We start from the raw sequence: 72,089 nt of genomic DNA on the forward strand, positions 1-72,089 counted from the left end.
CGAAACCCTGGGCTGCCAAAGTGGAGCGTGCGAACTTAACCACTCGGCTACGGTGCCGGCACTTGGACATAACTTTAAAGTTTATGTGTGTTCAAAATTGTTCCCGAATATTTGAAAAATAGTGGTCACCTCATCTTACCAGATAAACTTAACATAAACTATTATCTCAGGAAAAAACAAGCAGATCAGGAAGCAATAGATGGGTATTACTGTTTCAATGCAATTGGACAAGAATGATATCTGGCACAAATGAGCATCCATCTGGAAATAAGAATCCTACCCTCACACCACATAGAAAAAGTTTACTAAAGGATTATAGCACTAAATGGGAAAAATTTCAAAATTTAGCAGATGTTTATGGCTTGGGGATGGAGTTATCCTTAAGACTGAAAATACAAAAGCCAAATACAGAAAAAAATAGGTTTGACAATATAAAAACTTAAAATGTCTGCATGGCAAAAAACACCATAGTCTAAGGGCAAATGACAAACTGGGAAAGCCTTACCTATTGATAAGTAGACAAAAATTTATTCCACTAGCCATCAGAAGCATAGATTAAGACAGCAAACAAGGTAGGATGCCTTTTGCCAAATTTACAAAAATTGAAGCCAATGATTCCCTTGACTTCTGGCAAGGATACAGAGAAAACCAGCACTTTTGTACACTGCTGACATTGAGTCATCCGGCAGTACGCACCAGAACTTAAAACATACATACTCTTCGGAGAACCCAGTGTACCTAAAGAAAAGCATGGTATTTAATGATATTTAAATGGCATTGTCTGAAGGGGAAAAGAGAAAAAGCAATCTGAATATCAACAGGTGAATGGTTGAATATATTTTAGTATATCCATACTATGGAACGTAATGCTTAAATACAGGTAAGGCCTATACATTTTAAAAGGAATTGTACTGTACAGAATGATCCCATTTTTTAAAATCCCCATAACAATTTATATGCATGTCTGTTTATAGATGGCATGGATGGATACATCCCAAACTGCTGATATCCTTCCATAGGCGGGTTTGAGACAGCAGGAGAGTAAGGGGGAGGGGACTAATCTTTTCTAGATACTTTTGTGTTTGAGGATCCTGTTTTATGTTCTTAACCAATAAACAAAAAGAAAAACTAAACTAGGTTTAGAATATACATTAAAGTTCTTATTTTTTCAAGTGAAAAAGTTGATACTAGCTAAAGTTGATAATTAAGAAAGTGGTAAAATTAGCTTGCTTAGAATTATGGAAATAGGGCTGGCCTGGTGGCGCAGCAGTTACGTTCACGTGCTCCACTTTGGCGGCCTGGGGTTTGCCGGTGCGGATCCCAGGGGTGGGCCTATGCACTGCTTGGCAAGCCATGCTGTGGTAGCCGTCGCACATATAAAGTAGAGGAAGATGGGCACGCATATTAGCTCAGGACTAATCTTCCTCAAAAAAAAAAAAAAAAAAAAATTATGGAAGCAACCACCAGAAGAAACAGAAAACAGGGACTAGGGATGAGGTGGTAGACTTTTACTCCACTAGAATGAGGCAGCAGATTCTAAGACGTCTGGGCTTAAATGCGGTAAGGAAAGGTTTTAAATGCCTTCACAACTTCAGTAATTCGTATTAATAAGGTAAAAGCCAGGTACATACAATAATAACTAAGAACCATATAAGCAACAATTATAGATATTAGTTAGGTCCCAGGTAAACAAAGGTTTTTTTGTATTCCCCACTATACCTTTAAGACAACTTTTAAGTTACCCTAAAGTGCGAAGGAGCCACATTCAAATGAGTTAAGGTATAACAAGTAAAAAGGACCACAAACTTTATTAAAATAAGTACATGTGACATAGAATATGTACAGATGGCACATGGTGCCAATTTTATTTGCAGATACTATAGTACTCCAACTCAGCTCCCACGTTACACCTTCGCCACAGCCTTGGCTAACTCTTGAACCAGCGCAGAATTCAGCTGTGCTAGAGTGCTGATCTTAGCATGCTTAGAGGCGGCATACTTGTTCTTAATAGTCTGGAAGGGAAAAGCATAGTAATTAATGAAGAAAAACATCCTAAGATCCAATGGTACAGATATTAACTTAAAACATCAACTCCTTAAAAATAAGCTATGCATTTGTGGGCATGAAGTCTTAATTACTTTCACTTTTTTCCCAACACTCTACCGGGCTGCTGATTGACTTACCATGTGCTTTGTTAGCCCACGATTCACCATGACTATATTCTTAGCCAGGTGTTGCATAACAACAAGAAGAGACTCTTCAGTGTACGACAGGTAATGCTGGAGAGTTGGTGTCTATGACAGCAAAGGTTAATGTTAAAAAATGCTCATCAACAATGGTTTTCATAAAATTTCCAGATGTTATTCAAGTGTAAAGTAGGGAGATAGATACTGTTTGACTGATTATAATTAAATTTAAGATAAGCTTAAGACTCCTTTTTCCCCCGAGGTATTATTTCATGTTTCTCTAGAATCCTGTGCTTAAAGCTATTATACATTAACATGCTCAAACCTAATTACACTTTTGTAATTGCTACTTGTCCACCCCAAAGCTAGACTCCAAGTTCCTTGAGGCTGACTTTCTAATTCATAGTTCTATTTCTAGGGTAGCCCATGGCACAGAGAAGAAATATTTGTTGAAATCAATGAATATAAATGAACTTCCAGTACATCATTTGACCTATTTGAGCCTCTCCATCTGTAAGGAGTAGCAGCTGCTCCGCCTTTGAGTCTCAAAGGGATGAAGAAAGATGAAATTAGGTAATGAAATGGAAGCATTCTATGAAGACATTGCAAACGGGATATCATTTTTAATCATTCCCTCAACAGATTCCATATTTACGAATCATCTGAATTGCCCTTAATGAAAACAGTTCTGTCTTCAGGCAAATACTATTTACAATTTAAAAGCTTAGGGTAACCCAGGTCTGTGGGACAGAGCTTACCCATTCACCATTATCGAGAATTTTTAGTGCTAAGCAAAAAGCTCCTGCTGCAATCTGAGAAGGAGGAAAGTGCACCATATCGTAGTCCAACATAGTTAGTTCCATCAGGTATTTGGCCAAAGTATGTTGCTCAACATCAACCTGGAACAAAACCCACGGGTCACTGAGCTTCTGTCAGAGAATTCCACCTTGACAATAACCAGTATGCTCATAACCATAGTTACAAATGTTTGTCTATAAACTCTCAAATGCAATTGCTCATGGAAGGCCTCAATAATAATATACAGCCTGATTGGAAACAAAGAACATCTAACCACTTCCTTATGTACTTAAAGGTATAAAATATGTCAATTGAATTAGATCTGCTTGGTTAGCAGTATTCCCTAATGTACCACCATTATCAAAAGTTTCTCAAGAAATCTGTACCTCTCCAATCTTAGATGCTCTCCGAAGGAAATGCAGGGGCAGAGGGCGACCCAGGCCAAAATTTAAAGCTCTTAGAATCTTCATTTCCATCTGTCTGATTTGGTGCTTAGTGTAAGTGTTGTCAGTGACAAAGGCGAAGTCACCAATTTCTGGAGGGTACATTTCTTCATATTTGCTTGCAATAAACATGGCCGTGACACCAACCAGCTGCAGCATCTTCTTAGGCACACAATTATTCTGCAATGGAAAATTGCAACTGGATGAATAAATAATATATAATTGAAAAAGAAGACAAAGAGCTATGAATGAGAGGTAGGAAAGACATACTTCCATAACAAAATCTCCATTAATGATACCCTCAAGATAGATTTTAGCTGAAAAGTCTGTTTCTTATGACTATGCTAGGACCCTGGAAGGGAGAACCCTCAATTACTGAATTACTCACCTGCATGAAGCGATCAATAATGGACACAGTCATGTACATGGTCTCCTGCAGTAACCTGAATTTCATTTGAACCTGCACTAGCCAGTCAATTAGGATGGCTCTCATGTTTCCAGTGACTTCCCGACCCAGTAGGTATTTTGGTCTGACTGATTGCTCTTCCTGCCACAAAAAAAAAAGAAAGAATGCTGATTATCCTTATAAAGAAGATTCCATGTGACATTTCTGACTAGAAATATCCGTCACTACAGAATAGCTCTGGAACATTTAGAATCTCTTATACTTCTAAACTTTATTCATATGGTCACTACAAACAGCTCTATCACTGAAGAAGAAAGCAAACATCACAATGTGACAGGTATTTCCCATTGGCAAATCTTATTATGTTCAATTCACCATCAGTGCTACTGGCCCATACCCTGTACCCACCTCTTTCCAAATAAAGATGTCATACTATCATCTCAGATCTTTTCACGTAAGGCTAAACCAGAACCTGAGCTTTATTAAGTAGAGAAAAAAGCAGCTCCCAGATCAGCTGGAAGATATGTGCCACCACTCTCCTGCTCCAGGGTTTAAACCCCCAAAACATCATATACAGAGAAGAAGGAACCATCAAGGACCAGCACATACATCTGTTAAACCCAATCCTCCAAAGTTAGAACGCAAACTTTAAAAAGAGAGAAGAAACGCAAAGCAGGTCCTGGCAAAGAAGTCTTCTTGCAGGACAATCCTATAGAAAATGGAGATGCCCAAAAGAACCAGGCAAGAAACTGATATGATGATGCCAAAAGAAGTGAATGCATTATAAAACAACTGGGTAAATTTGGTTAACTGTATAGCTCATGTTGTTGGCAAACAGAATGCTTCCTTGTTTTAGGGGGAAAAGGCAAATGCCACTAATAGAAAGTTTCAGAAGTGGGATGAAATGGAAGAAAATTCCTCTTGGACACAAAAAACAATTTCCCTGCTATCACATGCACATCAGCCACATTGGCCCAAAATGCCTTGTGTTGGGGGTGGCTGTAGTTTTTCAGCATTTTCTCCATTACCAACCACCTCCTGCCTGATAGCTTCCTTCAACAGAGGGTTTAGGACTTACCAGCTCCCAAATGTGAGGAATATAAATATATCATTCAATCTGTGGGCTTTCCATTAGAAAGACCATGGTAGTGTCCACTCTCACTTTGGAATCTCCCCGTTCAAAATAGAAAATAAAGACTTCACTTGTTTATTTAGCAACGTTTTATTTTTGGAATTCTATGAAGGAGATTTTGAAAGTGAAATCTACTATTAAGAAATGATGCTCATATATATGGATGGCCAATAGGCACATGAAAAGATGTTCATCATCACTGATCATCAGGGAAATGCAAATCAAAACTACACTAAGATATCACCTTACACCCATTAGAATGACAAAAATAACCAAAAAGTAACAAATGTCGGAAAGGTTGTGGAGAAAAAGGAACCCTCATACACTGCTGGTGAGAATGCAAACTGGTGCAGCCACTATGGAAAACAGTATGGAGATGTCTCAAAAAATTAAAAATAGAAATACCATATGACCCAACCATCCCACTACTGGGTATCTATCCAAAGAGCTTGAAGTCAACAATTCCAAAAGTCCCATGCACCCCTATGTTCATTGCAGCATTATTTACAATAGCCAAGATGTGGAAGCAACCTAAGTGCCCATCAACAGATGATTGGATAAAGAAGATATGAGATATATATTTTTTTTATATATATATATACACACACATACACACACACACACACACACACACACACACAATGGAATACTACTCAGCTGTAAAAAAGAACAAAATCGTCCTATTTGCAACAACATGGATGGACCTTGAGGGAATTATGTTAAGTGAAATAAGCCAGACAGAGAAGGACAATCTCTGTATGACTCCACTCATATGAGGAATTTAAACATGTAGACAAAGAAAACAGATTAGTGGCTACCAGGGAAAAGGGGGCGGGGGGGTGGGGGGTGGGCACAAAGGGTGAAGGGGTGCACCTACAACACGACTGACAAACAATAATGTACAACTGAAATTTCACAAGATTGTAACCTATCATTAACTCAATAAAAATTAACAAAAGAAATGCTGCTCATGTCCTGCTTGAACTATTATAAACTGTTAACTGAAATATCTTTAATAAAGCTAGATGCAGTTTAGAAAAAACAAAGACTCTAATAATACTGACCTCAAGTTGTCTCAGATAAGCATAGATGTCTTTCACATATTCACTACAAAGGTTTGGATCAGCTCCATCTTCTGCATCCACATCATTCACTGCAAGAATTACGTCAGAGAAGGCCTGACACAGATATTCTTCTGCAGGGGCACATCCAGATGTTTCCATTGGGCTTGGAGAGGGAGTATCAACCTTCAAACAGAGAGACCTTTTGAAATAATAGCAAAGAGGAGCATCCAATCTGGGCATGAAGGTCCGATTATTGGTACCGACTCAAGAGACCATCTGCCGAACAGACATACAATTCATTTCCTTAAAGGAAAAGGATCTTCTTTTCAAATTTATTCTATTTCTCTTTAGGAAGTGATTAATATGAAACATGCCAACTTAGACTAAGCCAATTTGAAGAGAGCAGAACCTAAACGCTAACAGATAAAACAGAGAAGCAAATTCATATCCTAGACTTTCTTTCAAAGGAAACTGATAAGCAATGAATCTGTTTATTAGCGCCATGGGAAGTTAACCCAAATAAATGACATCAGTCTTTTGTCTTTCTGTCAAAATATGGACTGCTTCTCACTGCTTAGGAGAACAGAAGTTCTGTCTTGACTACTAAGGATTAACTGACATCATTATCATTAACTATTTCAAGCATTTATTGAACACTTTCTTCAAGTCAAGCTCTGTGCTAGGCACTGGCTTTATGGTGTCCTCCAGTGGCTTTGAATTGGGAAGAGATGAGCAAATGTAGTAAGGAGATTGATTCTAAGAACAAGGGTGGGGTTGGGGGAAGTTAGGGAATGCTTTAGGAGTTGATGCTTGAGCTGTTTTGAAGGATGAAAATGTCATTAGCTAAAAGAAACAGAAGGTGGGAAAGCAAAGGCAAGAAGCAGCATGGGATTTTCTAGGAAACCTTAGTTGGTTTGGAATGGGAAATTAAAGACTGCGCATGCTACAGGTTTCCTGTGCTATGTCCCAAAAGTCAATACTAAAGCAATAGCCTCAAAAAGTTTTTTTAATGATTGGCACCTGAGCTAACAACTGTTGCCAATCTTCCTATTTTTTTTTTTCTTTCTTCTTCTTCCTAAAGCCACCCAGTACATAGTTGTATATTCTAGTTGTGAGTGCCTCTGGTTGTGCTGTGTGGGACACTGCCTCAGCATGGCCTGATGAGCGGTGCCATGTCTGCGCCCAGGATCCAAACCGGCGAAACCCTGGGCCGCCCAAGCGGAGCGCATAAACTTAACCACTCAACCACGGGGTCGGTCCCTAGACTCAAAAAGTTTTAACTAAGTTTTTAAAATTAGAGCTTCAGAATGTAGTTCATTGCAACTTCAGCAAAGTAGCCTCTTTTAGATGGTCTGCTTTTCCTTCACAGAAATAGATACATTTACACACCTGATAGTTAATAAAAAGTTCTTGGTTTTTGAGGCTACACATTAACTCATCTTCTTACCTCCTCTCTGAAGAGCTACACTTTCTTTCTGCTTTACACCTTTATATACTCCAATGTTACAGGCTTATTAATTATCCAGTGGCCATATTAGGGAGTTAAAAAGAAAAGATTCAAGAGAATAATTTGTGTTTCAGTTAACAAATTCTGGTCAGAGATGGCTTGTACCAAAGACAGCAAAATCTCTGGTCCAGGCAGCTGCTACTCAATACTGGTAACAAAAGAGGAGCAGTAGAATAAAACGATTAAAAGCACAAGTTCTGCCGTGAGACAGCCAGGTTTTGAATCCAATATGTGCCACTGATTAGATGTGTGACTCTAGAAAAGACACATACTTTTCTAAACCATTATCTATTATCTAAATAAGTAGAGGTAATAAGATTATGTTAATACATGTAAAGTGCTTAGCAGAAACTACCTCCTGCTAAGCCCTGGATAAATGTTACTATTATTACTATTTATCTAAATGATATCCCATTCATTAGTAAAACGAGGGGAAAGACACAATCAACAGATTCTAAAATAGCACAAGTTTACCAAAATAGGCTCAGGAGACAGTTTTTCTTCTTTAACAGGCTCAGGTTCTGGTTGTGGCTCTGGCTCCAGCACGGGCGCCTTTTCCAGAGGTTTTGGTAGTTTTTTAGCAATAACTTTTCCAGCAGTTAAAGTTTTTGCTTCCTGTGGATGAAAGGGAGAAAATGGAATGTTTCTCTAAGAGTCACAGAAGGTGGCCTCTTACAGGAAAGAAGCTGCATCGGGAAGATAGGTACCTTTTTCAGAGGCAGCTTGGCCTGTGGCTGTTCACTGACTTTGTTACCGATGTCTCCAAGAGCTGTTCTTGGCCTCAGCCCGGGCTTGGAGGCTGCAGCAGTGGCCACAGGCACGCGCTTGGCGCCTGTCATACTGACCTTTGCCTTATTTTCAGTATTAATTTTCGTGTTCTGAAAGGAGCAAGACCACTTTGAGAGCTGGCCCAGCCAGGTTAGAGTAAGTCAAGGGTTAATTAAGGGGGAACGAGGGAGAGGCTCTCAGGAGGAAAGGCGGCTGTAAATGGGTCCAAAGGAAACCCACTGGGTCTACGCCATGGCTGTGAAAGGCGGCTTCCTCCCAGAACCTCTTGCGCCCATCGAGGTTTAGTCCCCGCCCGCCCTAAAATACTACTAATTTACACTTGAAAGGAAACCGAAAAGCCTTCAATTGCAGGCAACTTCTCTGCGGAAAGAGGGTCACGCAGTCGGTGGGAGCCCCCGCAGGGACCCTGGCTCTCCATCAACCCTCCACTCGCCCCCTCAACGTGTATCCAAGCCCCGTCCAGTTCTCTTCCTCACCTTTCCCCGTCCGTCCGACCCCCAAACTCCCCCGACATGCCAGGGGCCCACCGACCCCCCCCCCCCGCCCACCTTCCCCCCCAAATCGCTGCTCGGGTCCGCTCCCGCCGAGGGTGGGGAGGGCCTCCGGAAGGCGAGAAGACACACAGCGGGCGAGTAAGGCCGCGTTTGTTCACCGTCCGCAGCAGCTCACCCTGGTGACCCGGAGCGCCATGGCCTCCTCTTCACCAGGCAGCAGCTCAGTGGGGAGAAGCAGAGCAAGGGAGCCCCCGACGAGCCCGGACCTGCACCCACCGCCGACCAACAGCCGTTCCTCCGCAACACGCCGGGAGGAGCCGGGCTGGCCCAGGTTTAAACCCCGCGCCGCTCCCTCCTTATTGGGCTGTTCGTGGCACTCGCTCCCTCCCCATTGGCGGCTGCGGGTTCCTGCGAGAATGCGTTTCCATGGAGATCCCGCGATGTTGTTCGAGGGGGGCGGAGCCAGAGCGAGGCTGTGGTCCCAGGGAGCCCGCCAGGCCCTCACGTGGTCTGGTTCCGCGCCTGCGCTTCTGGGCAGCTGCCGCTGCTGCCTGGAGAGGCTGTAGGTGTGTCGCCCACCTGGAGAGGCAAGTTTGTGTGCCCCGGAGGTAGCCAAGCGCACGGCCTTGTATCTCGGAAGAGTGACAGTGGAGCAGTGGCAGTTTGAGAAAATGAGAAGCTGTAGGGCTCTAGTCCTACGTATTGTTACACACTTTCCTTTTCTACAGAGGAGAGGCTTTTATATACTACCCTCTTTGGTTTGATCATTCCAGCACTCTAGGGTGGAGGAACTGAAGCTCAGAGAGGCTTTGGGTGGCTTTCCCCAAATCATAAATTAGTAACACAGGGACTGAACGTAGGGTTTTTTCTTCTTTTATTGGATCTGTGATGTTTCCACAACACTAATTGTCTCAAGAATATTGTCAGCTTCTTAACCTGCCAGATTACTTTCAAATTGTTTCCCAAAGCCAATCTTCTTGTTTGAAAATAATTTCGAACTTAGAAAAGGTGGAAACAAAAATATTGCAAGGAACACATGTATAACCTTTACCCAGATTCAGCTATTCCTACGCTTAGCTCATTTGCTTTGTTATTTACTTAATCTCTCTTTCTATATATAGATTTATGTATAACTATATAAAATTTTTTTCTGAAACTTGGAGGGTAAGTTATATATATCATGGCCCTTTATCCCTCACTTCTTCAGTATGTATTTCCTAAGCAAAAGGAATATTCTCTTACATAACCACAATAAAGTTATCAACTTCATAAATTTAGTTTATTACAGTATTTTATTCAACCTAGTTTATATTCCAGTTTTGTCAGTTGACATAATAATGTCCTTTATCACTTTTTCCCTCCTCCAGTACAGGATCTATTCTAGGATCAGGTATTGCATTTAGTTTCCTTTAATCTGAAACAGTTTCTACAGTTTTTCTTTGTCTTTTATAACACTGATTTTTTTTTTGAAAGATTTTATTTTTTTCCTTTTTCTCCCCAAAGCCCCCCGGTACATAGCTGTATATTCTTCGTTGTGGGTCCTTCTAGTTGTGGCATGCAGGATGCTGCCTCAGCGTGGCCTGATGAGCAGTGCCATGTCCGTGCCCAGGATTCAAACCAACGAAACACTGGGCCGCCTGCAGCGGAGCATGCGAACTTAACCACTCAGCCACAGGGCCAGCCCCTGTAACACTGATGTTTTTGAAGAATACAGTACTGCTTGCCACTTTTTGAAAAATAGAACTTTCTTATTTTTGTGTTTGTCTCGTGGTTCCTTTTGAGTTAAATCTAGGTTATGCATTCTTTTTTTTTTTTTTTTTTGGTGAGGAAGATGGTCCCTGAGCTAACATCTGTGCCAGTCTTCCTCTATTTTGTATGTGTGATGCCACCACAGCATGGCTTGATGAGCAGTGTGTAGGTCCGCACCTGAGATCTGAACCTGTGAACCCCGGGTCGCTGAAGCGGAGCACACAAACCTAACCACTGTGCCACCAGGCCAGCCCCAAATTAAGGTTATGCATTCTTGACCTCATAGGTGATGTCATGTTCTTTTCAGGGGATCACCCCTGCAGACACATGATGTTCATCTGTTTGCCATAAGTGACGTTAATTTTGATCACTTGGTTAGGGTGTTGCTTGGTTTCTCTACTGTACATTTACTGTTTGTTTGTTTTACCTTGTAACTAATAAAGTATCTGTGGGAAGAGCTTTAAAACCATGATCCTCATCAGTTTTCACCTTAGATTTCACATCCCCTCACAGCAGCACCTCCTTAGAAACTTGAAACTCTTGTTTCATTGCCATGGGCTCTATCTAGCTGAAGCTGGTTAAAAAAACCTAAATTTTGACTGACCCTAGGATACCAGGCCTTGACTAGACCTAAATGAAGACCCTCCCCGACCGTTGCACAGTGGAACTTCTTTTAACCCAGTAGTTCTCAACTGGGGAACATTTTATCCCACAAGGGACATTTGGCAACATCTGGAGACACTTGTGGTTGTCATAATTGGAAGAGTGCTACTGGCATCTAGGGGGTAGAGATCAGAGATGCTGCTAAACATCCTACAATGCACAAGATAACACCCACCCACCAAACACACACACAGTTATCCAGCCCAAAATGTCCATAGCCCAAGAGTGCTAAGCCTGAGAAATCTTGCCAACTATGTATATAGCGATGGACTCATTTCTGTTCAGAATGCTAGTTTTCAATGTTTAATTAGCGTAAGTACCATGGTTCACCTCCTTTATTTATAACACTTAAAAATTTCTGACTTTTGTGCTCAGTGAACTACTCCATGTTCTCTCCCCTGGCCAAGTTAACAGTACCAACAGCATACCAGGCACTGTTCCAGGTGCTAGGAATATACCTGTGAACAAAGCAGAGGAGATCCCTGCTCTCATAAAACTTAAATTCCAGTAGGAAAGACAGCGAGAGAGACACTAAACAAGTAAATATGTAAGTAAAGTGGAAAAATAATCCCATAGTAATAACTGCTAGGCAGAGAATGAAAAGAGAGTGATGAAAACAGAGTGACTTGGTAGCTATCTTGGACTTGGTGGTCAGGGATGGTCTGAGAAGGTGACATTTAAATTGAGGCTTAAATGACGAGAAGGAGACCATTTCAGGTAGAAGAACTAGCCTGTGAAAACCCAGTGATAGGAATGGGCTCGTCATGTTCAGAAGAGCTAGTGTGGCTAGAGTGTGGGGCTGAGGGGGTAGGGGGTGGGATGGGAGCCAAGCAGAGATGAGATTAAAGAGATTGGAAATGGTAAAATTATACAAGTCCTTGTAAACCAAGATAAGGAGTCTGGGGTATAATAAGTGCAGAGGAAGCCATGTTGGAGGGTTTTAAGCCAAGGTGTGGCATAATCTGTCTTTCAAAAAGATTACCTTAATCATTGTGGAGAGAATGTATTTAGGTGGGGAGGAGACAGGGGAAATAGGAGAAGAAGAGAAGCAAGGGGAGCCATTAACAGGCTATTCTAAGAGGCCAGGCAAAAGATGATGCCGTGGATGGTACTTGTAGTGCTAGACAGGAAAGGATGGGTTCTGGATATATGTTGGAGGTAGACTTGGTGGGTCTTGATGGCGTGCATGCTTGGAGTAAGAGAAAAAAGAATCAAGGATGACTCATAAGTTTTGGCTTGAGAAACTGAAGCAGAAGAGACTAAGAGATAAGCAGCTTTTAGAGGGTAGCAGGTTTTGGATAGGAGATCATGAATTCTGCTACATTTGGAATGCTTAAAGATACACAAGAGGAGAGGTCCACTAGGCAGAGGTCAGGTGAGAGGCAAAGCCTCCTTTGGTTATAGATAGTATTTAAACCCTCACACACATGAGGTCATCTAGAGAAGGAACTTAAAGAAGAGTAGATACCCAGGAGCAACCCCTGGGGCCCTTCATATTTAAATATTGTGCAGAGTGGGAGAAGCCAGTTAAGAAAATTGGGCAAGAACACCAGAGAGGTAGGAGGCCAAATAGTGGTATCTAGAAAAGAGAAGGCAGTGTTTCAGAGAGGGAATAATGGTTTAACATGGCTGATTGAATATACACATTTATCTCTCTGTTTTTTCCTGAAGACAGTAAAGGGATTTTTAAAAAATGCAAAACTCTCAAGGATGGGCAAGGAGACAATAATGACAACGTTTAGGAAGCAGGAAAGCACATTGAAGAATGGTAATAGAAGTACCAGGCAGCCCAAGAAAGTTGAAATCTAAGCTGGCAGTGGAAAGGCAGGAAGCGAACTGATTCCCGCTACAGCCTCCAGCAAATCTCAGGAATTGGAGGCCCCAGGAGACTATGAAATTGGTGGTGTAGGTGGAGCTGAAAACAGGATCAGTTGATTCCCTCCTGCACATCTGAACGCAGTGAGAGTGCAGCCTCTTCCCGGTTGGCAGATGACTGGAGGTTTATTTTATGTTCTGGAGAGGCCAAACTGAAAGAACTCTGGAGTTCAAATGGAGTAAAAGTCTTCATACCAAATGGTGAGACCTCCAGTTCCCTTCTTCCACTCAGTCCCTGAAATCCCGGCAGCTGAACATGTACCCTCCTAAATGAGATAAGAGCATGCTTCTCTGGGGGAATGGATCAGCCCAAGAGAAAAGTCTTTAAGACTTTTTTAAAGTATTTTTAAAATACTGATAGTTAGGGTGTGCAATGAAATAGCTGGGTTACCCTTAAAATCACGCTCTCTACTTGACATACTTACATTCTGACACAGAGCTTCTAATCAATGTTTTAATGTCTTACTCTTAACTATTAATAGCCATCCAAGGAGCACCAGACATTTGAGGAAATCCTCCAACTTGAAAGAAAAAGACCAAAACAAACATAAAAACAAACTCCAAGGGAACAGGCAATTCTAGGAGTAGAAAGCTAAGAAATAAAAATGTTAACCATCTATATCATCAGAGAAATGAAAGATAGTAATGCACCAGAAGCAAGTTTAAAAAAGAACTCTGGGAAATTAAAAATATGAGAGTAAAAATTAAAAATGCAACAGCAGCATGCCAACCATGTGCCCGAGTGGTTAAATTTCCATGCCCTCTGCTTTGGCGGCCTGGGTTCATGGGTTCAGATGCTGGGTACAGACCTACTACACTCATCAGCCAAGTGTGAGGCATCCCACATACAAAATAGAGGAAGACTGGCACGGATGGTAACTCAGGGCTAATCTTCCTTACCCAAATAAATAAATAAATAAATAAACAAATAAAAATGCAATAGCAGGTTTGGAAGAGAAAGTCAAGGAAATTTCCCAGAAAAAAAAAGCAGAGATGAACTATAGAAAAGATAAGAATATTAGAGGATCAACAAGGTCTGACATACCACTAATAGGGGTTTGAGAAAAAATGACCAGAGAAAATTCAGGGAGAAGATGATCAAAGAAATAATACAAGAAAAACTCCCAGAACTGAACAACATGAGTTTCTTGAATCCATCTCTGAGTGCCCTGCACAAGTGAACAAAGGACTCATGCCATGGCACATTGTGCTGGCGTATAACATTAAGAATAATGGGAAGACCCTAAAAGGAAACAAAATCAGACAGCATATAAAGGATCCAGAATCAGAATGGAATTGGACTTTCAACAGCAGTGTTGAAAGCTAGAACATTCTGAGGGAAAATGATTTTCAATTTATAATTCTGTACCAAGCCAAGCCATCAAACAACCATGAGCTGGAATAAATGCATTTTCAGGTTTACAAAGTCTAAAAAATTATCTCCCATGTGCTCTTTCTTAGGAAGTCATCACAGTGTGTAGTCTCCCAAAACAAGAATGAAAAAGAAAAAAGAGGAAGATGTAGGATCTAAGAAACAGTAGTTCCAACACAGCAGAGGGGCAAAGGAAATTCTCAAGACTTGGATGATCCTAGGCTGGCACTTTTCAGTAGGACTAGAGAGCCATCAGTGCACGCTGGAGTAGAATGACAGGGATGGTGGGCTCTAAGTGGGACATCTCCAAGTGGAAAAATGAAGTTGATAAATTACCTGATGCATTTGAATGTGCTGAGGAGAGATTTACGCTTCTGGTAGAGTTGGAGAAAAATTAGTGACAGGTATAGACAGGTAAAAGTAGGCAAGTGAAAATAAGGTAATATTAGATCTGGAACAAACTAGAAGTTGTTAAAAGAAAAAACGGAAATGTAATCACAATAGGGTACATGGGGCACTATGGTAAATCATACAGTCGTAGTAATGGAAACACTGAATATTGATTTAATGAAAAATTATGATTCAACTGTATTGGGAGGTTGGGGGAGAAAGAGTGACGTGCATGATTGTGCATGTGTGCTGGTGGTGGCATAAAAGAGCGAAACCCTTGGTGGATAATTTTTAAAACTGTATAACCAAAAAATAGTAGTATAAGGACATTATTGAGAATTATGACTATAAACAGCAAATCACACAGAATAGAATGGAAAATGGTTAAAAGAATAGAAATGGTTCCTTTTAGAGAGCAAGAATGTGCTGCTGATCAGGGGTGTGCTGATTTTAAGTTTTAAAGAACTATCTGACTTAAAACTGCACATATGTAACTGAAGAAAATTAAGTTAAAGACAGCAGTGATTAATTGTGTTGACTGAAAATCAGGGACATTCACACTAAATGGAATAGAAACAGGAGTTGAAAAAGAAGACTCAGGATATATAGAAATATCGTATATTTAGAAATAACTTCTTCAGTTATATACACTGACTGTCCCATTTGTAAAGCTGATATATACTTGAACCTCTTACCTCTGTTCCTTGAATTGTTGATATTAGTTTTGCCATTTTTTTAGGTTTTAGATGCGACATCTAACAGTCAAGGAAGTTATACCATAAAGAGTGAATCCTCCTCCACAAACAAAAATGATTAAAAAGTTCTTGGATATCCTTTAAGAACATCCTATGCATATAGAAGAGTACATAGATTTTAAAAGAATCTTTAAATATTTTTCTTTTTTTGGTGAGGATGACTGGCCCTGAGCTAACATCTGTTGTCAATCCTCCTCTTTTTGCTTGAGGAATATTGTCATTGAGCTAACATCCATGCTAGTCTTCCTCTGTTTTGTATGTGGGACACCACCACAGCATGGCTTGATGAGTGGTGTGTAGGTCTGCATGTGGCACCCAAACCTACAAATCAGAACTCATGAACTTAACCACTATGCCACTGGGCAGGCCTCTAAATCTTTTTTTTTAACTATGAATAAATCAAGTTATTCAATCAATAGGTACTGTTTGAGCTTTAACTATGTTTTACACACTGTGCCTAAGGATATCTGCTTTTAAGGTGCTCACATTCTTACAGATATAAATTATTACAATATGATAGCAATAGACAGGGTTCCCTTTTCGCATCAGCCCCTTATTTTCCTCCCTTTTTCATCTCTCATGAACAGCGGCATATTGGTTAAGGGGACAAAGGTCATTGTTAGCATTATAACTCTATTATAAGGACTTTTTTTGCAGGTGATAAGAACTCAACTCCAATTGGCCTAAGTAACAAAGGAAATTTATTGGCTCTCAACACTGACAAGTCCAAGGAGTACATAGCTTGAGGCATAGTTGACTCCAGCTCTCAACAGAGCCTCTCTCCATCTCTTCTTGTGCTTTCCTCTCTGAAATTTAAGACTCTTTAAAACTTTAGAGAAAAAATCAAGTAACAGAATACTGTATTGAGAGAGCTAGAATCTTCAAGATGCCTCTGCTCCTGATGCAGGCTCAGTGGGCCAAGGAGTCGAAGGAAAGATTTCTTGGACTCTCAAGGTCTGGTGGTAGTGCTCTTTTATTCAGAAAATAGCATGGGGCCAGGACCTGTGGGCAGTAAGAGCTGCAGTGTGTTGAGGGTAGGGCTGAATTTATAAGGCATAGGTATGTGAGTTATTTTTTTACTAGACAAAGGAAAGATCATGTAAAAGAAAGTTGTTAAAATGATATCAGTGCAGGTGGGGTCTGGTTATTGTGTGGTCTATAATTTTAGATGAGAATCAGGTCAGGATGTCCCGTACTTCCCGGAGGGTGATAGGGATCAGCATGTAGGCCAGAATGTCTTGGGCTTCCCTCCCTGGGGCAGCCTTGATCCACATCACTCCTACCCTACCCCACTGCGTGTATGTGTGTGGACGTGGGCACATGCAAATTCATTTACAGAGGTAAGACTGTTGAAGAATTAGTACATGAGAAGATAGTGAAAAACCGTTTTTGTTATATTTAGTATGTGGTCTGTATGTATTTAAATTTTTCTTGAATTGGCTCTCATGCAAAAAATCTCCTCAGCTCTGAGGCTCTGTTTATTGTGATTAATTATAGCAGTTGGGCAATGGGACCTTGGTTACAAAGCCTAACTTTAGTCCTCATAAGGACTTTCGGTTTGCAGAGTTAAGTGATGGCGAGAAGACGGAGGCAATAAAAGGGAATGAAGAAGAGAAAGGGCAAGTAATGAAAGAGGAGGCCGGAGAGAAAAGTGATGGAGAAGGAGAGAGGGCTCCTGTCAGTCCTGGAAACTGAAGTAGGATTTTCCTCCACAGTCCACTCCCAGTGTTGCTCTGCTTGCACAGTAATCAGCCTTTGTATAGTGAGTAGTCTTTCCAGAAGGTGAGTAGCTTGAGACTCTAAAGCCTGGGGCTGAGGAACCTTTGCTACAGTACAGAGCAGGAGCTTGAAAGCACAGTTGGTCTTGTGTTGGTGCCCAGCTGTATTTTATAATCAGCTGTTTGGTGGAGTCAGAGGTGGGAGCGGATGAAAAGTGCCTTTGATCATCCAAAACCTTTGTGATGCTCCTAGCTGAGGAAGCTGAAGCTCAGAGTTTTAGCAGATTTGTCACATAGTCAGGATACGGACAAGTCAAGCTTCAAAATCATAGCTAAGTCCACTGATTTTTCCTGATTAGCAATTGATAAATAAATGACAGGCAATAGGATATATTCTAGTATATGAGGAAGCCTTTTGGTGTAAAACTAACTTGGCCTGAACTTGTTTTTCCAAAAGGGGCTGACATGGCCATTGAGCATGCATTGTGTGTCTGCTTTAAGTATTTACTGCGTCACAAAGACAAGAACAATGCCCTTAAAGATAAGGATGTAACTTCCCCCACACTGGTATTTCCTTAAGGATAAGCTTCTCTACCTAAACTAGGGATTGCATACTGACCTGCTGTGCTCACCTTGTAGCCCACTCACCTTGAGACCACAAACCTGCTGTGTTCACCACATTGCTGTGCTGTCAAAGCAATCTCATGACTATTGTGAAAGGGACATTCCTGTGAGATGTGATACATGCTCTTTGTATATAACAACTCTGTACACCCCCACTTCTTTGGAGTGCTCCATTCCTTTGGAAAGGACTCACCCAGGCTTACATCGTCCTCAGAGTTGGCTGATAATAAATTCACCCCAGTTTTGATTTATAGATTTTTTTCCTGCTTTTTCTCCCCAAGTCCCTCCAGCACATAGCTGTGTATTGTAGCTGTGGGTCCTTCTAGTTGTGGCATGTGGGACGCCGCCTCAGCATGGCCTGATGAGCGGTGCCATGTCTGTGCCCAGGATCTGAACCAGCGAAACCCCAGGCTGCTGAAGCAGAGTGGGTGAACTTAACCACTCGGCCACGGGGGCGATCCCTGATTTATAGATTATTTATGGGTTATGTCAACACAATGTATGCCCTCTCCTCCATAAAGGTCTTTCTAATCTCCCAGGAGAGTTTTCTTCTGCTTCTGAACTCAGAACAGTATTACATTTACCCTTCTCCCAGCCTCTATCTCTTCATTTTTTTTTTGAGGATGATTAGCCCTGAGCTAACTACAGCCAGTCCTCCTCTTTTTGCTGAGGAAGCCTGGCCCTGAGCTAACATCCGTGCCCATCTTCCTCTACTTTAATGTGGGATGCCTACCACAGCATGGCGTGACAAGCAGTGCCATGTCTGCACCCGGGATCCAAACCGGCGAACCCTGGGCCTCCGAGAAGTGGAACGTGCAAACTTAACCGCTGTGCCACCAGGCTGGCCCCTATTTTTTTTTTGAAAGATTTTATTTTTCCTTTTTCTCCCCAAAGCCCCCTGGTACATAGTTGTGCATTCTCAATTGTGGGTCCTTCTAGTTGTGGCACGTGGGACGCCACTTCAGCATGGCTTGACGAGCAGTGCCATGCCTGCGCCCAGGATTCAAACTGGCGAAACCCTGGGCCACCAAAGCGGAGCGGGCAAACTTGACCACTTGGCCACGGGGCGAACGCCCCCCTTCATTCTTTTTTACATATTTTTATATGCTCAGTAACTATTGCCTTCCTGTAGAGACAGAGGCCATATCAGACCTCTTTGTGTCATCCACTGTTTTATATATATCAGATGTCTGTTGACTAAATAGGTGCCTTTAACATTTCCCCTGGATTAATTTAAGACTATTGCCTTGATTTCATAAGACTGCAAGGGATCATCTCATATTCACTGGATCCGGACATCATCATTTTAAGTCAGAAAATAAGCGACTGGCTCTTAGATCACAGCTATGCCGGTGGGTCTGATTCCTAGGCCAGTCGGTGTCTAGCCCACTACATCAATTTGCAGTCTTTCATATTAGGCATTCCTATCCTGCCCCTCTGGAAAAGTGAGGCAGCCTCACAATGGGAAACTCTACTTGAAGGAAGGCATTTGAAAAGTATCAGTCAGTGTAACTTCACCTGTTGCTATTTCAGGGCTAGACAATTAACCAGCATGATTACTTAACAGGTCTATGCTTAACTTGTAACCTGGTATTCATGTACCTTCAATGCTCTGCTTTCTAACCTTCCTTTCTAATCACAGGCCTACTCATCCCATACTCAAAAGCCACTACGATGCAAAGCTGAACTACTAATAGGTTTGCACAGTTCATTCCAGGTGGAATTAATCCCCTTGCTATCATATTTCCAACCCCACCGGTCCCTTAGGTCTATCAAATGCCACCTCACCTGTGAAGCTGCATCCTCTTCCATTCAGCTAAAAGTAACCTCCACTTTCTGAATTTTGCCACTCCCTTATGGCAACAAATCTCTCTAAATCTTGAATTATAGTTATTTACATATTTTTATTTGTGAGGAAGATTGGCCCTGAGCTAGCATCTGTTGCCAATCTTCCTCTTTTGGCTTGAGGAAGATTGTTGCTGAGCTAACATCTGTGCCAATTGTCCTCTATTTTATGTGGGATGCCACCACAGTGTGGCTTGACCAGCAGTGCTAGGTCCACCCCCTGGGATCTGGGCCTGCAAACCCTGTGCCGACAAAGCGGAGCATGTGAACTTAACCGCTATGTCACCAGGCCAGCCTGGGTATCTACATCTTGTCTTCCCTACTGTAATAAGCATATTGAAGGCAGGTTTGTGTCTCATTTTTTACCCTAAACAGCAAACTTATAATAAGAGGCAATGAATATGTTACCTAATCCAAGTCATCAGCCTCTCTCACTTGGGCTTTGGCAAAAACCTTCTACCTCTCCCCTAGATTCCACTTTCATCCTCCCACCCTGATCCCGTGTTACTCTGAAACACATCAGCTCAAGTCAGTCCCTTCCTCAAAGCCCTCCACCGGCTTTCCAAGTCCTCATCACACCATCTGCCTAACCTTGCTCTCACACTGGCGTTCTTGCTCTTCTATCATGCTAAGCATCTCCTCCTAGAAGCCATTTCATTTGATGTTCTCTCAGCCTAGAGTAGTGAATATTAGTAGAATATAGTCTAGGATACTGGATATTGTTTGCCTCCCTACTTAAATCGGGTTCTAAAGTCTTCTTCCATAGGGATCCTCTTTGGCCCTGTCACTCTATCCTCGTATTCTGCTTTACTTAAAAGGGTCAATCCTGGGGCTGGCCCTGTGGCCGAGTGGTTAAGTTTGCACACTCCGCTGCAGGCGGCCCAGTGTTTCTTTGGTTCGAATCCTGGGCGTGGACATGGCACTGCTCATCAAACCACGGTGAGGCAGCGTCCCACGTGCCACAACTGGAAGGATCCACAACGAAGAATATACAACTATGTACTGGGGGGCTTTGGGGATAAAAAGGAAAAAAAAATAAAATCTTTAAAAAAAAAAAAGGGTCAATCCTGAAACCAGATTGCCTAGTTTGGAAAGTTGGCTTTACCACTTACTAGATGTATGATTTGGGACAAGTTAGTTAAACTTTTTCTGCCTCAGTTTCTTCATCAGTAAAATGGGGTAATATTGTTTAAAATAGTGCCCATCTGGTACCTGGGAAGAGTTCAATAACTTATTGCTTTTCTTCATAGTGCTTATCACAACCTGACGCTTTTACACATTAGTCTGTGTCCTCCACCAGAAAGTAAGCTGCATTAGGGCGAGACTTTGTTTGATTGATGACTTTATCCCTAGTTCCTAGACAGTGTCTTGGTATAAAAGACTTAAATGAATTTTTGTTGAGTATGAATGAATTTATTAAATGTTAAAAAAAACCATAAACTATTGAATTATATTATTTTCTTAAACAGACTTTCCATAACTGTGTGAATATTAATACTGATAGGTCTATGTACTGTACTGTCGCAGGAAGAAACCTCCTTGGCCTTTAAATTCAAATGGAAAATAACCATAAAGTGGAACAACATGCACATGAAAAAATCTAGTCCACTATACTGCATTATTGATCAGTTAAACCAAACTTAATATGTGATAACACCAGAGTACTAGGAGAAGAAATGCACTTAAAGTGCTTACTACAGTACCTAGCACATAGCACCTTCTAAATTAATAATTACTAGCCAACTATAGAAACACTTAAAAAAGAAAATGCGATATAGAAGTTAAATTATAATTAAGAAGATTTTGACAGTTGTATACATCTGTGTAACCACTACCCTGCTCTAGATATGGAATATTTCCATCACTCCAAAAAGATCCTCCCTGTCCCTTTTCAACAAACTCTCTGTCCCCCCCGAGGCAACCATGTGGTAGGTAGGACCCCACCAAAGATGCCCTTGCCCTAATTAATGCCCAGAACCTGAGACTGTGAGTATACCTGTTAATGTTACATGGCAAAAGGGACTTTGAAGACCTTGCGATAAGGAGATTATCCTGGATTACCCGAGTGAGTCCAATGCAACCACACGAGTCCTTAAAAGTAGAAGAGGAAGGCAGAAGAGTGGGTCAGAGAAAGATGCAACAGTAGAAGAGGCAGTTGAGACTTGAAGTATGAGGAGCACATGACCCACTGTTGCTGGCTTTGAAGACAGAGGAATGGCACCACAAGTCAAGGAATGCAGGTGGCCTTTATCACCACCTGCTGGGAACACTAGCAAAGAAACAGGGACCTCAGTCCTACAACCACAAGCACTGAATTTTAGCCAACAGCTTGAATTGAGCAAAGAAATGGATTCTCCCCTAGAGCCTCCAGAAAGAAATGCAGCCCTGCAGCATCTTGATTTTAGCCCAGTGAGATCCACACGACTTCTGACCTACAGAATCGTAAATAAGTTTCTGTTAAGCCAGTAAGTTTGTGGTAATTTATGACAGCAATAGAAAATTATTATGAACCACCGTCTGTGCTCTGTCACTAGATTAGTCATCTCTGTCCTGGGACTTCATGTGCATGGAATCATACAGTAGGAACTCGTGTCTGGCTTCTTTCACTTAACATAACGTTTTTGAGATTTGCCTGTATTGTTTGTAACAATAATTTTTTTAACTGTTGAGTAGTATTCCATTATGAATACACACATCTATTCATCCATTCTCTTGTTGATGGACATTTGGGTTGTTTCTGGTTTGGGGCTATGACAAATACATACATTCTTATACAAGTCTTTTTGTGGACACATCTTTCCATTTCTCTTGGGTAAATACCCAGGAGTGGAAGTGCTGGGTTACAGGGTAGATGTATCTTTAACTTTAAAAGAACTGCCAAACACTTGGCTGCATGATTTTACACTCCTACTAGCACTATGTGAGTTCCAGTTGCTCCATATCCTCACCACTTCACTGAACTGACCACTTAAGCTCTGTGCATTTTATTGTATGCAAAGTATATCTTAATAAAAATATCAGAAAATAAAAAAATGTAACAGAACACTATGTTTGTATACGCACAAAATAAGCAACTTTGAGCATCTGTGTCAGAAATTGTGCCGTGGTTACAAAGAGCAAAACAATTTAAAAATTTGATAAAATTTGATTTAAAACGATAAAAAATCTAATTTTATCTTTTTAATTGTATTATACACTACTGTTTACTAGAAAATTTTCCTTCTGAAAAATCACACTAAAAATGAACATTAGTGGTTTTATAATTGAACTCAGTTTGGCATCTATATATAATCTCTTTGTGTACTTAATTTGCATATAAATTGAGGATATAAAAAATACTTGTCTTAAAATGTCTATTTTAAGACATCTGACATTGCTGATGGGAGGGTAAACCGTCACTATTTCTATGGAGTGTAATTTAGCAATATTTTTCAGATTTATAAATGCCCTAAACTCTTTGATTCTGAAATTCTGCTTCTTGGAATTTATTCTACATATTTATTTGCACACATGCAGAATGATGTTTGTACAAGTCTATTCACATTAGCATTGTCTATAATAGCAAAAGATTGGAACCAACTTAAAAAAACCCATCAATAGGATTACTAATGCAGCTGATAAAAATAATGGGGACGCTTTTTAATGTTTCAAGCATGGAATAATTTCTAAGTGGAAAATAATATATATATTTGCTTGTATATTCATAAAATATCTGGAAGGATACACTAGAAACTGACAAGTGTGGTAATGCCTAGAGAGGAGAGCTGTGTGTCTGAGTGAGAGAGAAGGGAGGCTTTTTGTCATTTACTCTCTTGAATTTTGGACCACGTGACCATTAATTAGTAAAAACATGCATCTCTGCATTAATATAGTAGATATTTTAGGGGACAATCATAATCTAAAGTAAAACCGGAATCCTTTAGTTAGAGATATCTACATATAGCTTCATTATTCTTCTGTTTAGAAAAGTTTAAAGATTTATCAATTATTATGTAAAAGGAAGAATAAATGTATATTATAAAGGATGTAAAGTTTATTCTAAGTGAAGACCACTTATTACCCAAATTGGTAATAAGGGAAAAGAACAGCTGATGAGAAGAGGAAGCGGAGAAGTTAGTACGTGTAGTAAAGTGCCACCACCACCCTTCTTGGGGCAAATGAACTGTTAAACAGGCTTCTGTTTGGGTATTATTTTGAACTTATTTGTACACTTAACATCTAGTTAATCTCTTAGGATGCTGATTTAAATAGAAAAAGACAAACTAATGAAAGCTACCTTTGAAGTCAGGTTTAAAATAATGTCAATTCCTCAACTTTACTTAGCCCTTTTCAACTTTCATTTTCACATACATTATTCCTTTTGCTCCTCATAACCCTGAGAATTTGAGATTTTATTCATGAGGGAAAAAAAAAAACATACCCAAAGAAGCTGATTTGCCTGAAGTCACATGGTTTAAATGAGCTGGAACCAGCACCCAGGTGCTCTCAATGCTGGAGTCTCCCTACTTTCTTCCTGCACCCCCTTAGCCTGCTGCCCTGCCCTTTCACTCTGAGAGCTCTATCACATTCATTTTTCTGCTGTTCATATGCCTTCTGAGGGAAATGACAATTTTAATAATGATGCAATATTTATTGTACCTATCTACTTAAAAAAAATTTAATGTACAAAAATTGCATTAAATCATCAATATGCAATTATTTCCCCACCACGCAAAAATTTTAATATGTAGATTTTGGACTAGAAAATGTGTAAAGAGAAGACAAGGAATATCAAAATAACTTATAACAAATTTCTAAAACCTCTCACATATTAAAGTTGGCAAGATACAAATATAATTCACAAGTTTGCCGTTGTGGTATAGATAAGAAAATAGTACCCATACTAAAATTAATTCATCCTACTTGTCAAAATTCCTAGTATAAAAATGAAAATATTCAGATGCTTATAAGCAGACAGATATTCAAAAATTTCTTTTGGAAAACATTCTTTAGTGTTCATAAAACTGTATATATTATTATATATCTATGTATCATAGTCTTTTCAGAATATACATTCAGTTTAAATTGGAAATGAAAAAGTATAAATTAGATATTACTAGGAAGTAGTTATAAGGTATTTTGATTTCATAGTGCCAAAGTGTTCACGGACAAAATTTACTTATTAAACTTTAAAATAAATACCTATTCTTTGATATTTCTTACATATCTACACGTTCCAGAAATTTAAAAAAATAGTTACATCTATAGACAGAAAATTCAACTCTGAGTGGACAGTTATTTATGATTCTCTCAACGGGCTGCTCCCCACCGGGTGGAGCTAAATGAAAAGACCGAAAGCCTGGCGCAGCTTGGATACCTGCCTGATGCACAACAAGAAATAGAATATTCTACCTTAGAGGAAGAAGACAAGTGATTGAGTAACATGCACACAACTTAGTATAAGCTCTTTACCCTAATAAAGTAATTATTCATTTGCAAATATTACCAAAAGTAAAAAAATTTATTTTACAGAGTGGTTGGTTTTTGTAATACATCAAACACTGTAATGTTATACTTCCCTATTCTCACTGTTTGTCTCATTTCAGTGGTTGAAGTTTCTCCCAAATAATTTAGTTTACATTTAAAGTGGTAATACAGCTTTTACTTAATGGATTTAAATTATAATTAGAAACCAGTTTTATATACAGAAAATCCATAAATATAGAACTTTTATTCCCATTTTATCCTAGGGCTATGCAAAAAATTGACTAAAAATTTTTCTTTTGGGTCTTTGTAATAAACATGTAAATACATTATTTACATTGGAGATGCTTTCTGACAGAAAGTAAACACACAGAAGTAATTTGGGTCTTCACTAGAATCCATCATTATATGCTCATTTTCAAAGACGATGTGCTACATTGTGTTCACTCAAATTTCAAGATTTCTGTTATAATTCAAATAATTATTTTACTTGTACAATTAATGCTTCATTCTGTATTTAAAGGTCCTTTAAGAAAGATTCCTTGATCCAATAGTAAGGAGCTTTGAAATTTTTTTTAAATATGGCAAAAAGTTTCTGTACAATTATTTTCTTCCTTCTGGCAATATTATAAACACTGAGTCCTTTAATCTTCACTGTTTCATACTCCAGCTGTAATTCTCGAGTTCCCTCACATGATGTAAGTACCATCTCTGTAGCATTTCATGGACTCCATTTGTTTTGTCATAGCCAGAACATCATGAAATCCAGTACTCAGGCCAGACATATGCTGAAAGTACGCCTCTTTTTCCACTTGAATTGTTAAATTGTTTACTCCAGCATCTTTAAGTATTCCTGTAACCTGTTATAAAAATCCATACATTTTAGTACATACATCTTAAATAACTGATACCACATTTTTTTTTATAGCTACAGATAGTCAAAGAAGTATCCACAAAGTAATGTTTATTACTTAGTTGGTCAAACGTTAGGATGTTTTAGAAGGCCAGTAAATTACTGACCTGACATTCAGAGTAGAAAAGGAAAACAGACATTCCAATTTGCTATGTCTAGAGTAGAGATACAGGACCTATTTTGATCCTTATCTCCAACCATAGCATATACCCTACCAATTTTGTTTTATTATTATTAATTTAGGGCTATATTTATAATAACCTATTTCTGGATAATCTATTGGGAACCAAGGTAGATCATAAATGAATTTTTTTACATTAACTTAAGCTTGTCCTGTAAATACTAAAACTCTATTTTATTTTTTTATAACGGTTTTTATTTACTTATTTATTTATTTATTTTTGAGGAAGATTAGCCCTGAGCTAACATCTGCTACCAATCCTCCTCTTTTTGCTAAGGAAGACTGGCCCTGAGCTAACATCCATGCCCATCTTCCTCTACTTTATGTGTGGGACGCCTGCCACAGCATGGCTTGCCAAGTGGTGTCTAGGTCTGCACTCGGGATCCGAACCAGCGAATTCCGGGCTGCTGAAGCAGAACATGTGAACTTAACTGCTGTGCCACCAGGCCAGCCTCGACTTGATTTTTTTTAACCATTTTTGGATATAAAACAAATTTAGATGTAAAAAATAAGTTACATTACCCTTTGACAGCTGAAAGATTGATATTTTTGAACAATTAAATGACTGTTGAGCTGTATAACTTATAATGTATGCAATTTTACACATGAATAACCTCAACTGAAATTACAAAAGATTATTACCTGCTGTACTACTCTTTGTTCCAGCACATCGGATGTCACCTGTATATGAATTGTTCCTGCCACAACACTGGCAGAATGACGCCAAAAATGAGGGTCTCGGTATGAAATTAATCCTTCAATTTTCTGTATCTGTCAAGTAAAAGGAAAGGAGATATAAAGGACTTAAAGGCTAATTTACTTAACACAAAGCAATCTTTTTGGTCCAGGAGCCACTATGAGGCTGATTAATGAAAAAAAGATAATAAGGAGAGCCCAGAAGTGAGAAAGGAACAGGAGAGGGACAACTAGCTTAAAGTAAAGGCGCCTAAAATATTCTGACCTGGGAGAGATGCCAGGGAGGAAGCTCTCAGTAGGAAGTGAATGGAGCTGACAAGTGTCTTTACACCCAACAGGTGCACACCTATATAAGATGTACTTTGCCTCTCCTAAACACTAGAGATGCTCAACGAACTACATGGTTTCCTTACATTCATATACACCTTCACATATTGGTTTTTTTTTCTGCTTTTTCTCCCCAAATTCCCCCAGTACATAGTTGTATATTTTAGTTGTGGGTCCTTCTAGTTGTGGCATGTGGGACGCCACCTCAACATGGCCTCACGAGCAGTGCCATGTCCGCTCCTAGGATCCGAACCAGTGAAACCCTGGGCTGCTGCAGTGGAGCGTGCAAACATAACCCCTCGGCCACAGGACCAGCCCCTTATTTGTTATACAGAGTAAACATACTCAAAAGCTATCTTCCATGTTCAACAAAAGAGGACTGGTTAAATAAATGATAGACAACCCATACAATGTAACACTACAGTGTCACGAAAAACGTATTAGAATAATTATCAACATGACATAATTAAGTGGGGAAAAATTTATAAAACAGTTTTTTGCCATTTTTTTCAATATATTTTTATATAGAAAAACAACTTTTAAAAGTTGTCTTTCCAGTTGGTGGAATTATATGTGATTTTTTTCCCCCTTTTTGTTTTCTGTAATAGACATATATTATTTTTGAAATAAAAAACTTTTTTAGTAGGATGTAGTATTCACTAATTATGAGAAAGTGAGAAAACTTTATGAAAACCGTGGATTAAGATGCTATACCTTAAATATACAAGATGCCAACTTTTCATCAGCAAATCCTAATTACTTATCAATACATGGCAAACCAAAAGCTGAAAAACATTCTATTTTGTATTTGTTTTTTTTATGAACTGCCTGTTTATATAACCAATCGATCCTTCTATAAGCCTGTCTTTTTCCTGATTTAAAGGATTATGGATAGTAGCCTTTGCCTGTTTATGTATGCTGCAAACATCTTCTCCTGCTCTGCCTTTTCTACTTCATATTTGTTAACAGGATCTTTTGCCAATGGACAATTGTCAGTTGGTCCAATCTGTAGATTTACTCCCTTTCTGGCTTCTGGTTTCACTTCAAGCTTAGTAAAAAGGCTTTCCCTACCTCTGTGACTCTAAAAGTAATATTCTATTTTATTTTACCACTTTCATAATTTGTCATTTACCTGTTTAAGCCAATGGAAATATATTTTTATACGGTATGGTATAGAGATACAGCTTTTCTTGTTGACCAAGCAGAAATATTAGTTAGGTCAACCCTCTCTCACCACTGATGTGAAATGCTATCTTTGCTTTATGCTAAATTCCTAAGTACCTGGGTCTGTTTTTGGACAATCTGTTTTTTTTTTTTAATTGATTTGGGTGTTTATTCTTGTGCAAAGACAAAACTATAAGTTCTGTTAGTAAATTCTGTAACTTTATAATCACAAAATAGGACCTTATTAGTTAATACTGTAAATTTATGTATTTTTTTATTCTCAAGCATTGTCTTATGTAATACTGGATTATCTATCCTCCCCCAAAACAAAAACAAACAAAACAGAAAGCTCCTAATGAGAGGCAACTGCATTGAGAGTTAGATGAAAGAAAAGCACTATCTTCACAATAGTTTCCCATCCAAGAGAATATCTCCATTTATTCAGTCCCTATTTTATATCTTTTAAGTAAAACTGTATTTTCTTCATATCTTGCACATTTCTTGTTAGGTCAACTTACTCAATTTCAAATACTATTTTAAAAGGGAAAAAATAGTGAAGAAATTACACATACTACCTTTTCTAAAGCACTATGTAGTTCTCTTTCGTATTCTGGCGGCAGTCTCAGAAGCAGAACTTGACAGGCATCTTTAATCAGTGGAACCACACTGAGAAATATTAATATGGCAATAAAAAGAGAACAGAGTGGATCAGCAATGAACCATCCAAACTGCTCTATAAGAACTGTGGATACAATCACACCAATACTGCCAAGTGTGTCTGCCAAAACATGTAGAAATACACCTAAAAATAAAATATATAAAAATATTAAAAATTAAAGCACATCTAATTTAGTTCTTTTATCCATTCTACAAATATTACTGGGTACCTACTATGCACCTGGCACTCTCCTTGGGGCTGGTACTTCAAAATGACTAAAACATGGTCACTGACCTCAAGGAATTCATGCATAGTGGTAAAAGGGTAAGGATGTGCGCAACTATAACACAGTATGGTGAGTTTCATGATGGTGTGGTTTGTCTGCGAAGGCTTCCCAGATATCATACATGAGCCAAGTTTTGACATTACCCAAATTACTTATATTAAACAATCAGAATAAATAATTCAATATAAGAAGTGATAAATATCTCCTCCATATTTTTTTTTACAGTACAGTACAATCTTCCTGGTTCTTTTGTAGTCAAAGTTCATAACGGCACACTCAGGGTTTCCCTTCCAAGTAATATTTATGCCACTGTCACTATGAAAAGGACTCTACAATTACTATAATCTATTTAAAAATTAATATTTATGAACAAACATAAGCATTTTCTACAGCATGTGACTTCAGACCTTTTTTTAGCCACAGACTGTTTTTCAAAAATAAAACTGTACCATAAGCCCAATATTTAATACAAACAGCGTGAATTCAAACACAGTTGAAAGGTAGGATAATACTTGGCAAGGACTCACCCCTCATGTTAGCATTCATGCCTCTGCCTGCAGATCCGTGGCTGTGACCGTGCCCATGGTCACTGTGTCCATGCATATGGTGTGAATGGCTGTGATCAGACGAGTGACAGCTTCCTTGAGAAGCTCCATGGGTATGGTTGTGGGCATGGCTAAAGGCACAGATACCAATAAGGTTTACTATCAGCCCTCCAACTGAGACTGGCTAGCAAAAGGGAGAAAAGAAAACTTTTAAATTTGTAATTTAAAAAATAAATTTGTTATTTAAAAGTTACTATATAGCTATATGTTTTTCTGTTTACAGTTTTGAAAGTATTCATAGTAAAACCTAAGTTCAATAAGTAAATCCAAGATTTAAAAAAAATGCGAATTTTAGAAGAAACATTTTAACTTTCAAATACCAAAGGTGTTGACAAGAAGAGGGATTTGGACTTGCTTTAATTAAGTGATTAAGAATAATATGTACTTGGTTCATGGCTTATAAATAAATAAATGATGCTAAAGTTTTGTGTTATTTATTTAAATAAAGAGTTTGAAAGTACTGCTTACTAGAGCCAAGTATGCACTGTACCTAAAATCTCATTTATATTACGAGGTAAATTTCAACAGTCTGTAAGGCAATGATTATAATTTACCACTAGTGAATTCCAAATAAATATAGTCTTATTGTGTCTTAATATTTCCTGAAGTAGGGGCCAGCCCAGTGGTGCAGCGGCCCAGGGTTCGCCGGTTTGGATCCTGGGTGCGGACGTATGCACCGCTTGTCAAGCCATGCTGTGGTAGGCATCCCACATAGAAAGGAGAGAAAGACTGCCATGGATGTTAGCTCAGGGCCAGTCTCCCTCAGCAAAAAGAGGAGGATTGGTGGCAGATGTTAGCTCAAGGCTAATCTACCTCAAAAAAAAAAAAAATTTTCCCAGAGTCAAAAGAGTATAATGGAAAAGCAAACATATAGTGGTAATCTCCCTTTTCTTTTTTTTAACAAAGAGAATAGAATTATCTTGATCTAATGGTGCTACAATAACACCCCAAAGGATAAACCAAGTTATTTACCCTTGATTATCCTCTCTTACAAAGTAATTTTGAATAGTACTTCAGGGTGTTATTTAATTTACATACATCTACAATTTCTCCTTTAGAGAAATCAATTTGTTTTGTAAAAAGAACATATAAAAATAAAGGGAGACAGATAATTTTGATTAATTTTCCAAGGCAGTAAGACAGGAGATTTACTTTAGTAAACACGTATGGAGCTTATTTACTTCTTGCGACTCACACCATTAGTCTGTCAGATTTTAAAATTTCAGTTAGCTGTATGAACTTGAAGATGGTTAATGAATTTTTAATGAAAGCAAATACTGCTTACAGAGACTCCATCACCTCATAAATACTCCTTCTCCCCGACTCAGAAATACTTTAGCTTTATATATTTCATCAGAAAAAAAAAAAATAATGTAGAAAGTGACAGTCCCCTATAATTCTACCTCCAAGGGTTAGTCACTCCTAAGAGAATGATGTTATTTTCCATGCACATACTAACACATATACCTATACAACCTTTTAAAACAATAATAGGATCATATTAAAATACTGTTTTAGGGCCAGCCCAATGGCATAGCAGTTAAGTTCACACGTTTCACTTTGGTGGCCCAGGGTTCGCCAGTTCAGATCCTGGGTGCAGACCTATGCACCACTTGTCAAGCTGTGCTGTGGCAGGTGTCCCACATACAAAAAGTAGAGGAAGATGGGCACACATATTAGCTCAGAGCCAGTCTTCCTCAGCAAAAAAAAAAAGAGGAGGCTTGGCAGCAGATGTTAGCTCAGGGCTAATCTTCCTCAAAAAACAAAAAACCCCAAAATAACAACAAAATAAATAAAATACTGTTTTGTAATTTTTTTCTTTAGTACATCTTATAAATTGTTTCATGCCAGTATATGTATATATACCTCATTCATTTTAATAGCTGCATAGTATTCTATGAATGACAAATTTATTTAACTAGTCCTTTCATTGGTGAACAATTCGTTTGTTGTTTTTTACCATTATAAACAATGGACCTTTACACACCTGTGCGACTATTTCTGTATTAAATATTAAAGGTCAAAGGCTATGAACATTTAAAATTCAAAATATATTTCCAAACTGTAATCCAAAAACACTTTACTAATATATGCTTCCACCAACAAAACTTGTAACTGCTTTTATTCATTCAACAATTAATTGCTGAGTTCCTACTACAAGCCAGGTGCAAGAATTTAAGAGTTAATGATACACAATTCAGGTCCTGAAGATACGTCCCTTAAATCTTTAACTGTGAAAGAATGACAAATTAAACAACAGTTATAACTCAATGTTGCTAAAAGAAGAATGCAGAAGATACGATGGGAATATTGAGAAAGGGCAATCTAACAAACTTTGAGGAGGGAAGACAGGGGTTACGGGAAAATATCCCACCAGAGGAGCAAAGTCTTGAGGAAGCCTGAAAGGCACAGGTGAGGGAAGGGCATGCCAAATACGAGAAACAGCACATGTAAAGGTTTAGAGGTACAGGGTGAACACTAAAAGCTGCTATAGCAATAATACAATCTATTGAATAAAGCCCTTAAAATTCTATTTTTCTGATTCTATCTCTAACATTTTGCAAATTTCCTCAGGTATTTAAAAAATACATCTTCAAACAAAAACATTTAAGTGAGAAAGAAATCTATATGTTTTGAATGTCATCTAATATTTCAACTACTAAAATATTAGTGAAAAGGACTAATTAATTTCTAACAGTCAGCAGTGTAAATGTAAATAGCAAGACAGGAAGTTACGTTGATTTAAATAAAAAATAAAATAAAACCTTCTTAGATCACTAACTAACTTTAGCATGGACAAAGCTGTATGAGTATGAATAGAAATTCAAATAGGAAAATAAAGAGACTTACTGTTAACATGTGTGTGTCTAATTCTGGAGGATCAATTAATCTAGCCACTGACTCCATAAACACAAAAAATGCTATTACCATTAGAAAAAGTCCATTAATAAATCCAGAGAGAATTTCTATTCGGCCATACCTAAAAACATAGAATACGTTTTTAGAAGAAAAAGAAAATGACAAGTATTATTAAAGCATAATGATTATTACATTACAACTAAGGAAGCAAGATCAGATTTTCGACTATATAAAATAGTAAGATTAGAACATTACCAAGATTTTAACGTCATACTAATGCTGGAAGGTTCTTTCTGTACATATATGTTTACGGAAATTTTACATATTTATCAAAGTCCTTCTTCAATGTTTCTTTTTACACAAAGCCTTTCCTAATTTCTTAGCAAGAAGTTATTTCTCTCTCCTTTAAGCCCTTGATGTGTTCTGTATCTCTGTCACAGCACACAGATTCTGCTTTGTACCAAAATTATTTGTATTTTTTGGCTCATTCATTTTCAAAATATAAACAGTTGAACATAAGAGCTGAATTTATTAATCTATTTAGAGTAGATCTTATCAAAATACCTTGGACAAATCAGGGATTCTAGCATTTACTGAATTGAACTATTCACTTAATGCAAGGATATGTTATGCACAGCCACTTCGAATTTTGAATATTCTTTCTAACAGCAGATGTGAATGATCACGCCCATTCCATTACCTCAAAGAAACACATTAGGCAAAGACCTGAATATTTAACTGACTTTGCTCCCTATTTATAAGAGGGATTTATCAGGGAGTATAATCTTGAGCTTACTGTCATTTAGTATTTATCAAACGCTTGGTTTATTTTCTCTTATCTACTTCAAATAAAAGAAAAATGAAGCTCTGGAAAATTACTTGTATTAAAATAAAATTTTATTCTTTGCATTTAAGATTTTTCATTGTGCTGTATTACCTCGAGAATCAGTGTACCTACCCATAAGAGAAAATCCGAGTTGCTTTCCACCTACTCATCAGGGCCGCAAAAAGTCCCATGACCAAGGCAGAGCAGTCGAAGAGCATGTGAAATCCATCTGAGATCAGACCCAGACTATTGGTCAACACGCCATAGAATAATTCCACAAAGGTAAAAAGCTAAAATATGTTTAAAAAAAAAATAGGGGAGGAGTGTGTGGGGAAATACTGTTTCAAGAGAGATTTATCAGAATTTAATCAAAGGATTTTAACCCTTACTTGAAGATATGATTTAACTGCCTCTTTCATTACTTAACTGACACTTATACAAGAAGCCTCATTTCATATAAACTGTAAGAAACTAAGTCAGATATGTCCAACTTATAAATTAAAAGGAGACAGTTTTATTCACATGTCTATAGAACTCAATAAAACTAAGCTATAAAATGTTAGCAATCTGGTCTGTAGTGAGATCCTGTAAAGAACAGATAAAAATCTTTAGAAGCTACTATATTTACTGATTTGAAATAGCACACTAAACCAACGCTTCTGAAATGCCTCAAAAATTGTTTACTTAAGTAATCTGAATATGATCCTGTAATCTTTCTACTACTTAAAGAAAATGGAATTTTAGCTCATCTCTAATTACCAGAAATTTGGGAATTACTAAAATTATACCAGAACTGTCAAAATTTAAAGATTAAAGCTTTTAAAATATGCCATTAATATTTAAAAATCTTACCAGATTCAAGCACAAGAAGTAAAAGATCTGCCTAGAGTCATTCTCCTCAAGGATTTGTTTTAGTGATTCCTTAATAAACCTAGGAATCGACTGCGAGCTATGTTGAAAAGCATCACCCATGAAGTTATAAAGAGGTGTTCCTTCAGGAGAGTATCCAATTAGGGTACCTTTCTGTCCTCTCTTAGAAGGAGATGATAAGATGTTGGCAGCTAAAAGGAGGGGAAAAAAAAGAATATTACAGAAGTTTAAGCTACCAAAAACCAGCACAGTATCCGTAAGCACTAAATGCAAGTATTGAACAAATTCCCAAATTAAGTAAGTGATTTGAACATCAGAATCTATAAGAAATTTGCTAAGGGGAAAATGCTTACACAAAATGAAGAATATAGCGCTCACTACCACTCCTCCAGACAGGACATGTTCAGTGCTCTCCTGATGTGTTGCTTTGTTCATGGCCCGAAGCTGGTCTGTTATTGGATGTGTCCAAAAATTTCCAAAAAGTAGAGCACTAATAAAAATGGGGAAGGATCCATAACGGGCACATTTGGAAACTTCCATTTTGACTGAACAAATGGAATCGACATAGAAATCCAGGATCATGACAAAAAAGATAACCGTTGTAAAAGGCATAATGAGAGAAAACCAAGACTCAACTTTACTCTAGAAATAAAAAAAAACAAAACTGTCAATACTATATGTATATAAAGTTCACGTTTTAATTAATTCATTTTTGTATAAACAAATATTCTCATGATTCAATATGATTCGTAAAATGGCAAAATATAAGAGCTATAAGATATTGGCACATTTTCCCAGTATTCCCCAAAGTATTGCAAAACAAAAAGCATTATCGCCTAATAATTTTATAAATACTAGGTGAGCCACAATCACTGTGCCTAACACATGGTAGGTATTAAATTCTTTCTTTAACTGGTTCCTTTGGGTCATAGGAATGAGAGGGACATATAAATGTAATAGTACTTGATTTGTATTTTCTATAAACAATAAAATTAACTCAAAAATTTTCAAAAGCTACAAGGAAAAGGAAAGATAATTTAACCCTCTTGCAACCTCAAATTGAAATAAAATACAACGTACTGAACTAAAATTCGTAAGTAATAGCAATTCATTTTACTTATTACCAATACATTTCTGCTCTTACCTCAGTTGTCACAGAAAGAACAATGACCCACGGGCACAAGAGAAGCACAGAAACAACATGGGATAAAGCTTGAAGACGTTTGGCTCCACCAACATCTATAGAGAGTTTTCTGGAAGCTGTATGAAAACCAACTTTACAACACAAAGCCAGTACTAGCAACAATACTCCACCCTGTGATTGAAATTAGATAAGTCTCATTAGAAACACACAGTCCAATACTCAACCCTTAAATACATACTTGAAGAAATGGAACTAGTATGTTTTTCCATATCCCAAATTACTCAATTAAATGGCAAACAGTATTGTAAATCACTGATAATTTATTTTAAATGCACTTCTGCAGTTATAGTTGCTGTAACTTTTCAGAATCTCTTGATCACGTTAGGAGCAAAGACAAGAACATACCTTGTGGTCTGCCACACCTAAGAAGGCAATGGCTGTGTAAAGCATGTGAGTTAGAGCACTGTCATGATGTCCTTCAGCTAATGGACTGGGAGTAAGGGAAAAAATTCCAAATAGTAATTCTTTGAATCCTGAAGTCCTCCTGGAATTTTAGCTACGTTATTTTGGGTTGACTATAGACTAGTCTGGGAGCCCCAAACTTGAGTACCCTCAACAATATGTTTCCCCTTAAAAACAAAACAATTTACAATTTAATTTTGGGACATGATTTATAAATTGGAACAGGCTGTATTCCTTTTGTTGTCTCCAAAACAATTACAACAGTGCCTAAGATACAGTTGTTAAATTTTAGTACTTAACCTCCAAAAGACATATGCATACATACTATCAGTAAGACAAAGAAACAACAGCAAGGAATTTTCTTGGACCACTCCTATCCAATGCCCTTCTAGAATGACAAGTAAAATCAGTCTTAAATCTTTTTCAAAGTCACTGATCACAGAAGCCTCAGCAAAGCAAGAAGCAAGCAAAAGAGGATGGGTGGAGTGGGGGGAGGGAACAGTTGTATCACAAGCAACCTGGAGTTCTGCAAAGTCATGCCACCCTCTTTCACTGTAACAAAGTAAATTATTATTAAGTAACAGGTTTTAGGGCAGGGAGTATCAGTAACCAGAAGAATCAAAACTGGTGTTCTGAGGTCTGCTAAACGCAGTGGGCAAAGGCACATGGCTAGGAAAGAACACTGCATGTCTGTAGAGGAAAAGGAGTAGACGTATTTGACAGGAAAGTTGGGTATATATAGGAGAAGAGTGAGGGCTGAGCTGGAAATAATTTAAGAGCAAGAGAGTGAATATCGGATTAAGGAATCTGAACTTTTTCTTCCAGGCAAGAAGATGCCAAAGGTTTTTCATTTAATCTCAAAGAGGTTTATATTTAATAATTGCCACTGCCTTCTAAAATGAGCATTTAAATTGCTAAAGTATGAACAAATAAACTGATTTTGTTGAGTGGCAAATCATCCACTGTTTTTTTTTTTTTTTTAGCACCAGGACATTCTAAAACACTCTTTCATTGCTGCTAAATTTCTGAAAATTTCAGGTGCTGTAGAAGATATTGAGATGCTATAAAATATTTAATTCAGAATGAATTTATTCTTTATTTGAATACTGACTTAGAATACCTACATTAATCTATGAAAGTTTCATCTGTGATTGATCAGTTTAATTGTTACCCCTTCTTTTCCCATCTGCCAGTCTTCTATTTTTCTGCCGGACTAAATAATTCCAATCTATTGCAAAAGGATACGGTGTTCAGCCATTTTAGCCATGAGATCATCATTGTCGAAAAGCAATAGGCAGATCACAGCAATAATGAAAAAAGCAGCCCCCCTTGTCTGAAAATGAAGAAAATAATACTAAGGATGGCTTTTTCAAGAGTTGATTTTTAAGACCATGACTATGCAAATATTGAATAAAAAATCTTTTTCAAATAAACATCTAAAGAAAAATAAATCTGACATTAAAATCTTTATACTATACAATACAAATTTATAGTATTAACACTAAGATATAAAAGTAAAGAGCTACAACAGGATATTTTAAGGGCATTTAAGACACATAATGACAACTTCAATTGTCTCCTTGCTAATATGGCTAGGCATGTTACCATGCATAAACTGTTAATGTTTACAGAATTAACCTTCCTAAATGTTACTTTGCTTCTGGTTGAAAAGCCCAAGTAGCTAAAGCTAAAATAATTAGTAGGGACTTATATTTTTCAACAACATGCAAGCGATGGAGAAGACAATTTACAATAGTATTGATATTCTAGTTAGCACTTTTCTAGGAAAAAAGAACGAAGAGGGCATATTAAGAAAACTAGCTAAGTCATTTCTAGTATCTAGTAAAGATATAAAGCATTTAAAAGCTGATAAATTTTTAAGTCTATGTTCTCATTCCAGGGAAAGAATTTTGAAAAAAGAAAATTATAGAAAGGACACACTAGCCTAGTTTATGCAAACACTTCAGAATTTTGGGTATAAAAGCCATGTAAACAGCACTTTTATACAATCTATATTTACAAATTTACAGGTAGGATACCAGATACTTTCATTAAATAGAAGTTTAAAACGAAAAGTGAGGATTTCATTCATTAGGTGATTACCACTACATGCGATACATTCTCTGTTATTCTGACAAAAGTCAGTATAAATAAACCACACATTTTAAAATTTCATTATTTTCACTGAATTAGGATATGGCAACATCAACAACACTCAAATACTGAGAATATAATTTAATCTTTTGTTAACAAAGAGTGGCAACTGAGAATTTTGTAGTGCTTCAGAGTCATAACAAAGAAAACAAAATCACTGAGTCGTGGATAGATGCCCAGACTCATTATTGATACTAATGAGAGGACATGCAAGATCTAGACTCTCATTTCTATTATTAGTGCAGCAAAATTTTTGGTTTTTTAATGTTTTAAAGTCATTGATAATTCTTCTGTGAGCTGTCTTTCCCTGTCTTTCGCTCATTTGTTGAAGATCTTAAGTATTTTTCTTACCTGATTTCAGTACGTTTATATTTTAAAATACATGCAAAACCTTTATTTGTGGCAATATTTTATTGTTGTTTGTACAATGATTTCTGTTACATAAAAGTCTGTAAGCATTATGAAGTCAAATGTACTGAGTTTTCCCTTTGTGATTTTTTTCCATTTCTTTTATGCTCAGAAAGTTCTTCGCTGCCCACAGATTAGTTATCAATCTGTATTTTACTCTATGTTTTTACAAATATCTTTTTCTTTAACCACATAACTCTTCAATCCATTTGACATTTATTATGGAGCACTCTACAGGGAGGGGAAAGGCTGAAACAGTGGCATGTGCTTAATACTAAGGATACAATGTGAAATCTACAAGCTGGGTAGTCTCTCTGCTCTCCTTAGCATGTTACTTTGTTCACTTTATTTTTTTCATCTGCCTCCATTCTTAGCCTGAAAGCCCCTTCCAGAACAGGGACTATTATACTTTATTTGTCTTTATTTCTCCTTTTCCCTGTAACTAGGACAATGCACCATGCACAGGAAGCATTTAATTTGGTAAAACAGAAATACTGTAGTCCTAAGAATTTGGAATTGTAGATTGGTGACTCATTTACCAAAAGGGGATAGTACTTAAATTACTTAAGGTAAATAGGGTTGCCTAGTTGGCAAAATGTTGGATAAATGTTCATCAGACTTTACTTATAACAAGTTTTTAGGTATGTTCAAAAAAGAATGAGGCAAGAGAGGGGTTCAGGTACAGCATGAAGGAGATCTTTGTGATAATCACTTCTGCATCTTGATTGCAGTGGTGGTTACACGAATCTATACACACACACACACACACACACACACACAGTGTATGAAAACTGGTGAAGTCTGAATCATGTCTATGGATTGTACCATTGTCAATTTCCTGGTTTTGATAGTATACTTGAGTTGGGTAGAAGTTACCTTTCCGTATTATTTTAAAACTTAAAATTAGCAGAAAAAGCCCCTGTATTCTTTTAAACGCTAAAAGATACTATATACTTTGGATCATATTTTACATGTATACTTTCAATTTTCAAGTAACTAGTAATGGAAAATTCTACCTTTGCTGGTCCTCCTCCAGAACTAGTGAACAAAACACTGAGTAGTGAGATGACAACAATATCACTGTGTTCAAATAGCAGCAAAGTCCTACAAAAATAAACCATTATTATTCATGAAATATATCCGATCTTTATCAGGAAGCATGACATGAATTCAACTAGAGTAAGAGAAAAGAAAATAAATATCTCCCCTTGATTTCATAAAACATTATGAAAAAATAGGTACAACAGCTTTGAAAACTATTTTGGCATTATCTACCTTAGACAGGCTGAAGCTACAAACACTCAACAATACTACCTGTAGGATTCTATCACACAGATTTCTTGTATACATGTACCAGGAAACACTTCTTTTTTTTTTTAAAGATTTTATTTTTTTTCCTTTTTCTCCCCAAAGCCCCCCCAGTACATAGTTGTATATTCTTCGTTGTGGGTCCTTCTAGTTGTGGCATGTGGGACGCTGCCTCAGCGTGGTTTGATGAGCAGTGCCATGTCCGTGCCCGGGATTTGGGCCGCCTGCAGCAGAGCGCGCTAACTTAACCACTCGGCCACTTAACCACTCAGCCACGGGGCCAGCCCCAGGAAACACTTCTAAGACTGCTCATACGAGCATTGTTTGCAGTAGGCCCAAACCAGAAACAACCTAAATGCCCAGTGATAAGAGAGTAGATAATACAGAGTATATCCATTCAATGGATTATTGTACTGCAGTAAAAGTGAATAAAATTCTAAGAATACTAGAAATACTGAATTGTACACTTTAAAAGTTCTATCAACTGAATGTCTGTCCCCCCAAATTCACATGTTGAACCCAATCCTCACTGTGATGGTATTTGGAGGTGGGGCCTTTGGGACGTATTTAGGTCATGAGGGTGGAGCCCTCATGAATGGGATTAGTGTTCTTATAAAAGAGACCTGCCAGAGACCCCTCACCCCTTCCACCACGTGAGGGCATGGCAAAAGGGCACCAGTTATGGACCAGGAAGAGGGCCCTCACCAGAATGTGAACATGCTGACATGCTGACACCTTGATCTTGGACTTCCCAGCCTCCAGAACTGTGAGAATAAACTTCTGTTTTTTATAAGTCACCCAGTTTATAGTATTTTTGTTATAGTAGCCCAAATGGACTAAGACAGACTGAATTTTATGGTATATCAATTATATTTCAAAAAACTGCCATAAAAATGAAGGCAGCCTGGGGTTCGACGGTTCGGATCCCGGGTGTGGACATGGCACCACTTGGCAAGCCATGCTGTGGTAGGCGTCCCACACGTAAAGTACAGGAAGATGGGCACGGATGTTAGCTCAGGACCAGTCTTCCTCAGCAAAAAGAGGAGGATTGGCAGCAGTTTGCTCAGGGCTAATCTTTCTCAAAAAGAAAAAAAAATTTTCATTTTCCCTCTTTACCCAAAAATCTGTAATGATGGAACGCAGCAATAACTTTAGTTCTATTAATATTTGGGAGCTTATAATTTAAGAAAAGAAATATATCAACAGAACAATACTAACCTAAAATAAGAAAGGCTATGAAATACCAAAGGTGTTTCTTTCTTTTTTTTTTTTATTGAGTTATTGATAGGTTACAATCTTGTGAAATTTCAATTGTACATTAATGTTTGTCAGTCATGTTGTAGGTGCACCACTTCACCCTTTGTGCCCACCCCCCCACCCCACCTTTCCCCTGGTATCCACTAAACTGTTCTTAGTCCATAATTTTAAATTTCTCATATGAGTGGAGTCATACACAGATTATCTTTCTCTCGCTGGCTTATTTCACTTAACATAATTCTCTCAAAGTCCATCCATGTTATTGCAAATGGAATGATTTTGTTCTGTTTTGCAGCTGAGTAGTATTCCATTGTATATATGTACCACATCTTCTTTATCCATTCGTCTGTTGCTGGACACTTAGGTTGCTTCCACGTCTTGGCTATTGTAAACAGTGCTGCAATAAACATTGGGGTGCACAGGACTTTTGGGATTGCTGACTTCAAGCTCTTTGGATAAATACCCAGTAGTGGGATGGCTGGATCGTATGGTAGCTCTATTTTTAATTTTTGAGGAATCTCCATACTGTTTTCCACAGTGGCTGCACCAGTTTGCATTCCCACCAGCAGTGGATGAGGGTTCCTTTTTCTCCACAACCTCTCCAACATTTGTTGCTATTAGTTTTAGATACTTTTGTCATTCTAACGGGTGTAAGGTGATATCTTAGTGTAGTTTTGATTTGCATTTCCCTGATGATCAGCGATGATGAACATCTTTTCATGTGCCTATTGGCCATCAGTATATCTTCTTTGGAGAAATGTCTGTTCATGTCTCCAGCCCATTTTTCGATTGGGTTGTTTGATGTTTTGTTGTTGAGTTGTGAGAGTTCTTTATATATTATGGATATTAAGCCTTTGTCAGATATATGACTTGCAAATATTTTTTCCCAGTTAGTGGGTTGTTTTTTTGTTTCAATCCTGTTTTCATTTGCCTCGAAGAAGCTCTTTAATCTGATGAAGTCCCATTTGTTTATTCTTTCTATTGTTTCCCTTCTCTGAGAAGGCATGGTGTCCAAAAAGATCCTTTTAATACTGATGTCAGAGTGTACTGCTTATGTTTTCTTCCAGAAGCCTTATGGTTTCAGGTCTCACCTTTAGGTCTTTAATCCATTTTGAGTTTATTTTGGTGAATGGTGAAAAAGAATGGTCAATTTTCATTCTTTTACATGTGGCTTTCCAGTTTTCCCAGCACCATTTGTTGAAGAGACTTTCTTTTCTCCATTGTATGCCCTCAGCTCCTTTGTCAAAGATAAGCTGTTCATAGATGTGTGGTTTTATTTCTTGGCTTTCAGTTCTGTTCCATTGATCTGTGCACCTGTTTTTGTACCAGTACCATGCTGTTTTGATTACTGTAGCTTTGTAGTATGTTTTGAAGTCAGGGGTTGTGATGCCTCCCGTTTTGTTCTTTTTTCTCAGGATTGCTTTAGAAATTCGGGGTCTTTTGTTGCCCCATATGAATTTTAGGCTTCTTTGTTCTAATTCTGTAAAGAATGTCATTGGGATTCTGATTGGGATGGTGTTGAATCTGTAGATTGCTTTAGGTAGAGCGGACATTTTAACTATGTTTATTCTTCCAATCCACGTACATGGAATGTCTTTCCATCTCCTTATGTCGTCATCCAATTCTCTCAGAAAGGCCTTGTAATTTTCATTATATAGGTCCTTCACTTCCTTAGTTAAATTTACCCCAAGGTATTTTATTCTTTTTGTTGCGATTGTGAATGGTACTGTATTCTTGAGTTCTTTTTCTGTTGGTTCATTACTGGAGTATAGAAATGCTACTGATTTATGCAAATTGATTTTATACCCTGCAACTTTGCTGTAGTTGTTGATTACTTCTAACAGTTTTCCAATGGATTCTTTGGGGTTTTCTATATATAAGATCATGTCGTCTGCAAACAGCGAGAGTTTCACTTCTTCCCTCCCTATTTGGATTCCTTTTATTCCTTTTTCTTGCCTGATTGCTCTGGCCAGGACCTCCAGTACTATGTTGTATAAGAGTGGTGATAGAGGGCATCCTTGTCTTGTTCCTGTTTTCAGGGGGATGGGGTTCAGTTTTTGCCCATTGAGTATGATGTTGGCTATGGGTTTGTCGTATATGGCCTTTATTATGTTGAGGTAGTTTCCTTCTATGCCCATTTTGTTCCAAAGGTGTTTCTTTCTAATCAAGAAATAGCCTGATGGTTTTAGAATGAGAGGGGCAGTGTTGGCAGTGGAGCTGGTGGCAGTGCGGGGTTGTAAAAACAGGAAGTAGATGACTAAATCAGGAGCCAAATAAGAATTTATGAATTTTTCCCTTTCCTTCCCTATGCTAACACATAGGGACAGTGATGTAACAACACATGGACCAAAACATAACTTTATGAATAAGAAATTTAAAACATTAGGGATGTTAAACAATACCACCACTCAATCATATTCAAGCATATATTGAAAAAGCTCTCTCTAAGCTGAGGAATTTCAGCCGGCTCTCCCACCACTCCAGGATGGTGCTGCTGTCACGGACAAAGCACAGGGTAAACAAACCGAAGGAACCCAAATCCAGAAGCTATTCTATTGGCTGGGAGAGGGGAAAGGATTTTCACTAAGTATTCCCACCTATCACTTTCTACACTGTCCACCCTGCTATTCTGAGTTAGATTTCCTTAGAACAACCTTCATCTTAGCTCTTTCTTTTGGTCCTCATATTCCTCCTTCATCAATGGCAAGGTACTTTTTCTTATACTTTTACCCAAAAAATAAAACTTGTTAGAGATAAAGAAATACTAAAAGAATGCTTATGCACAGCTGCACAGGTTACAATTCCCATTAAATTAAGTGGTCCTTACGCATGTTCCACCCTCAATTGGCCCACTGACACCAAAAGACTACTCCATTTAGCTCTAGGGGACTGTGAGAGGAGAGTTAACTCATCTTTACTCTGATGATTGACCCACTATTCCCAAGAGAGTTGTTTACACCCAAATCTTTCAAGCATTTTCTGCGGGTTCTAGAGTGCTTTCAGAGTTGTGCAAAAAAAACCCCCCAAAAACAAAGAGAGTACTTTTAAAGAGTTTGCTCTCCTTATTGGTTGATTTTATTTACCATTTCAGCTCTTTAAGTTTCTAAAATCAGTTGGTAAAGTGATCATCAATGAATGATAAAAAAGCCACTTATGTTAAAAATTTTCTGAAACTCTTTGAACTCTACTAAAATATCTATGATAGACCATGAACAAAACATTAATAGTATTCACCAAAGAATTAGTCCACAAACTAAATAAGTACTCATTATATATTCAAAATGAAGAAATATAAACAAACATTCAAAATATGCATTTTATTTACCTTAGTGGTCCACAAAGAGTGAGGCCAAAAAACCACAAGAGTGAAATGATACATCCAGAAACTGCGTGTTTAAATATTTTGATCCACTACAAACGGAGAAAAAAAATAAAAAATTTCAGTCATCTATGTTTTGCTAAATATCTCAAAATCTTAAAACAGAGAGAAAGATAATAATGGTAACGCAAGTATTTTAAAGGCTAAATAATTACATACTTTGAAATTAAATAGAAAATGTTAAGATTCCTTGACTAAATCTAGATTTGCAAGACAGTATTCTGTTTTCCATTTCTGTTGTTAGATCTTGAAATCTTTTCCTCTAGAGTACAATTTTCTGTTTTCTTTTTCATTAGTTTACTAGTTTGCTAGAATACTTAATGTTTTAATCTTTAAATTCTTTTCTATCAGGAATATACAGTGCTTTAATTATTTGAAAAGAGAGAAAAAAGATAAGACAGGGTTTAAAATATTAATCTTACTTTAAAAAACATCCTTGGTCTCTAAAACAGAGGTATTTAAATTTGTCATTTTGATAAAGAATCACGGCACTGGCTTCTAAGTTGTGGTATAAAGCAGACATGTAGTAGGTCTATCTACTCTCCAAAGAGGCGCTAATGTGAGAGGACTATGCAGAATACTGGACATTTCTGGGATGCATTTGAACCTCAGCTGCCTAAAGGGAACAATGATGCTGACAGCTAATACGTATTGCATCCTCACTGCATGCCAGGCACTATTTTAAGAACTTTACATGTATTAATTCATTTATTCCTCATAGCTCCACTAGGAGGGTATTATTATTTCCACTGTACCAGTGAGAAAATTAAGGTAGAGAAATTTAAGCAACTTGCCCAAAGTAAGAGTTAGCAAGTAGGACAGACAGAGCAGGAATTTGACTGACTCCAGAGGCCTCATTCTTAACCCCTATGCTTATCTGCCTCCCAATGACATTTGTACTAGGCTCCTGGGCACATCTCTGTCTGATTTGTAAACCTTTCAGAATAAGGATCCTGTATTTAAGAAAATAATTACAAGCATGCTTGAAAAATTTTCTACTCTTTTCTGTATTTTTAAAGATTCCATTATCTTTTTTTTTTTTAGATTTTATTTTTTCCTTTTTTCTCCCCAAAGCCCCCCGGTGCATAGTTGTATATTCTTCGTTGTGGGTCCTTCTAGTTGTGGCATGTGGGATGCTGCCTCAGTGTGGTTTGATGAGCAGTGCCATGTCCGTGCCCAGGATTCGAACCAACGAAACACTGGGCTGCGTGCAGTGGAGTGCGCAAACTTAACCACTCGGCCACGGGGCCAGCCCCATAGAGATTCCATTATCTTCCCACTTTATAGTTTGCTGGTTTTTTTGTTTTGAGGAAGATTAGCCCTGAGCTAAGATTCTGCTGCCAATCCTCCTCTTTTTTTGCTGTGGAAGATTGGCCCTGAACTAACATCTGTGCCCATCTTCCTCTACCTTTTGTTGTTTTTTTTTTAAAGATTTTATTTTTCTTTTTTCTCCCCAAAGCCCCCGGGTACATAGTTGTGTATTTTTAGTTATGGGTCCTTCTAGTTGCGGCATGTGGGATGCTGCCTCAGCATGGCTTGATGAGTGGTGCCATGTCCGCACCCAGGATCCGAACTGGCAAAACCCCAGGGCACCGAAGTGGAGCGTGTGAACTTAACTACTCGGCCACGGGCTGGCACCCCCATTTTCCTCTACTTTATGTGTGGGACGCCTACCATAGTATGGCTTGACAAGCAGTGCATAAGTCTGCACCTGGGATCCGAACTGGTGAACCCCAGACCGCCAAAGCAGAATGTGTGAACTAACCACTGCGCCACCAGGCCGGTCCCTCTAGTTTGCTCTTGAAGCCTCAATTCTGAAAAGACAAATCAAGAGCAGGCTAACTCTGGAAATATTCTGCTGTGCACTTAAATTATTCATAAGGTAACCCTGATCAAGGAAAGAGCATTGTCTCCTGGCCCACTGAATGGGAAGCTGCTAGGAAAAAAGGATTCTGCAAAAGAACTCACCTGGTGTTTGGTTATATTTTTCCCAGAAGAAAATGGCTTTTGAAACAAAACCATAAAAAATGCAGTCCTGTGAATATTGAATTATTAATATGTCAATATTAATCAATCATATAAAAGGTGTGATTTAAGTAAAGACACATTTTAAACAAATATACTAGAACTTGAAAAGTATGTTATCCTCTAAAGGAATTATACTGGAGAACTATATTTATTTTAATAAGGCTTCCACTGCAACATTTTGGGAATTTTTCTTTTGTAATTGCCTTAAAAATGAGTTCAAAAGCCACAAAAGGAGTCTTACTATTTTTTCATACTTTGAACTACCAAAGAAAACAATTCTTATCTTCTCCAAAATTTAGTAATAACAAATTCTGAAATAATATAAATGAAGAAAATACTAATTATATGTCCCTACCTTTCACATTCCCCAAATAAGTTATATAAAAATGCATACATACAACTCGTGCTTAAAATTTCCTCATCAAGAATCACTTTCCATAATTACTAATATTATACACACAGGAGTTTCTAACAGATTTTTGTTAACACTGAAGGTGGCCATTATCAATCTCATGGTCCAGAAAACTTTATTCAGAGAGAATTTCTTATATGCAGAATAAGGTAAACTTTATACTATATCAGGACGCTGTGCTGTGAAGGGAGCATGTAGTGAACATACCCAGCACGGTTTAATTCAGAAAATAAGGAACACCTGTGCCAAGACAAGTCTCAGGTAACATTCTGTGTCTCGAGGAAGGCCGGACTACACCAGTGGTACGGTCTGGGAATCCCTAGGGCCCCTGAGACCCTTTCAAGGGGTCTGTGAGGTCAAAACTACTTCTGTAAAAATACGAAGACAGTTATTTCTCCTTTCACTCTTATTCTCTCAGGGGCGTGGATGTGAGACGCTGCAACAGACTGAAAGCCGAAGCAGACATGAGAGTCCAGCTGTCTTCTATTAAGCCAGACAGAAGAAACTTGCAAAAACCTCATTAACACAAACTAAAGTCAAGTCTATGTTTTGGTAAGCTATTATAGCACAACAATCCTTTTTTTAAAAACAAAAAACAAAAAACAACCCAGTCTCTTCGTACCTCTAACCTCAGGTACTCTATTTTTAAAAAAATTTATCAAATACTTGTCAGAAGGAATAAATTGCACAAAATATTCTACATAAAATTTCCTAAAGATAATCAGTTAAAACAGGATTTTCAAAGAAATGAAAGAAAATTAAGGAAATAAAGAATCACACACTCACCCCAGTTTTAATATAAAAATGAACTGAACAATGTGAACTACTTTTAGGAGATCATATGATTCAAAAAGTCCCACGGCCTTCAAAAATTTACTGAAACACAGTAACACAATATATTTCATTAATCTGAAAAATAAAAACAGAAACAAGTTTCAGCGTCACTGAAATCACAAGGAACTCTGTCATCTTTGGTTTCTTCTTATTACACAAGTAACAGGCATCATTATAAAAACCATAAATATACATAAACAAAAAATGAAACAAAAAACCAAACAATTCACTATTAATGTGATAACTACTATTAACATTTTGGTATACATACTTCCAGATTCTTTTTAATGTATATAAACATATATGTATAGATACAGTCTATTAAAAAAATAAAGGCCAAACTAAGTCCTGAAAAGGCTCAGGAATCTGAAGCAGCTCAGCAAGGGCCTGGGGAGCTGAAAAGAAGAGGATCATTAGGAAGTCTTCCAGGCAGATGCCCAGATTCCTACCTAGCACAGCCAGGCAACTATGCCTCCTCAGTCAGGACAGGACACGTGAGGCTTAGCCACTGGAGCGGAGGGATGAGGTGCTGCACCAAAATCAGGAGATAAAGGAAGTTTCCCTTCTTATGCCACCCCACCTCCCTTCCCTCACTGAACTCCAATACCCTAACAGCCAGGCTTCAGTCTCCCAGTAGGAGAACCCTTCTCTGGAGAAGCCCACTAGGGGACAAGCCCCACACAGGTCTAACTAGCTTTCTGGGTGTCATTCAAATCTGAATGGCTAACCATGGATAATCAATCCTTCACGATAAGCCTATAACACGAGACCAAACAAACAAAAACAACAAAGAAATTTAAAAGATACAGAGATCATAGGGAATAGCAGAAAACAACAAAGAACTATAAATAATATTCTCTGAGGTAAGAAATAATACTGCATCCATGGAAAAATTAGGTTGTCATAAAAAGAAAGGAAAAAGGAGCTCCTGAAAGAGAAACTAGAAAATAGAGAAGAAATTATCTCAGTTTCCTAGCCCAGTAGTCTTTGATCATACCCTTCTAGTAGCAAAAGAATTTTGCACATGGAACCCATTATTTATCTGTATATTATAAACATGTACTTAGTACTGATGTTATATATACTTTATAAAACATACACAAATTAGAAATTAAAAAGAATGAGATAAAAAGCTGAGAGAGTCTAATCTTTTCCCCCACCCTAACAGATCATCTTGTACAAACCACTCAGGAGACCAATTTTTTTTTTTTTGGCGAGGAAGACTGGCCCTGAGCAAACATCTGTTGCCAATCTTCCTCTTTTGGCTTGAGGAAGACTGTCCCTGAGCTAACACCCGTGCCAATCTTCCTCTATTTTTTGTACGTGGGACGCTGCCATAGCATGGCTTGATGAGCAGTGTGTAGGTCCACACCTGGGATCTGAACCCGTGATCCCCAGGCAGCAGAAACGTAACACATGAATTCTACCACTATGCCACCAGCCAGCCCTCAAGAGGCCATTTTTAAAGCTTACATCAAACAGGTGTTAACACATTGACAAGAAGTAAGGGATGTCCAAGGACAGCACACTGGCAGGAATAAGAAGTTTCTACCAATGGGAGAAAAAAATACAAAAAGCTAACAGAGAAGTTTAAGGGAAACCTGGGTCATTCAAATAGTAGAGCTAAAACAATCTGACATATAATGGAGGTATCAATGTACGCAGGACGGTATAAAAACTGATGAGCGTGAAACATCAAGTACCAAGGCACTGAATCAACAAGAAAGAACTATGTTATATTAAACAATTAGTAATCTGCTTAAAAAGACATGGAAATATCTATTTTAGCAAGAATTTGATGCAACTATTAAAATAAATTTCAGTCTCTGAAAGAATGAATCTTAGCAATTCCAACATCTTTACCATTCAAGATGGCTCACTTTCTGTTTTATGTATATATATCTGTCCAGATAAAATTACATAAATTAAAGAAAATCAGATTTGGAACAAAGCGGTTTTTCTTATCATGAATATAGACTGGGGGGCCTTTTTTAGGACAATCTGGGGATTTTAACAATGTGATAATCAATTATCAAGACACAAATGAAAACGTTATTGTGGACTAATGGAAGTCACATCCTAAAAGACAGAACTTCCTATTTAACCCACCTCTAACAGTATAAACTTCATTACATGTTTTTTTTTTTTTAAAGATTTTATTTTATTTTGTTCCCCAAAGCCCCCCAGTACACAGCTGTACATTCCTAGTTGTGGTCCCCTCTAGTTGTGGTATGCAGGACGCTGCCCCAGGGTGGCTTGAGGAGCGGTGCCATGTCCGCGCCCAGGATTCAACCTGACAAAACCCTGGGCCACCTGCAGCAGAGCACGCAAACTTAACCATTCCGCCATGGGGCCGGCCCCACATGTTCTGTTTTTTGAGGAGGATTAGCCCTGAGTTGATATCTGCCACCAATCCTCCTCTTTTTTGCTGAGGAAGACTGGCCCTGAGCTAACATCCGTTCCCATCTTCCTTTACATTATATGTGGGACGCCTGCCACAGCACAACTTGACAAGCAGTATGTAGGTCTGCACCCAGGATCCGAACTGGTGAACCCTGGGCTGCAGGACGTGGGAACTTAACCACTGAGCCACCAGGCCAGCCCTGCATTTTCTGATTAAAAGATCAAGGAGATTTTCCGGGGTGATGAAAATGTCCTATAGCTTGATTGTGCTGAAAGTTATAAGGGCACGTGTTTGTGAAAAATGCAAACTGGTACCTTTAAAATCTATGCATTTTACTGGATGTAAATGATATCTCAATGAAAAAAGAACGATAAAAAACTTAAAAGTATGGCTATAACAAGAAAAAAAATCAAGTGTATTTTGTTTCTAGGTTGTTTGCAGACTGGCTAAAAACACGAACTACAACATGGAAAATCTACCAAATCCCTACTAACTGTCTAGGTACGAAAGCAAAGGTATGTGTGCTAGAAAAAATTGAACGCTAACATTTAAAAGCTGAAAAACACCTTAGAGATTCTCTAAGCCAATTCCTCTCATGTCACAAATTGGGAAGTGGAAGCCCAGACTTAACCAGGGGCAAGCCCATGTCTCTTAAGTATGCTCTTTTTAACATCATACAGAAAATCAAAGTTCAGCCAAAAGGTTTTGAGGGTTCCTATTTTCTAAACTGTTCCCAATTATACATTCACATTGGCCCACATGAACAGTAAAATTATTTTTAAATATGAAAGACAGAATGCATATTAAAACCTAGGATTTAGATTTTGGCCCATTTTAAGCTAAAAAACTCATATAGACTTAAGAACATTAACTATATTAATGCTAATTAAACATTCTGGTCATGGTAGCAATTCAAAATTAGCCAATAACACTAGGTAGAAATCCTTTGTTTATTCAGTTCCTAACACTGGGACTTTCATAATATATGCTCAGCAAATGTTTACCAAAGGAAAGAAAGTTAACTCCACAATTTCACTTGTGATACAGTCACGTCTAGTACGACAACTTACAGAGTGCAGTAATGGACTCACAGATGGCAGTCAAGTTTCCGGCAATTTAAACTATCAGCAACCCCACTATGAATTCAGAATGAAAGGAAAGAATGAAATCAAGCACAGAGGGAAGTTCAGATCTCAAGTGCCTTCCTCCTTAAGCTCTTAACTAGGTGTGAAAATAAGGCAGCAGGATAGAAGGACACAAAGAATAACAATACTGTCAATGAGAAAGGGGTTGTGGGGAGACAAAGACTAGGGAAAATAGACATAGGTACATTAAAAATCACTGCAGTCCAGGGGCCAGCCCCTCGGCCGAGTGGTTAAAGTTCTGTGAGGCCCGCTTCGGCAGCCTGGCGTTCGAGGGTTCAGATCCTGGGTGTGGACCTGTTCCACTCATCAGCCATGCTGTGGAGGCATCCCACATACAGAGCAGAGGAAGACTGGCACAGATGTTAGCTCAGGGCAAATCTTCCTCAAGCAAAAAAAGAGGAGGATTGGCAATGGATGTTAGCTCAGGGCAAATCTTCCTCACAAACAAATAAATAAATAAATTTAAAAAATCACAGCAGTCTGGGAATTCTTGATGTCAGCAAAGAGCCTTGTACATCCACCATGGGGCTATTTAGCCACTCTCCAAACATTACTTGCTCACTTAGTATGTGCCAGATGTCAATGAGACCTAAGAGAAGTCTACCAGGGTGGCTCTGTCATGATAAAAAGGCAAGATGCAGCTGGAGCTACTTCCACCTTCTTTCTGCTTTCAAGGAAGGACTTCAATCTAAAGTTTATCCAAAAAATGTTATCGAGATGTTTACATTATTTAAAAAAGTTATCCATTTTATAACAAGCCTGAATATGAAAGCCAATACGCTTAGGATGGCAAAGAGCAAAGACAGAATCTGGGTCCTAGATGGCGTAACTGAACAAACACCAGCAAGCTCTGGTTTCTTTTATGTGAGAATACATCCCTATTTGTTTAAAGCCCTCTTAGTTTGGTTCCTTACAACTAACTAAACACATTTCTAGGCACTATCCAAGCCAGTAAATGCGTAACAGAGATCCTGACCTCACGGAGATTGAGGTCTAAAAAAGGCAGGCAAGTAAACAAATGTTTATGTGACCCAGGTAAGTAATTGTTCTAAGAGAATGGACTAGAAGATACTAAGCGTAACTAGGGAAGAGAAGGTCATCTTCAGAGTTTGAGCTACGTGTGTATTAAAACAGGAATTACAAGGCAAGAAAAGGGAAAGGGTTTTTCAAACTAACAGAGAGCAGCACATATAGAACACGAGTACTAGGAAGGAGCCTTTGAAGAAATGACTGTATTTAAGCTCGGGTCACAGACGATGCTCATAATGACCAGAAGTCACCAAGGAACAAGTAAATTGTATTTAATACACTCATTTTAAGAAGACAGGGCAACATGTGAAATTATTTCTAAATAACTTTTGTTTAAAGCATTTACAAAACCTTAAAAATCTGACACTTTAATAGCAGGATTTAGTCACATGGAACATGAAATATTTCTTTATAATATATTACTATTACGATCTGACACTGATTTTCTTTATTCTCTTTTTAATTTTTAAAAAACAGATTACAAAAATAACTCCTGAGTAGCTGGTTATTACAAAAGTTTTAAAGTCATTACCAATTTCTTCCTCACAGGTGATCAATTGGGTACATCCTTCCAAACGTTTCCCTTTGCATCTTCATGTACAGACACACATATATTTTAGATACTTTCATATATTCACAAGTTTACCCATATTTTGACAATGTGACTTTTCATGTAACATATGTTAAAGATCTTTTGCTACCATTATTAAATTAGGAAAATTATTTTAACATTTAATTTTAAAGTTGGATACTTTGATTTTTAAAGTCTCAATGAAGTCTTCCTTTTGGGCTAAAGAGGAAACACTAGCTAAGGCCAGGTAACCATATACTAATAAGTAGACATTCCTAGTTCACGTTGTGGAGGGAAACAACGAAGAGCTTCCTTTACTAAGGGGGAGAGATGGGGCACAAGGAGAAGGAGGCTCTTAAACAGGGGCAGCAGCCCTTGAGCCACTCGCTGACCCTCTGAGCAACTCAGGGGGATCCAATCCACACTCCAACTTATAAATCATTATTTACCATTAACTAGTCTCATCAAAGGTATCACTGGTTTTTTCTGTTAAGGGTTAGAAAAGTCTCCGGTTCTCTAAACCTGCAAGTACTGAAATTTGGGTTTGCATTCAAACCTGTTTCTTGCGCTTTGCCCGCTGCAACAGTTCACAGTTCTTCAGTTAAAAAACAAAAGCACTGCGTGTAATTCAAGTTCGATTCAATCAATAAATATCCGAGTGTCTACTACGTAGAAGGCACTATGCCTGGGGTTTAGGATAACTGATTCCCAGTTATTAGTTGCGTGATCTTTGGAAAATTACTTAACTTTTCTACGTCTCAGTTTCCTAATCAAGGAGACCACTACTTGGTCTGGAGCGCTGTTGTAAGAACTAAGTGACGGCTATACTCAAAGCACTTGGAACACAGGAGGAGGTACTCAACAAAGGCTGACTGTCACCCTCTGCCCTTTCCTGCAAAGAGGACTTACAGAAGCCAAAACAGAAACATGTAAAACAATTCACATTTGCGAATTCAGGCATAAAAATATCCACAATTAAAGGATTTGTCAATTAGCTTTTGTTACAGATTATGACCAGCGTTTGACTTTTAGTCTATACAAAGGAAAATTCTTGCGACCTGGAATCCATTCAAAATCCAACCAGTCCTGAGTTGAATGTGACTCTGCAATGAACTACAACAGAAGGGCAGCTCTGCTAAGCAAATAATGCAAGACAGACGGGAAAGGACTGTTCACCACGTCTACCGAAGACAACAAGCTCTCGAGCAAAGAATTTTAAACTATTTAAAAATAACTTCAAGTTTACAGAAAAATTGCAGCAATAGTATAACCTTTACCTAGACTCCCTAATTGTTAATGTATTGTCCCATTTGCCTTATTCTCTCTCCACATAGACTTTTCTCCTAAACTATTTAAGTTATATACATCATGTTCCTTTACCCCTAAATACTTGCATTTCCCAAGACCACGGACATTCTCGTATAAAATCAGTAGTTATCAACTTCAGGAAATTTAACAGATATGATACCTTCATGTAATCTATCATCCACAGTCCAATTTTGTCAGTGGACCTAGTACTGGCCTTTATAGCATTTTCCCCTTTACTATCAAATCCTGATGAGCATCGCCTATTGCATTTAGCTGTCATGTCTCAGTAAATAATTTCGGACATGCTGTTATTTACAAAATAAGTTTCTCGAAACAGATTAGAAAATTGAATTTATACTACAAAAATGCAGCTGATTTAAGGTCGGCTCCAGCATTTTATATGTTCTTTACTTTTCACAAAAAATAGTTATGTTAGTAATGCCACCGCTACAGTTCCAATGAATTTATCAAAACGATCTTTAAGTCTCAAAAGAAGTAATCAAGAATGAGAACTACCACCTCACTAAAAAAGAAGGCAATGATTGCGAGTTCCAACCAAACTGCTGGGCCATATTTTATGCCCTTTGAAACAACCTGAGAACTTGGAGCAGGTCACGAAACACACCCTTGAAAGTGGTCGCTGTGCTGCCTCTTGGGGGTCAGCGGGAGCAACGGGGGGAGGGGGCAAAGGGTAAATTTCACTTTCTACTCTATGGATGCCTGTACTGCTTGAATGTTCTGACAATGAGCACACATTTGTTATTTAACGATAAAATAAACTAAAATAAACCAAACGAGTTAAAACTAGATGACGGGCTGGATTCTTCACGTGCAGGGTTAACCTGAACAGTGAAGTTCATCTGTTTGGATTTTTTTCTCCGCCCGAAAAGAGGACGGTGACACCTCCCCCTAACTTAGGCAGGGAGACGTCAGAGCGGTTAAGCGGTCACTAAACTACTATTTCAGGGAGAAACAGCCAACAGAAATGCTTCTCACGGATTAGAAAAACCTGTCACGGGAACCGGCTGGCAGTTCTAGGGGTAACGTCTGCCTCGAAACCCAGAAACTCAAGCAGAAGCTTCCTGGATTTCACAGCATTCATTCCGCGGCGGCAACGCCGGGGCCGACAGGAGCCGGAGCAGCCTGGAAGCGAGCGAGCGAGCCCGGCGGGCGCGGGCCCGGGGCGGACGCCGATGCCCGCGCGCACCCGCCCAGCTGGCCGCTGCCGTCCGGGTGTGCGAGGGAGCGAGCCGGCGACGGGAGAGCGGCTCCGCAGGCCGAAGCCGGGTCGGTGCCTTACCGAGCGCTGGGCACGTCCACCGGCCCGAGGCCGCCGCCGCCGCCGGGGCCGGCCAGCACGTCCCCACCGTATTTCTCCTCCATGCCGGGGCTCAGGAGCCGCCGCCGCTGCCCCCGCCGCGGGGTCTCCTCATGTCTCGCCGCGGCCGCGGAACAGCGGGCGCAGGCGCGTCACTCCCCCATGGCAGCGGCCCCGTCAGGTCCCCGCGGGCCAGACCGCCGCCGCCGCCGCCGCCGCTGTCCCCGGCTCCCGCTAACGAGCTCACGCGCGTCGGGACTAGGCCGCGGGCAGTTCCGGCGGCGCCTGGTTTCCCGGAGGCGCCCCGGAGCAGACGTTGCCAGGCCACGTCATCGGGCCCAGCAGCCCTCAGTTCCCGGGGGAGTGCCCAGCCTGCGCCTGCGCACAACGCCGCACTCGCCACCCTGTGCCCTTCCCTAGTTCCTCCCACCGTGGGGTGAAGGATCGAATCCTCGCCCCGATCAGCCCCTCCCATTGACCCGGCCAGAGCTCGTAGTGCCTGCCCCTGCAGCGCCACCTACGGGCCGTCAGGGACGCAGCGCGTTCTTGTAGCGCGGAGGGAGGGGCCGTAGAAAATGTGATTAAATGGAGCAGAATCTCTTTTAAATTCTGACTGCTGACCTGTGCTACTTCATTATGGCACATCTGTAAAACCAGGCCGGGTAGGACCAGCCCTTAAAAGGGTGGTTTTTTTGTTGCTAAAAAGTTAAGAAAGTGGGCTCTTGTGTCTGTCTTGGTGTGAATCCCAACTCTACCACTAACTAGTTGTGTCACCGGGCCTTTCTGTACCTCAAGTTTCTTATCTGTGAAACAGGAATAGTAATATCTATATCATAGGATTGATGGGAGGACTGTACGTGTTAATACGTGACGAGCGTCTAGAACAGTGACTGGTATACGGTAATCAGTAAATGTTGGCTATTAGTATAGCTCATAGGGAAATTGGAGGACTGCGATTTGGAGATGAAAATGGAGTTTTGAGCAGTGTAAATTATGATTAGATTACAATACTCTACTTAATTTGAATATGCCTAAAGAGTCAGTAACATATAAAAGAATGAGGAATCACAGCCTCTGCCTGCTGGGGTTTCATAATCTATTGTGGAAAATATTTAGCAGTTTGAGAGGAAGCCCTGGTTGGCAACATTACCGGTTGAAGGCACACGTGCTAAAGTTTTCCAAATAAGGTGTGGTATAAGTATAACCAGAAAAGGCTCACTGATAGACAGAGCCTGACCTGGAACTTAGACAAGGTTTTGGATATGGCAGAAAGGCATTGTGGGAAGATGCATCCTATGTGTAGAATACAGAGGAAGGCATGACCATTAAAAACTAAAGACATATTTTCCTATTTGAGGCTATGAAAATTAATAAAGGGAAACCTCATTTAAACTGGAGTCGGGAGGCCAGAAGTGGGAGCCCTTAAGCACTACCTCTGGATGTTAATTACAGGAAGCATCCTGAATTATAGACCCCAACAGGAAGAGACCTAGGGTGCATCCCCCCCACCCAAGAAACAGACGACCCCGGCAACTCAGCCAATGAGAAAGCATCACCTCCCTGAAGTCTCACTTTCCACCAACTGGACTTTTGTTCAAAACAATCCCTCACAACTTCCTCCTTTTTCTCTGTAAAATAACGTTCCTCTCTGTAAAATAACATTTTTCTCCTATGCTTGTAGGACTTGTCTGTGACTTTTGCTATAGCTTGCTTGTCCCGGTTTGCAATTCCTTTGCTGTTTCCAAATAAACTCGTTTTGCTGGTAAAATAACTGGCTGTTTTATTTTTAGGACAGCAAGGCAAATAAGAGAGCAAAGATACAGTACTCCCTCAATCATATTGGGGTTTTATTTATTTTTTTTAAAGACTGGCCCTGAGCTAACATCTGTTGCCAATCTTTTTCATTTCTTCTTCTCCCCAAAGCCCCCAAGTACATAGTTGTGTATTCTAGTTGTAGATCCTTCTAGTTCTACGATGTGGGACGCTGCTTCCTTGATGAGCAGTGCTAGGTCTGCACCCAGGATCCAAACAAGCAAAACCGCCGGGCTGCTGAAGCAGAGTGTGTGAACTTAACTACTGGGCCACAGGGCCAGCCCATATTAGCGTTTTAAATTCAGCATGTTTCATAGCATTATGTTCGTTTATTTAGTTTGTACAAAATGTCCATATGTTTTGCCTGCATCAGGTGATAATCATTGGCCCAGAGTTGGGTGGATTGGGTATAAGGCCCAGCAAAGAGTGACATTCTTGCTTCACTTCCTCTAAGTGCCTTTTTTCTAGCAATTTTTTTGGGTAGCAATTTCTTTGTAGAATTGCTATTTTCTAATCAGAATGGCAGTGGGGAACAACTGTTGTGTCTTTCTACAGCTAGTTCTAGTCCTTTGGAGCTCAGAGAACTAGGTAAAATGACCTGTATAATCAAGATTAACTTTCATCCCAAGTGGAACTTGGAATTCAGTTGGTGTTTCTGATTAGGTTAGAATTGCAATACTTTTCTTTTAGGCCAATAGAAGTAGATTTCCTACAATTGTTTTTTGCCGTGGAACCCTAATTATCTAAAGGAATGATTAGCAAGATGCAAATGAGGAGACGGAGAGAAATGGTTCACATTTAGACATTCTCAACTAGAAGATCAGAATTTTACAGCAGATCTTGAAGTTTCATTATAATTATGCCCCAAGTTTTTCAAGAATTTATCCTTCCATTCATCCACTCAATAGTCAAAAATGTAATATTTATTAACGGCCTACTATGTGCTAGTACCAACTATATGCTACAGTAGAGAAAATATGGTGTTACCTTTCTTCTCAAATTGATTAGAAATTCAACTGGTAGAAACACACTGTGGAAAACAAACTGAAAAGCAGAAAAATTTTGGAAACAATTCTCTATGAGTGTCTTGTGTTTCTGCATGTCTTTTGAACAGAGGCATTTACAGCTGTTGTTCCAGACTGTTTTCAAGGATGTTTGTAGAGCAAACAGCCTTGGAAGATTAAGATGGTATCTTTCTCTTGGGCAGAGGGAAGATTTGTTGGCTGATCAGGATAATAAAGATGATGCCTCCTTTTAAGGCAAATCCTGGGCAGGTTTGCTGGCTGCCCTTTAAAAGACTCGAGTTTCCTAAACTCTCAGTTGTATGCTAAGTATTTACCTAGGCTGCCATGAATTACCGTCGTGGGATTTGGGAGTGGGAGAGGCAAGGTGAAGTGTTGCAAATGTGAGGCTCATGCGGCCAGCATGAGTAACAAAATCCTTTGTCTCTGATCCAAGAGTCTTGTGCCTTCTGATAGCTTCCAAGAAACTGGGAGGCTAATTGTGAGCTTGCATCAGGGTAAAATCTTAGTCCCTTTACATTTTTTTGTTTTTGTACCCCTTGGTTTCCCATTTAATTCATCTGTCTGTATAGTTTTATTTTTTCACTGAGGTAACTGTTTTATAACATATAAATTTCAGGTGTACATCATTATATTTCAATTTCTGTGTAGACTACATCATGTTCACCACCCAAAGACTAATTACCATCCATCACCATACACGTGTGCCCAGTTACCTCTTTCGCCCTGCTCCCTCTATCCTTCCCCTCTGGTAACCACCAATCTAATCTCTGTATCTATGTGTTTGTTTGTTTGTTGTATTTCTTTTTTTTTAAATTGAGGTTATGATAGTTTACAACATTGTGAAATTTCAGTTGTACATTATTATTTGTCAGTCATATTATAGGTGTACCCTTTCACCCTTTGTGGCCACCCCCAACCCCTCCTCCCCCTGGTAACCACTAATCTGTTCTCTTTGTCTATGTGTTTGTTTATCTTCCAGATATGAGTGGAGTCATACAGAGTTTGTCTTTCTGTATCTGGCTTATTTTGCTTGACATAATACCCTCAAGCTCCATCCACGTTGTTGTGAATGGGATGATTTTATCATTTTTTTATGGCTGAGTAATATTCCTTTGTATATGTATATGATTTCTTTATCCAGTCATCAGTTAATGGGCACTTGGATTGCTTCCACATCTTGGCTATTGTGAATAATGCTGCAAAGAACATAGGGGTGCATAAGTCTCTTTGAATTGCTGATTTCAAGTTCTTTGGATAGATACCCAGTGGAGGGATGTCTGGGTCATATGGTATTTCTATTTTTACTCATTGAGTATGATGTTGGCTGTGGGTTTGTCATGTATGGCCTTTATATGTTAAGGTACTTTCCTTCTATATGCATTTTATTGAGAGTTTTTATCATACATTGATGTTGGATCTTGTTGAACGCTTTCTCTGTGTCTATTAAGATGATCATGTGGTATTTGTTCCTCATTTTGTTAATGTGGTGTATCACATTAATTGACTTGTGGATGTTGAGCCATCCCTGTGTCCCTGGTATAAATCCCACTTGATCATGGTGTATGATCTTTTTAATATATTGCTGTATTCAGTTTGCCAATATTTTGTTGAGGATTTTTGTATCTATGTTCATCAGTAATGTTGGCCTGTAGTTTTCCTTCTCTGTGTTCTTCTTGTCTGGTTTTTGTATCAGGGTCATGCTGGCCTCATAGAATGTGTTAGGAAGTGCTCCGTCTTCATCAGTTTTCTGGAATAGTTTGAGAAGGATAGGTATTAAATCTTCTTTGAATGTTTGGTAGAATTCTCCAGAGAAGCCATCTGGTCCTGAACTTTTATTTTGGGGGAGGTTTTTGATTACTGTTTCAATCTCTTTACTTGTGATTGGTCTATTCAGATTCTCTATTTCTTCTTGATTCAGTTTTGGGAGGTTGTAAGAGTCTAAGAATTTGTCCATTTCTTCTAGGTTGTCCAATTTGATGACATACAGTTTTTCATAGTATTCTCTTGTAATTTTTGTGTTTCTGTGGTATCTGTTGTAATTTAACCTCTTTAATTTCTGATTCTATTTATTTGAACCTTCTGTCTTTTTTTCTTAGTGAGCCTGACTAAGGGTTTGTCAATTTTGTTTCTTTTCTCAAAGAACCAGCTCTTTGTTTCATTGATCCTTTCTACTGTCTTTTTTGTTTTAATTTCATTTATTTCTGCTCCAATTTTTATTATTTCCCTCCTTGTTCTGACTTTGGGCTTTGTTTATTCTTTTTCTAATTCTGTTAGGTATGGTTTGAGATTGCTTATTTCAGGTTTTTCTTGTTTACTGAGGTGAGCCTGTTTTGCAATGGATTTCCCTCTTAGGACTACTTTTGCTGCATCCCAAAGGAGTTGGTATGATGTGTTTTCATTTTCATTTGTCTCCAGATAATGTTTGATTTCTCCTTTAATTTCTTCAATGATCCATTGGTCGTTCAGGAGCATGATGTTTAATCTCCATATCTTACATCTTTGCCCCTTTCCCAGCTTTTATCTTGTAATTAATTTCTAGTTTCATAGCATTATGGTCAGAAAAGATGCTTGATATTATTTCAAGCCTCTTAAATTTGTTGAGGCTTGCTTTGTTTCCCAACATATGGTCTATCCTTGAGAATGTTCCACATGTACTTAAGAAGAACGTGTAACCCACTGCTTTGGGATGGATTGTTCTACATGTAACTATTAAGTCCATCTGGTCTAGTTTTTCATTTACTTCTACAATTTCCTTGTTGACTTTTCTGTCTGAATGATCTATCCATTGGTGTTAGTGGGGTGTTGAGGTCCCCTAATATTATTATATTGTTGTTGATATCTCCTTTTAGTTTTGTTAATAGTTGCTTTATGTAAGCTTGGTGCTTGTGTGTTGGGTGCATATATATTTATAAGTGTTATGTCTTGTTGGTGAAGTGTCCTATCATTATATACTGCCCCTCTTTGTCTCTCTTTACCTGTTTTGTCTTGAAGTGTACTTTGTCTGACATAAGTACGGTGACACCTGCTTTCTTATATTCATTCTTAGCTTGGAGTATCGGCTTCCATCCCTTCACTCTGAGTCTGTGTTTTGTCTTTGGGTTTGAGGCATGTTTCCTGGAGGCAGCATATTGTCGGGTCTTGTTTCTTAATCCATCCTGCCACTCTGTGTCTTTTGATTGGAGAATTCAATCCATTTACGTTTACAGTGATTACTGAAATGTGGGGGCCTAATGCTGCCATTTCATCACTCGTTTTTCAGTTCTTCTGCATGTCCTTTGTTTGTTGTCCCATGTATTTCAGGCTACCAAATCGGTGAGGTAGTTTTCTATGCTGGTTTCTTAGTTTATCCTTCTTTGTAATTCGTGTTTGTGTTCTAATTATTTGTTTAGTTGTTACAATGTGGTTTGTAAAAAACATCTCATAGATGAGATAGTCCATTTTCTGATAGACTCTTATTTCCTTAGACTGAGCTGGTTCCATCCCTTTCCTCTTCTCCTTGTAATTTGTTGTTGTCACTCTTTTTTTCTTCTTGTGTTGTGAGTTTGTGGTTAAAATGACAAAGTTATATTTATTCTTGGTGTTTCCCTTCCCTTTATCTTTAATGTTATACTTAAGCATTTGCTAACGTGTTCTGATGGAGAGTTGCAATTTTCTGATTTTGTCTATCTACTTATCTCCTTGCTCAGGGTTTTGTAACCCCTTTCCTTTTTTTTTTTTCAGGTGTGAGGGCCTTCCCGAGGATTTCTTGTGTGTGTGTGTGTGTTGGGGGGGGGGGGTGGAGTGGGGTGGGGTGTCTTGTGGTGATGAACTCCCTCAACTTTTGTTTATTGGGGAAAGTTTTTATTTCTCCATCACATCTGAAGGATATTTTCACTGGATAGGGTATTCTTGGCTGAAAGTTTCTGTCAGAATTTTGAATATATCATTCCACTCTCTCCTAGCCTGTAAGGTTTCTGCCGAGAAATCTGCTGACAGCCTGGTAGGGGTTCCTTTGTAGTTATTTTCTTCTGCCTTGCTGCCCTTAGTATTTTCTCTTTTTTGTTGAGTTTTTCCAGCTTTACTACTATACACCTTTGAGTTGGTCTTTTTACATTGATAAAGTTTGGATATCTATTGGCTTCTGTCACATGGATTTCTAGCTCCCTCCCCAGGTTTGGGAAGTTTTCAGCTATTATGTCTTTGAATAAGCTTTCTGATCCATCTCCTTCCATTCTCCCTCTGGATACCTGTAATCCTTATGTTCTACTTCCTAATTGAGTCAGATATTTCTTGGAAAGTTTCTTCATTTCTTTTCAGTCTTAGTTCTCTCTCCCCCTCTATCTGAAGCATTTCTATATTCCTATTCTCCAGACTGCTAACTCTGTCCTCCATGTTATCAGCCTACCGCTCAGGGAGTCCAGATTTTTCTTAATCTCCTCCACTGTATTTTTCATGTCCAACATTTCTGAGTGGTTCTTCTTTATAGTTTCAAGCCCTTTTGTGACGTAGCTCCTGAACTCATTGAGTTGTCTATCTGTATTCTCTTTTAACTCATTGAGTTTTTAAAATATAGCTATTTTGAATTCTTTATCATTTAGGTTATAGATTTCTGTTCTTCAGGATTGTTTTTTGGGTACTCATCATTTTCCTTCTGTTCTGGAGATTTAATATATTTTTTCATACTGCTTGATGGCCTGGATTAGTGCCCCTGGGTAGACATAGAGTTTGGTTACTGCTTTCCACTTGCTACCACTGGAGTGAGTGGGCAGGAGTTGTGTAATCTGCACCCACCAGGATCCCGGTCAGCTGTTCCTGACCAAGCCTGGGCCATTTCTTGGGATCACAGTGGCCCTGTGGGGCCTCCCGTAAACTGTGGGGACAATCACATGGGGGCTTTGGGTTGCTGCTGCCTGCTCCCACAGACCCGACTTGACATGCTCCCTCCTTAGGGACTGCAGTGGTGTTACAGGCCTTCACAGCTGCTGGGAACTTGTTCACCCAGACTTGCAGCTCTGTTGCCATCTGGTTCAGCTGGATCTCACATACTCCCTCGGGGCTACAGCAGAACTATGGGCATTTAAGGTAGCCAACATTTTGCTTGCCTAGCTGTGCCACGTCTGATCCTGTGTTCCACCAGCCCTTGTGCTTGGTGGGTGAGGCTCTCTCCTAGGGCCTAGCCAAATCTCTCCCTGGGGCCACCATGGAACTGTGGATTTTCCCACTGCACTAAGGAGCTATCAAGCTGGGGTCTGGATTGTCACTGCCCCTCGTGTGGTCCTGCTGGATCTCACTTGCCTCCCTGGGGCTGCAGCAGGGCTACGGGCATTTAATGCAGCTGGCATTTAGCTTGCCCAACCATGCTGCGTCTGCTCCTCAGTTGCCCAGCCTTTGTGTTTGGTGGGTGGGGTCTGTACACTAGTGCTAAGCCAAGACTCTCCCTGGTGCAACCATGGGATCTTTTTTTTTTTGAGGAAGATTAGCCTTGAGCTGACATCTGCTGCCAATCTTTCTGTTTTTACAGAGGAAGATTGGCCTTGAGCTAACATCTGTGCCCGTCTTCCTCTATTTTATATGTGGGACACCTGCCAAAGCATGGCTTGATAAGTGGTGCATAGGTCCATGCCTAGGACCTGAACTGGTGAACCCTCGGCTGCTGAAGCAGAGCACATGAACTTAATTGCTATGCCACTGGGCTGTCTCCTGTCTTTTGTATTTCTGAGGTGTCTGTTGTAACTTCCACCTTTTTGTTTCTGATTTTACTTATTTGAACCTTCTCACTTTTTTTCCTGGTGGGTCTAGCTAAAGGTTTGTCAAATTTGTTTATCTTCTCAAAGAACCAGCTCTTAGTTTCATTGATTTTTTCTATTGTTCTTTTAGTCTCTATTTCATTTATTTCCACTCTGATTTTTTTTTTTGAGGAAGACTGGCCCTGAGCTAACATCCATGCCCATCTTCCTCTGCTTTATATGTGGGAGGCCTACCACATCATGGCGTGCCAAGCGGTGCCATGTCTGCACCTGGGATCCAAACCGGTGAACCCTGGGCCACTGAAGTGGAACGTGGGCACTTAACCGCTGCACCACTGGGCTGGCCCCTCCACTCTGATTTTTATTATTTCCTTCATTCTACTGATTTTGGGCTTTGTTTGGTCCTTTTTTTCTAGTCCTTTAGGTGCACTGTTAGACTGTTTGAGATTTTTCTTCTTTGTTGAGGTAGGCCTGTATTGCTATAAACTTCCCTCTTAGAACTGTTTTTGCTGTATCCCATAAATTTTGGCATGTCATATTTTCATTTTCATCTGCCTCCAGAGATTTTTTTATTTCTCCTTTGATTTCTTCATTGACCCAACTGTTGTTCAGTCTCATTTTGTTTAATCTCCACATACTTGTGGCTTTTCTGATTTTCTTCCTCTTTTTGATCTCTAATTTCATACTGTTGTGGTCAGAAAAGATGCTTGGTATTATTTCAATCTTCTTAAGTTTATTGACACCTGTTTTGTGGCCTCATATGTGGTCTATCCTGGAGAATGTTCCATATGCATTTAAAAAGAATGTGTATTCTGCTGCTTTTGGATGGAATCTTCTGTATATATCTACCAAGTCCATCTGGTCTAATGTATCACTTAAGGCCAATATTTCCTTATTGATCTTCTGTTTGGATGATGTATCCATTGATGTAAGTGGTGTGTTAAAGTCCCCTAATACTATTGTTACTGTTTATTTCTCCTTTTACGTCTGTTAATAATTGCTTTATATATTTGGGTGCTTCTATGTTTTGTGCATAGATAGTTACAAGTGTTTTGTTCTCTTGTTGAACTGTTCTGTTTATCATTATGTAGTCTCCTTCTTTGTCTCTTATTTCAGTTTTTGTTTTAAAGTCTATTTTGTCTGAAATAATTATTGCTACCCAAGCTTTCTTTTCATTTCCATTTGCATGGAGTATCATTTTCCATCCCTTCACTTTCAGTTTGTGAGTGTCTTTAGATCTGAAGTGTGTCTCTTGTATGCAGCATATCTATGGGTCTTGGTTTTGTCATGCAATCAGCCACCCTAAGCCTTTTGATTGGAGTATTTAGTCCATTGACATTTAAGGTAGCTATTGATAAGTATGTACTTATTGCCATTTTGTTACTTTTTTCCTGGGTGTTTTAGTAGTTCTTCTCTGTTCTTTTCTTCTTTTGTTCTCTCCTGTTGTGGTTTGATGGCTTTCTTTAGTATTATGTTTGGGTCTTTTCTCTTAGTTTTTGGGTATTTATTATAGGTTTCTGGTTTGTGATCACTGTGAGGTTCATATACAACAGCCTTTGTAAATAGCAGTCTATATTAAGTTGATGATCTCTTAAGTTTGACCTCTTGCTAAAAGCTCTACTCTTTTATTCCCCTCCTCCCACATTTTATGTTTTTGATATCACAATTAACCTCTTTTTTGTGTGTATCTGTTAACCTCTTGTCATGAAAATATATAATTTTAGTACTTTCATCTTTGACATTCATATTAGCTTCATAGGTGGTTGACCTGCTACCTGTTTATTTGCCTTTACCATTGATTTTATTGTGTTTTTAAAAATAATTTTCTTATTCCTATTTGTATTTGTTTCTTTTCCACTTAAATCCTTTTAGCATTTCTTGTAAGTCTGGTTTATTGGTGAGAAAATCCTTTAATTTTTGCTTGTCTGGGAAACCCTATCTCTCCTTGTATTCTGAATGGTAGCCTTGCTGGGTAGAGCATTCTTGGCTGCTGGTGTATTCCTTTCAGCACTTTAAGTATATATTTTGCGACTCCCTTCTAGCCTGTAAGGTTTCTTCTGAGAAGTCAACTGATAGCCTTATGGAATTTCCTTTGTATGTAACTTGTTGCCTTTCTCTTGTGGCTTTTAAGATTCTCTTTGTCTTTAGTTCTTGACATTTAATTATAATAGGTATTGGTATGGGCCTCTTTGTGTTCATCTCGTTTGGCTCGCTCTGTGCTTCCTGTACCTGGATGTCTGTTTCCTTCCTTAGGTTAGGAAAGCTTTCAGCTATTACTTCTTCAAGTAGATTCTCTGTCCCTTTGTCTCTCTCTTCTCCATCTGGAACACCTATAACATGGATGTCAGTGTGCTTGATGTTATTTTAAAGATCCCTTAGACTGTCCTTGTTCTTTTTTTTTTTTTTTGGAAGATTAGCCCTGAGCTAACATCTGCTGCCAATCCTACTCTTTTTTTTTGTGTTTTTTTTTTTGCTGAGGAAGACGGGTCCTGAGCTAACATCCATGCCTATCTTCCTTTACTTTATATGTGGGATGAATAGCACAGCGTGGTTCAATGAGTGATGCATAGATCCACACCTGGGATCTGAATCGGCAAAACCCAGGATGCCAAAGTGGAATGTGCGAACTTAACTGCTGTGCCATTGGGCCAGCCCCCTGTCCTTGATCTTTTAAATTCTTTTTTCTTTTCAGCTTGGATGATTTACTCTAGTCTTTCATCCAAGCTCACTGATCCATTCTTCTGTATCATCTACTCTGCTATTGCTTCCCTCTGGTGCATTTTAAATTTCCATTATTGTATTCTTCAGTTCTGATCAGTTCTTTTATATATTTTCTAATTCTTTGTTGATGTTCTCACTGTATTCATCCATTCTCCCAAGATCAGTAAGCATCCTTATCAGTATTAGTTCATACACTTTATAAGGTAGATTGTTTACCTCTGTTTTGTTTAGTTCTTTTTCTGAGGATTTGTCCTGTTCCCTTATTTGAAACAAATTCTTTTGCCTTTTATTTTGCATGCTTCTCTGTGCTTACATCTATGTTTTAGGTAGATAAACTATGTCTCCTATTTTGGAGAAGTGACTTCATGGAAGAGATGCCTTACAAGGCCCAGCAGTGTACGTCCCTCTCACCAGTAGTTCAAAATATTCCAGGAGTGTCCCCTGTGTGTGTCCTTGTGTTATGCTGGGGTTGTTCTTACTGCTGGTGTACAGGAAGGCTAGGCTGTCCTCCTGGTTGGCTGGTTATAATGGTCAGCTGCATGCTGCTGCTACTGTCCATTCAGTCACTTTATTTGGTGGCTGGAGTCCCATCCTAGTTGGTTGCAAGGTCTAATAGCACTTTCCTGCTACAGTTTTTCTTTAACTGAGTAGGCCTCCAGTGTAACTGGTTGCTAGGCTCAGGGGCTCACAGTTGCTGTAGGCCTTTGACCTGCAAGGCTATTGTCAACTCTCTCAGTAGTGCAGCTGGGTTGGGCTGGCCCCAAGCATGGCAGCACACACTTGTTTCAGGTGTTGGGAGGTGTGGCAGATTCCCTATATAGCTGTTTGGGAAGAACAAATCTGATGCAGCTGACAAGCCCCAGTGTCTGCAGGCCCACATACTCCAGCAGCACAGTCCTGTCCCATGCACATGCCCTGCCCCACGCACATGCCCTGCCCCACTGAAGTGGACCCACTCGCTCTGCTGTAGAGGCCCCCCACACTCTGCCAATGCTGGCCCACCCCTCATGCATGCCCTTCCCTGCAAAGGTGGACCCACTTGCCCCATGCAGAGGTCCCATACACCCCACCTATGCAGACCCACAAATTTTCCAAAGGCTTGCTGGTGGGTGATGCCCACCCCTAGAGGGGCTGCCTGCCCTGGCTGAGCTGAATTAAATTGGTGCTCTTGTGGGCAGGACAGACCCCTGTGCTAATAGGCCAAGGGAATAACTCCAATGACGTCTGCCAGTGTCTGTATCAGCAATAACAGCTGCCACCAATGGCTCAGTCCCTGGGGAGGTGGTCCCAGCCACCTTCTGCCTACCTGAGATGTGCCCAGAGTCTATCAAGTGAGTCTCTTTGCACCAAAGGACTGTGCACCTTTCTTTCTGGTGATTTTGTGTTGCTTTTCAGAATGGGTGAATTTATGTGTGGGCCCTTTAAGAGCAGGCTTTTCTTTCCTTTATGTTCAACAGCTTTTCTGGGGGTATTTCCCTTGTTGTTAATAGCCAGCAAAGTCAGATATTGTGACACTCATCTCAGTCATGCTGAGTTCAAAATCTTCATGTTGCGGCAAAGCTCTCCCTGTCAGATCCCCTACTCTTCCAGGGAAAGCTCCATACCTTACTATTGCTCCTGGCTGTGAAGCACTTTGGCTGGAATGTGGCTTTTTTCCTCTCCATAAATGTATTTCTGCCTCTTTCACCTCAGTCACACTGTCCCTTGCTGTGGTGGTTCTTTTTATCTAGTTGCCAGTTCTCTCTCAGGGGTAATTGTTCCAAGGGTAGTTGTACTTTGTTGTGTCCATGGGAGGAGTTGAGTTCAGAGTCCTCCTACAATGCCATCTTCCCAGCAATCCCTTCACAGTTTTTGACCCATCTTTGCACAAAAATAATATTATTTATCATTTAATTAGAAAAATTCATGATACGCTGTTGTCAAGGGTGTGGGAAACCAGGCGTTCTTGCATTGTTGGTAGAATTGTAAGTTCATATAACCTCTTTCAAGGACAATTTGGCAGTATCTATCAAAGTTTAAAATGTACCTGGTCTAGGAATTTAACCTAAAGATATATTGCACAAATGTGCAAAGACATAAATATAGGAATATTAATTGCAGCATAATTGTCATCAAAAGACTGTCATATGTCATAATAATAATATTTATTTATCTTTTGTAAGGTCTAAAGCACTCTTTTAAGTAAATTTATATGTAATAATTAATTCAATCCTCACGACAACTCTGTGAGATTGTACTATTATGATCCCTTCTTTACTAATAAGGAAACTGAGGCACAGAAAGGTTGAGTAATTTGCCCAATGTTACACAGCTAGTGAAATTATTCCTAATAATGGTATGTTCATTCAATGGAATAGTATGCAGTTAAATGAGGTAGGTCTATTTGTAGTTTGTTAAAAAAACAAGATGCAGAACAGTGTGTTGCTTTATGCTTCTACTGGTGTAAAAAAATTAGTATTTGCCCATTTATGTGTATACAGAGACAATATCTGGAAGGATAAGAAAAAAGAAATAACTGTGAGAGAAAGTCAAAGGTGGAGGAGGCTTGATTTTCACCATATATGTTTCTGTATCAGTTAAATTTTTTTTGCCATGTCCAGGTATTATTTTTTAAAAGTCTTTAGAAAATAGAGATATGTAATATACCACAACAATAGAAAAAAAAGGAGAAAAGCCACATGATCATCTAAATAGTTGCAGAAATGTATTTGACAAAGTTCAACCCCTTTTCAAGGTAACAATGCTCAACAAATTGGGAACAGAAGGGAACACTCTCAACCTGATAAAGAATATTTACAAAATACCAACAGCTAATATCATACTTAATGATGAAAGACTGAATGTTTTCTCTTAAGATCAGGAAAAAGAGAAGGATGTCTGCTCTCATCACTTCTGTTCAACATTGTACTGGAGGTCCTAGCCAGGGCAATTTGGCAAGAAAATGAAATAAAGTCATGCAGATTGGAAAGAAAGAAGTAAAACTATTTCTGTTTGCAAATGACATGATCTTGCATACAGAAAATACTAAGGAATCCACTAAAACATTGGTATCAATAAACAAGTTCAATAAGGTTGCAAGATACAAGATCAATAATTTACAAAAATCAATTATATTTCTATACACTTGCAATGAACACTCTAAAAGTGAAAATAAGAAAACAATTCTATATATAATAGCATCAAAAAATACTTAGGAATAAATTTGACAAAGGATGTACAACACTTATACTTTGAAAACTGTAAAACATTGAAAGCAATTAAAGAAAACTTTAGTAAATGGAAAGACATCCTGTGTGACTGACTCAGATGATTTAATATTATTAAAATGGCAATACTCCCCTAATTGATCTACAGATCAATGCAATCTTACAAAAATCCTGGCTGGCTTCTTATGGAAATTGACAAGCCAAGTCTAAAATTCATATAAAAATTCAAGGGACCCAAAGTAGCCAAAACAATACTGAAAAAGAACAAAGTTAGAGGACTCACATTTCCCAATTTCAAAACTTACTACAAAGCTACAGTAATCAAAATTGTGTGGTACTGGCACAAAAATAGACATATAAATCAATGGAGTAGAATTGAGAGTCTAGAAGGAAATCCTCACACTTAGAGTGAATTAATTTTTAACAAGAGTGCCAAGATAACTCAATGGGGAAAGAATAGTCTTTTTTTTTTTTTAAGAAAAGATTGGCACTTGAGCTAACATCTGTTGCCAATCTTCTTCTTCTTCTTTTTTTTTTTTTAATTCTTCTCCCCAAAGCCCCTCAATACATAGTTGTGTATTCTAGTTGTGAATGCCTCTGGTTGTGCAATGTGGGACACAGCCTCAGCATGGCCTGATGAGCGGTGCCATGTCCATGCCCGGGATCCAAACTGGTGAAACCTGGGCCACTAAAGTGGAGCACGTGAACTTAACCACTCAGCCACGGGGATGGGCCCGGGAACAGTCTTTATAATAAATGGTGCTGGGACAACTGGCTATCCATATGCAAAAGAACGAAGATAGACCCCCTACTTCAAACCACAGGCAAAAATTAACCCCAAATGTTTAAAGGCCTAAATTTAAGAGCTAAAACCATAAAACTTGTAGAATGAAACATAGCGTAACTCTTCGTGACCTTGGATTAGACAATGATTTCTTAGATATAACATCAAAAAGATAAGCAACAGAAGAAAAAATAGAGAAATTAGACTTCATCAAAATCAAAAACTTTTGTGTTTCAAAGGACACCATCAAGAAAGTGAAAAGATGATGCACAGAATGGGAGAAAATATTTGCAAATCATATATCTGATAAGAGACTTGTACATGCTACAACACTGGATGAACCTGGAAAACATGCTCAGTAAAAGAAGTCAATCTTGGGGCCAGCCCAGTGGCGCAACAGTCAAGTTTGCACATCCTGCTTCGGTGGTCCAGGGTTTGCCAGTTCGGATCCCAGGTGTGGACCTACGCACCGCTCATCAAGCCATGCTGTGATAGGTGTCCCGCATATAAAGTAGAGGAAGATGGGCATGGATGTTAGCTCAGGGCCAGTCTTCCTCAGCAAAAAGAGGAGGACTGGCAGTAGTTAGCTCAGGGCTAAACTTCTTCTTCTTCAAAAAAAGAAATAAATCACAAAAGAGCATGTATTGTATGGTTCCATTTATATGTAATGCCCACAATGGGTGAATCTATATATGGAGTAGGTTAGTGGTTGTCTAAGGCTGGTGAAGTGGGGGAGAAAAGGGAGGGGAAAGGAGTTGCAAAATGGGGATTGACTGCTAATGGGTACAGAGTTTCTTTTTGGGATGATAAAATGTTCTAAAATTGTGGTGGTGGTTGCACAACTCTGTGAATATACTAGAAACCACTGAATTGTATAACTTTAAATACGCTATATGAATTACATCTCAATAAATCTATTATATATAAAAAGTAGGAATGCATTTTTGGATACCCTCAAAGTAAAATAAAATGATAAAGATTTTGGGCAATTTTATG

The 72,089-nt window shown here is 38.8% G+C and overlaps 2 protein-coding genes across 2 annotated transcripts; both read right to left on the reverse strand.

The window, feature by feature from the left end:
- Window positions 1–1,789: 1,789 nt before the first annotated feature.
- Window positions 1,790–9,237, reverse strand: CCNB1 (cyclin B1). The gene is made up of 9 exons (XM_070586837.1): window positions 8,995–9,237; window positions 8,244–8,414; window positions 8,011–8,151; window positions 6,030–6,212; window positions 3,816–3,974; window positions 3,371–3,607; window positions 2,945–3,085; window positions 2,184–2,294; window positions 1,790–2,012 (listed from the first exon to the last, which is right to left on the reverse strand). The coding sequence occupies exons 1-9, from the start codon at window positions 9,013–9,015 to the stop codon at window positions 1,905–1,907; spliced, it is 1,272 nt and encodes a 423-aa protein (XP_070442938.1). The 5' UTR covers window positions 9,016–9,237; the 3' UTR covers window positions 1,790–1,904.
- A 16,054-nt stretch (window positions 9,238–25,291) lies between these two features.
- On the reverse strand, window positions 25,292–56,282 carry SLC30A5 (solute carrier family 30 member 5). The gene is made up of 16 exons (XM_070586825.1): window positions 55,802–56,282; window positions 47,997–48,119; window positions 46,739–46,805; window positions 44,717–44,802; window positions 39,843–39,930; window positions 37,510–37,597; window positions 36,208–36,284; window positions 35,803–35,973; window positions 35,012–35,300; window positions 34,641–34,849; window positions 33,921–34,078; window positions 32,954–33,083; window positions 30,026–30,227; window positions 29,130–29,356; window positions 27,010–27,138; window positions 25,292–26,133 (listed from the first exon to the last, which is right to left on the reverse strand). Exons 1-16 carry the CDS (start codon window positions 55,882–55,884, stop codon window positions 25,963–25,965), a joined length of 2,298 nt encoding a protein of 765 aa, XP_070442926.1. The 5' UTR covers window positions 55,885–56,282; the 3' UTR covers window positions 25,292–25,962.
- Window positions 56,283–72,089: the final 15,807 nt, after the last annotated feature.

The sequence above is a fragment of the Equus przewalskii genome, chromosome 20 (genome assembly GCF_037783145.1).
Source record: "Equus przewalskii isolate Varuska chromosome 20, EquPr2, whole genome shotgun sequence".
NCBI classification, from domain to species: domain Eukaryota; kingdom Metazoa; phylum Chordata; class Mammalia; order Perissodactyla; family Equidae; genus Equus; species Equus przewalskii.

Bases quoted from the DNA above. Each gene is read 5' to 3' on its own strand.
- CCNB1 (XM_070586837.1), bottom strand. From the start codon at position 9,015: ATGGCGCTCCGGGTCACCAGG. The intron at 8,415-8,994 runs GTGAGCTGCTGC...TGCTCCTTTCAG, and splicing joins TGGCGCTCCGGGTCACCAGG to AACACGAAAATTAATACTGA. The intron at 6,213-8,010 runs GTAAACTTGTGC...CTCTGTTTGAAG, and splicing joins TGTCTCCTGAGCCTATTTTG to GTTGATACTCCCTCTCCAAG.
- SLC30A5 (XM_070586825.1), bottom strand. From the start codon at position 55,884: ATGGAGGAGAAATACGGTGGGGACGTGCTGGCCGGCCCCGGCGGCGGC. The intron at 34,079-34,640 runs GTAAGATTTTTA...AACATATTTTAG, and splicing joins ACTTCTTGTGCTTGAATCTG to CTTTTTACCTTTGTGGAATT. The intron at 30,228-32,953 runs GTAAGTCTCTTT...CCCTTTTGCTAG, and splicing joins TAGACACACACATGTTAACA to CCAGTCTCAGTTGGAGGGCT.